The sequence below is a fragment of the Ruditapes philippinarum genome, unplaced genomic scaffold (assembly GCF_026571515.1).
Source record: "Ruditapes philippinarum isolate M1 unplaced genomic scaffold, ASM2657151v2 ctg774_1_1_1_1, whole genome shotgun sequence".
NCBI classification, from domain to species: Eukaryota; Metazoa; Mollusca; class Bivalvia; order Venerida; family Veneridae; genus Ruditapes; species Ruditapes philippinarum.
Genome location: NW_026860651.1, coordinates 26,079 through 87,026, shown reverse-complemented (window position 1 = coordinate 87,026; position 60,948 = coordinate 26,079). Strand labels below are relative to the sequence as shown.

Genomic DNA, 60,948 nt, shown 5'->3' with positions numbered 1-60,948 from the left:
TATGAAGTTTCATTAAAATACCTCCATGGGTGTAGGAGATATGCTCCGGACAAAAATTAGACGCCGCCAGCCCAGCCGCCCATTCGCCCACCAGGGGAAAACTGTATTATGACCCGTTTTTCAAACGGGCGTATAAAAAGAATCTGATAGGTCAACTAGTATAGTGGCCATAAAATCTTTTCTCATAGCATTAGTTGCAGATCTGAGATATTCCATTTCAAAATTATGTCTTTTTCTATACGTAACTCATTAAACTGTTTTAAGTTCAAAATAATTCTAACATGATCATTATTTTTTAGTCTTATAAAAATGTTTGATATGATATTTCATCTGCCACTCTTTCTATAACTCCAACTAATTTTGTTCTCTCACAGATTTAAAGACATTGATATGCATTGCAAACAAAGATAAACACATGTCAGGAAAGGATAAGCACAGAATGTACGCTAAGTGTACAATATGTTTTATATATATCTGTATCTAATATTTAAAAATGGATTCGGTTTAGTTGCATATACTATAGCTTTTATTTAGTAAATCATTTGATCATACAAATATTTTAAACAGTGTTTCAAACAACAATAAACGCTAGACCTTTTTAAAAATCGCAAATTAACAAAAGGTATTCAGTTTGCAGAAAAAATCAAATACTGCTCTAAAACCAGACATATTCAGCTTTACAAGAAAATAGTTAAGGTTGGAAAAATCGATTATGTTGCTTAGGGGCTATTTATGGTGAACGCTGTACAGCAGTGACAAAGATTGTTCTTAATTCTTTGCTGACTGTCTGCTGGTTGGTAACTCACATTTTTCAAGATTAAACAATTATCCGATTGTAAAGGATACAGATTGTATACACATTAATATTCCCCATTTGCGTGATGAAGTGGTGTCCATTTAAAGGTAAATGTAACATTTCATAATTATACGTTTAATAGAAGAATAAAAAATAGCTTTATATGCGTTAGAGATTGTCTTCAAATGAATAACAAAACAATTCCGACGGTCAGAAAATAATAAGTCGCAAAGTTATCGTATAAAATACCCAACGGTATCACAAAGAGTATGTCGCATCTTTGTATGTAAATGAACGGAGAACACGTGACACATGCGTTCACACATTTGTAAACAAGCATGGCGGGGAAGAGGAAACCGCGTCTCTCGTTTTTGTCGCCAATGTTATTGTAAAACGAAATATAGAACATATTCTACTGTGCTTGATGAGTTGCCATCTTCAACTTCTATGCCTGTTTTGTTCTACTTAAGGGATTGGTCACTTGATTGATCATGTGTTGCTGATGACGTATCATTGTGTTATATTTAGAAGACCGAGTCGCAGAAGATTTTTTACAGCATTTCATTTTCTGTATTATTTATTAATTGTATTTCATTTTCATAAAATTATCATATTTACCATCAAATCAAACCTTTCTGATATTTTTTTTTTATTTACATAACATACATGATCTTTAAAAAGTTAACATGGGATTAAATGTAAGGACAGGATGAAAGTGAATAAATTGGTGAGCAACATGTATATAAATGGGAAAATCCAGTGGGCTGCATAATAATTTACTATCCTCTTAAAGACAAAGATTGTCATTATATAAAATGTGGCAACATTCATAACCGTAATAACGTGAATGAAACAATAATTTACCATTTGATCCATATGATTTAATAAAATTCACAAACCCATTACACTTTAAGCTCGTGTCGAATAAATCATTTAAAATTTCGTTGGAGTCATGATGATGTTTTACTTTTTCCAATTGAATTCGAGATGACCAACTTTCGTATCTCCCCTCTCTCCTTTTTCACCAGGAGGTCCAGTAGGGCCAGGTGGTCCACGAACTCCAGCCAGGCCAGGAAATCCCTTTTGATAAAGTTTAAAAATACAGATAAATTGGTTTTTTTTTTCAAAACGATCTTATTGTTCGAAATGAGTCAACCTGTAAAACATAAGGATATTTTTTACATAAAAATGAAATGATATATTTAATACGGGTACTATCACATTCATTTTCATTCGCCAGTTTATATTTGAATGTAGACATATCAGATTTATTTTACCACATTAGAAAAATGTCAGAGATTTCTATTTATCAAACGATTTCATAGGCTCAAAAGGAGAATATTCCTTTTCAACTTTACCTCTGACCCGAATAGATGGATGGAAGATACAAACTATCGGGTGATAATCGAATACGAATTTTGATATTTAGCTTTCTATTCATATGTCTACATGTGATTTCAAACTGTTTTGATATAGAAAAATGGAGTTGTATGACAATGTTCGATTTGTCTTCATTTCCCATTCGAATTATGTTTAAAAAAAACTATTTCTCAAATTCTTATCATACCAAACAAATGATTGTATTTTTTTTAATATCAGAAAACCAGCAGGGCCATGATGACCGTAAATTTCTCAAAACCAATTGTTGCCTTTTTCAAAACAGAAGTAATTAGACCACATTGGACACGTCGTTTTTGCTCACATCCGCATGATTTGTAAATCGTTTGTAATAATTCGTAAGGAAATGTTAATTATAAAGTTTTCAACCGTATTTAAATGTGTTTCCCTTTAAAACACTATATCAATTATATAACTAACGGGGCGCGGCCAATGATACTCTAGCGGCATGATTCACAGAGTATTTCTAGAGCACTCGTAAAGGTATCGCTACATATAAAAAAGAGAAAATAAAATTGCAGTTCTGTATGCTGCAAAGTATTTTTTGTTCAAAGCTTTGTACATAAGGAGAAGAGTTCGATTTCTATGTAGGTTCATAAAATTATAAACACAGTCACATCCGGGCTAGTTTAATATAGATGTTTTCATAGGTGACTTCAATGTATTACTCCGTGCCAAATATCTTAACATCTGCCAGTGTTGTTTCTGATAATACTATTTTTTAAGTCATGTTTACTATATATGTCTATGTAAACTAAGTGGCCCTAGAGCTGGATTATTTTACCAGATGGACATGATTTTGATACGCTTACAAAAACTTAAGGGACGTATTACAGTAAGGAGCTGTCCGTCCGTCTGTCTAATCAAGGAAAATACCTATGTGACTATATGAACAATAATTTACTGTACTCTCTCGTCCAGAGTAATACATTCCGTAAGCTTTTAAGTGCCTGTTTTTCGTTAAGGTGGCTAATAGAGCAATTGGGAGAACAGTGGAGTAGCAACATAAGTAAGTACTGTCCCGTTAGAGCGTCCGTATGTCTGTCTGTAGACATTTCCTTTCCGCAGGACTACTTTTAAAAGTATTCCAATTATTGTGTTTATATTCGGTATAATATTATATAGTTTGTTATGTCAAAACACCAGTCAAGTTTATTTATCGCTATAAATTTATTTCTATCCAAATGTTCTGTGGAAATTTACATGTAAGCAGAATAACATTTGAAGAAATTCAGTGATTGTATACTCGTATATACTTATTGCATTTAATTATGTTATATCAAAGCCTAGGTAAAGTTCCACATTTGCTGTCATCAATTGACTTATGACAATTACTTATGCTTTTTCTATTATTGGTTTCCGAAAGATCAATGATTGTGTGTATGAATCGTATGTTATGTCAAAACATAGATTAAGTTCGAAATTTACTAGCATTATTGTTAGAGTTTTGTTCTGCTTGCTGCAGGATAACTGTTGATGGATTGCAGCGATTACCTTTGTACTTTGGATACATAAATGTTATGTCAAAACAAGTTGTCAACAATCAATTAATCATTGGCAAAGCAATGTCCCTTTATATGCAAATATAAATGTTTAATTATCTTCCATTGCTAGTATGCTAAAATCCCATCAAAATGGACAGTATAAGTTATTCTGTCACATTTTAGAGAAGGTGACAACCTACTGGTGGTTGTCAGATCCTAATGATCAGATTGGATTCACAATATTTTTGTAGTGGAGTGAAATGTAAAGCAATACGCAAAAATTTAAACCCTGTGCATTGATGTTTCTGAGAAGGAATTTAGAGTCTTATTTTGAACTCCTATGGAGACTTGGACCATTTAATGCCTATAAATTATCTGTGAAGTTTAATAAAAATTTACATGGTTGTTTTAACGAATTTTAGATAACGACAACTAACAGATATATAATCCCGAAGATTTGTACAATCTTAGTGGTTATTTATAATGAATTGATTAGACATGCACAAAGGATGGAACGTATTGCTTTTTTATTCTGACATGCACATAGAAAGAAAAATTATTAAAATGTTCACTAAGTTAAACTTAGTTTAGCGGAAATGTAATTTATGACGCTAATTTATTTGCTGACGTCAAATTTTAAGTAATAATTATTTTCTTATACCGCACATAAGTCGTGAAATAATGCTATTTATCATATACCACGACTCAGTTTAGATAGTATGTGCGCTTTTTTTACATGATGTTATATGCTTTATACAAATATAGCTAAACGTAACTATACTTTACAATATAAGCAGGTTAAATAAAGATGACGATTCTTTTTTACTTTAAAGTATTCTCAGTTTAGGTAAATATATGTGATACATGTATATAGTTCATGACTCACATTTTAATGTTTGACATATGACCAGAAATGTTGAAATAAAGAATGCCCTACTTTAAGTTATATGTAAGATATTCAAGTTCCACGCATTATCTTAATTTATTGAACCTGTAAAAAACTTCACCTTGAATATAAGATATGCACACGCAAATAAATGCATAAGTTGTGAATTGTGTGTTTTTTTTTATTTGTTAATATTCTATTTAAAAACTTTAAAAAAATGAAATAAAAAATGACATACCCTAGGTCCTGGACGTCCAGGTATTCCCTCTATCCCTGGTTCTCCAGGGAGTCCTTCAGGTCCGGGCTCCCCTTTTACCCCTTTTATAAATTTCAAAGGATGCGATGCTAAAACAGGATAATCAAGCATTTAAAATAACCATTATAAATGTGCCTAAATCCAATGTACACAATATTAGATGACTATTGAATAACTATATTATTGTTATTAGTCCTATAAAAAAGCACCTGCCACGTTCAATAACACGATGGCCTGCCTTATTGCAAGGCCAATATCTATATCACTTTTCGACCCGTGGCCGAAAAGTGATGTATATATAAAGCCCGCATTTGAAGTAATTTGAATGGCTAATAAAGCAGGGCCAAATAATGATGAAGATTGTGGTAAAACTGGGAAATGGCAGCCATTTTGTTTTAACTCGATCTATATGTAGACGCCGACAGTTGGCATAAATGAAACAAAATATTCTCAGTTCAGAACATTCACGTCATGTCATGATTAAGTAGTGTTTAACCGATTTGTGTTATACATTTACAAATGTAGATTTCACGAAACACAAACAAACATTTACCGACTTAGATCAATGAATTGCAAAGTCGTCTGCGTCTGGGAGACAACAGAAAAAATGTCGAGAGAATCATCTAGCTAATGACTTATTATATCTAGATAAACTATGTGAAGACGAACAGTTGAGTCCAGATACTTTCCAAGCTTGAAGAAGAGTCGGTGGATAAGCCCCACCCATTAACAGATTCAGAACCGGATTCTGCAGGACATCGGGAACGCTTTAAGAAAGTTTCAGTAGGAGACTGTGACAGTTTCATTAAAGAAAATGAAAATAAAAACACACACTATAAGACTGGGTGGAAAGCATCGGTGAACATAGAGACCTTGAGCAAATACCACCTGAAGAGCTTGATGTGCTTCTACCAAGATTTTTTCTTGGTAAGTAGAACTAAAATCTAAATAAATTAATGACATTTATTTGAACGATTATATAGAGATTACTTAGCTAGTGTGGAATAAACATGATATATTTCAGGCGAAGCTAAGAAACTGTAAGGGGAAGGCTTTCCTAGCGCTTTCCAGTTTCGTACCGAACATGATAAATTTATATGTGTATACAACAAACGAAAATGTCAGTTTTTTTCATAGAAATATGTACGATTTGTATTTTGTATGTTTAACATATTTCGGTGCATTTTTGATTTTTGGAAAAAAACTATTTGCCAGTTAATGTTCTTAAAGATCCATGTGATTGGCCTGTTTACTATGAATTTGTAGATCTATCTACATATGTGTATGTACATTTATTTTCAGCTGTCAGGAAGCGAGACGGCACAGAATATGAGCCGGGCACTCTAACCAGCATACAATATTCGATTGATCGATACCTTAAGGAGGAAAAAGTCTACTTCAGCATTAGAAAAGACGAACGTTTCAGTCATTCTAACCAAGTTTAGATATCCAAGCAAAAACATCTTAAGGCACAGGGCAAAGGGAATTTGACGTCTAAGGCCGAGCCACTGACTTCTGACGAATTCCAGCAGTTATGAGACAAACAACTACTTGGCAATGATAACTTCATTAAATACTATATCAGATTTAAATAAAATAATTCATATTTTGGAAAATGATACATGTACATAAGTAATAATTGAAAACAATACAAAATTGAAGTACATGTATATGATTATCATTTGTTGGCATTTAATTTCTGTCACACAATTATCAATCTTTAGAACTTTAATTAGAGAACTTTATAAAATATGAAAAGTTAGTTATAGAATAGTTCATGAAATATTTCAAAAAATATAAACATGTATTATAAACAACTATAATTTATTTGCATATCTCATCTGATCCTTGTTTGCTTTTCTCACTCTTCATTTAATGAGGTTTCAACAACACATATTACCTCATTCAAACCAAAACAAAATGAAAATTAAAGTGTCATTATGATTTATAAATTTCTATATGATTGGTCCTATTAAAAATAAGACATACCGAGTCTGGCGTCAACTTTCCCTAAGATTGACTGTTCTAAATTACCAATACGCTGCAAGAAGTCCTTGATATCTTGCGAACTGACCTCCGACTGTTTTCCAATATCTTCATTTACGGTCGCGTTTTCATCTCTTGTTTCCTTCAGCTGATCAGTCAAATTTTGGTTTTTGTTTGAGTCAATGTCGTGTAGGTTTATGAAGCACTGCTGACACCCCTTTTCTGGTAGTTCATTCAGTATACTTTCAAATGTATGGTGAAGAGTCCTGAAAATATAAATGATTTATTCATGTAATATAAATAATTATATAAAATACTAAGATGATATGTTTTCGTTTTTCGTGAAATATGGTTAATATTTTCACGAAACATAATAAATTGCCACATATTTTCACGCGCCGGGACGGCGAGTGAAAATATGTGGCAATTTATCATGTTTCGTGAAATTATATAAGATATTTCACGAAAAACGATAAAAAGAACCTTTTTATTTAATTTCATTATCAAAGAAAAATGTTTACGAATCCCCTTGCTTGCTACGCAAATGCAATTAAGTGACGTCACGTAAACAATTCTTTAAACGTCTGTACAGCGTTGATGACTGAATTAAAGATATTAGTGTTCGGATTTTTTTTCTTAGACCATTTTCTATCATTTTAGATAGTTTTCAAAACAAAATTCAACAAAAGTTATTTTGTATTTATCAGATTTTTAAACAAAATGGCGAAAGAAGTACTTTAAAATAATATAAGTTTTGACTACTTTCCTATTTATATTTCATATTTATTTTTAAAACATATGAAATATTTTGGACTGATAAAGCAACATATTTCATGGGTTAAATTAAATATAAAGAGAAAATGCAATATATTGCACAAGAAAGTTCTATTCTTTGAATGCAGCGTATCAAATTAGTTTCACATATGTGATTACTTAAACTACATTAACAACATAAATACATACATGGTGATTCTTAAATATTTGCAATAAAATAACATAATACGAAATAATAGTTTGAGCATAACAAGAATACATTGTTTGTCTGTTTTTTAATCTTGGTTTAAACTATAAAATTTAAAGTTTAATGGATCTCCTAAACGCTATTATAATTAACTATAGCACTTTGTAGTCTTACATAATTTGAAATCATAACACTATTATATTCCCGTTTAGAGCGACCGTCAGCTTTTTATCTATTAGAAAAAAAATGCTTGTGTCGTTTTTAACTAAGTATTACAATAATTTTATCTTGGAAAAATGCTTCAAATCACTGTTAAGCCTTCTCCAAAACAGCGTCCCGGGAGAATTTATAACGCGCCAGTGAAGTTTGTTTCTAAAAATAGAATATCATGTCCGCTTTACAAATTTACATATTGAAAGCGAGGTATCGACAGATTTCCTTATTGTTTATGTATTTTATCGACGGCAAATTTCATTTTTCACCAAACCATCAAAAAAAAGAAAAATATGTTTAAACTTAAGAAAGGCTGAAGTCCGCATCAAGCCGCCTCAAATAAAAAAAGTTCTTACCTCATTTCAGTAAAAGCTTCTTGTATACGGTTAGATAGTGTTCTATCCTTATCATCTTCAATACTACTATGTACAGTTCTCAGTCCATATACAAACAAAATCAAACGTAAAATATGAGTTCTTAAATAAATTGCCATTTCTTCTTTAAAACAGCCCTAACACAAGTAAATCCATAGATTTATTTTGACTGTAAATAAAAGCCTCCAAAACGCAATAACATCTGCCATATTATTCAATTAGTGTTATCTAGTGGATCGGTAACCTTTTTACACAAATTCTTGAAGTAAATACGTGTGTTCGAGCAGAATACAAAACTTGGAAATATTCAAATCAAACATTTTGCAGAATAAATCTTGGTTCGTGGCTTGAAATACGTTTTAATTTTAGAGGGTAATTACGTCTTAATGGCATAGCAAGTATAATATTATATAACGGACGTAAATAAGATAAGTACATTATTCTAACACTATCGGAGAATTCTCTCATATACACAAAGAAGGCCGAAAGCGTGCGTTATTCTACAACAAAGCAATCGCCGATCTTATTCTCTCCCTCTGTATTTGCAAACCGACACATTTACGGCGCCATTTTGTTTGAAAAATGTTATGAATATATAAAACAACTGGTTGTTGAATTTTGTTCTTGAATGATAGAAAATGGTATAACTAAGAAAATCAACACGAACACAACTATCTTTAATTCAGTCATAAACGTTGTACAGACTTGTAAAGTGCTGTTTACATGACGTCACAATGTAGCGCCAACCAACGCGTGCAAAAACCGTTCAAACAAGAACGCTGTTACAATGCAGCAAACAAGTTGAATCTCACATTTACTTCACTATCAATACTCTGTTTTCCACCGCCCTTTGTGCTTAGATTCTATATTCCTACGCATTGGAACTCAAACCGTGCATTGTATAGAAGTTAATACTTGGTTGCTGCTCGCCACTTTGCGATAATGGCCCGAAGATGCCCGCATAATGGCGAGCAGCAACCAAGTATTAATTTCTAAACAATGCACGTGAAATTGATATTTATTTCCTAAATAATCTAAATGCAGAGTGAGAACATTGATATTGTAATTCAAAAATACAAATGATTTTTTAAAAGTTAAACATATTTATTATATAGTGTCAGCAGCAGCAGGATTGTGTCTAAAATACATTCCAGCAACAAATGTGTGTCTATAATACTTTTTAGCAGTATAATAAATGACAGCAGCAATTTTGTGTTTATAATTCATTTCAGCAGCAATTTTGTGTCAATAATACATTTCAGCAGCAAATGTGTTTCTATAATACATTTCGGACGGGTTCAACTTTATGCCTTATTTTAAGAATAAAAATTATACTTATAACTGAAAATGAGAGTCCATTTTACAAGACAATAAAATCACTGTTTGGAATTCGGATGCGAGGAATTATATCACAAGGTGCGTAGCCCGAGTGATATAATGATCCGCATCCGATCGACAAACATTGATTTTATCAAGCAATAGAATCACCGATTTGGATATATTATTTCGATTCTAACACATTAACAAATAAAAGCTGCCACACCTGACATTAAGCTAAATTGCGCCTGATTTGTTTCCGTAATTATTTCAGCGCGTCACATTTTAGAGGTTACGTCACATGTATATAATGATTACGTCACATGTCTAAATTTAGAACGCCAACAGTGATTTTATTGCATGATAACACACACTTTCATTTCGTCTATATACTGATCATATAATATCAAACAAACTTAATATAAGCCGTCTTGAAAAAAAATCATATTTCAACGTCTATAATAATTATCATATATATTATAATAATTATAGACTTTAAAATATGTTGTTTTTTTTTTTTTTTTTTTTTTCATTTTATTTGGATTTTATAGGCGTTTTGAGCTCAACACACCAAAATATCTGTGATTTATTACAAAGCACTTGAGCGAAAAGCCGTGCATTAGTATACTATAATGCACTCAGAATTGATATCTATTTCCATTCTAACACGTCAAGATAAATAAATATAGTTGGACTATATGGTTTGGTGGTTAAATTTTTTTTCGCCACAATGCATATGTTTCCAATAGAAACGTTCTTTAAGGGATGTTCCTGTCGATTAAAAATGTCGCAAAGTCAACCGTTTGCTGAAACATTTTTAGACAATGAATTAAATTTGTGTTGGATTATTTTATGTAACTATATATTTTCAAGCGAAATACAGAGTATTTATAGTCAAATAAAATGAAATTTAACTGGTTTGCGATTTTATTATTATGAAATAGCATTCTTGTTTTGATTGTTTTTGCAATTTCTGTTTGGCGCTACATTGTTACGTCAAGTAATACTTTAAGTTACGTCTGTTTAGCGTTTATGACTGAATTAAAGATATTGGTTTTCGGATTTATTTTCTTAGTTAGATCATTTTCTATCATTCTAAAATTCAACAAATAATTGACTTTTATTTATCAGATTCTTCAAAAAAAATGGCGCCGTCAATGTGTCGGTTTAAAAATACACAGGGAGTAAATATGGTGAGCTCTATCACGCTTCAGGTCTTCCTTGTTTATTTAAGAGAAATCTTCGATAGAGTTAGAATACTCTTCTTTTTCCATTACTAGATAGCATGAGACATATAGTGTTCAAACATTAACAATTCACTAGCCAATGCTTTTTTAATATTTGATTTTAAAAGTCACGTCCTTATCTTCATTTTCACCATTGCATATTTAAGGAAATAAACATTGCATATTTAAGCAAGTATTTGTTGTATTGGTAGAAATTATGCATGTTGTTGTTTTTTTATTTTTGACCTATAAAACTAGAAAAAAAACCTTCAAATAACAAATGACTACAGTTTTTAACATTTTTATCTTAAATAAATACAAAGGGCAAGTTGTAATAATAGGAGATTTGTAAGTTAAGCTTATAAATTGAATCATTGATAATCAAATTTATTTCCAATAATAATTCTACATTGTTTATAGCTTGTTTTACTATCTGTATAGTTTTGAATATTTGGCTGTTTATTCCATTCAAAACGTAGAGGAAATGTGCTTGGTGTATACTGAGAAATAACTTAGAAATATGAAATATGATTTTAATTATTTATGTTCTACGACATTCTAAAAGCTACTGCTGAACTGTTGTCTCTTCTGTGTATACTCATATATATTTCGTGACCTATAATAAGAACACAATTCACAATTTATTAACAAAATGCAAAAGTGCCACAATAGCGGGAAACATCAGCAGTATACATGCAGAAATTAATACAAAAACATAATAGAAAACGGCTGTATTACATTTTTAGGATGAAAGTATATGGTGAGAAAAAATATATATTGACATATCAAATAGAATGTTTACACCTTTCATAATAACTTGAACAAAACGAAATGGAAGCAAATCGAAAAAACAAAAGATTATCCAGGTCGTATACAGGTTCTAACATATTAACTTTCATTTCAGTATTAATTGTTCATATGGCAAAGAGTTTATTTCAAATTTGCATTCAGGCCACCGGCCCATACACATGTATACATACATATATTATATATATATATAAACACAATAGCATAATGACATGGCAGCTAGTTAGGATAATATAACATCACATAATATACAGGTTTACATAGAGTTGTATAAAGTACAATGACATGTTGTCAGAGCAGCATTTTAGCCAATTTTCACAAAACATATAATTGTGTAATAAGATTTAGCAACTAATATAAAGACATTTAAGATATAGATTCATTTCGCAGTTTAAATGCATAATATAAAAATATTGATAAGTTTCGTATTAGCAAGACTACTCCTAAATTTCAAAATATCTATACAGTCCAGATATTTTTCAAAATTAATATTACATTTAAAATTTCTATAAGATACTAGCTTTCTGTTTTCTAAACACTCACTGTTCCAGTTTTGCATGTATTTATCTTTTAATCTATTTACATAAAGGGTAAGGAATAAGTTTGCATTTCAACGTGTTGTTGTTTCCAAATATAGCCAAAATCATTCTTATAGAGATTTAATCGTAGAGTTGTCACCCAATTTTTATAATCTAGTTCATCTAACCGTTTAAGCATAAAATAACTTTTTTTAACATATCTCTCATCATCCATATATAAACTTCGTGTCCAAAATTGAAAACATCCTTTTGTTGCATATATAAACATTGGGTATCTTCCACAATCTCCCATGCATATATTTGAACACGTTCTATACAATCCCTATATTCAAGTCCCCATATTTATGACCAATATAACAAAGCAGGACATATTTTTGAGTCAAAAATTTTAAAATAAGATTTACCTGACATTGGTAAAATATTATACATATTTTTTAAAAGGATAACTAATACTTTTTTTTGCTTTTATAGCTAAATTTTCAGACATTTTATACAATGATAATTTACTAGTGAAATTTATACCCACATAGGTAAAGGCATTTATTGTTTCAATAAGGTTATCATTATAAAACCATTTTCTCGTTTAGATAGTTGACCTCCATTTTAATAACAACAATTTTCGTTTTTTCAATATTTCCAGTTAGTTTCCATTCTAAACAATATTTTTGAAGACCGTTGAATTGATTTTGTAAACCTACGATGGTATCCGAAATCAAACCTACATCATCTGCAAACATTAAAAGAAAAATTTCAATATCTCCAGGTGATAACTGCACACCATGAGTAGCATTTTGTCTCAAAAAGGATTCCAAATCATTAATAAATAAGCAAAACAAAATTGGACTGAGCTTACATCCTTGTCTTAAACCTAGAGGGCATTCAAAGCAATCAGTCAAATTATTAATACTACTTTTGACACGTGATTTTACTGATTTATATATACTCTGTATAGAAAAAAGTAATTTACCGTTAAAACCATGTTGGTACAATGCATAATAAAGTTTTGATCTATTTACAAAATCTATTGCCTTATTGAAATCTATAAAGGCTACATAAACCTTTTTACCTTTCATACCCTAATATTTACTCACTACTGAATATAATACAAAACCATTATCAGTGGTCGAATATCCACTACGAAAACCTGATTGGGCTTCAGTAATGTTATGTAAAGCCTCAGAGTAAAAAGTTACACGTGTTGTTAATATACTAATATATATTTCCTTTTTTATAAAGAGGAACTATAACTTCTTGTGACCAATTTGAAGGAAATTTTCCTGATGTGTAAAGCCGGTTAAAAAGCTTCCTAATATAAGGTAGTAAAATGTGTATACCAAAAAATAAAATGTTTTGCTACCAAATTACCAGAAGAAGATTTTTTAGGATTTATATTTTTTAAAGCCTCAAGAATTTCATCATCAGCTTTGTCGCTATTAAACAAACTGTCTTCAATATCATCTAATATAAGGTTATCAGGTACATTTACATCATCATCAACACTAGTTTCAGTATTACTATTGAACACCTGTTTGAAATTTTCATACCATTGATCAGATGTAATATCTGGATGACACTTTACACTGTTTGTTATTCTGTTTAGATTTCTCCAGAATAGTTTGGAATCACGAACAGTTGATTCCAGTTTTCTTAAATAAGCCTCATTATAACTTTTCCTTTTTAATCTATATGTATCTTTATAATTTTTCTTACTTTCAAGGTAATTGTCAAGATAAAAAATGCTCCTACTTTCACGGAATTTTCTTAAACATTTATAACAGTTTACCTTTAAAACCTTGCAATCTTTGTCGTACCAACACTGTTTATTAAAATTATTCATACATGTTAGTTTTCTTTTGTATTTTTTCTGAAAGGGTCACTACATGATAGAATTGCATTTTCAAAACTATTAATACTTTCCTCAATATTGGAAAGGTTATCATCAATTTGCCTATCTATTTCATCAAAAATTCCTTCTGTAGCCTTTTCTAAAAAAAGTGATTCAAACACATTACAATTGTCCTTGTTAATACAAAATGTAAAATTTTCAGATTTAAAATTATTGTTTATATTACGGCTTAATAACACTTTGTTAACAGATGTATCTATATCTAGTGCTAAACAAACTGGTAAATGATCACTTTCGGACCTATTTTCAACAGTTAGATTAAAAATTCTTTCAAAAATGTTTCTGCTATTAAAAAAATAATCTATAACACTGCAACCAAGTGGACTAACACAAGTAAAATCTCCACTATTAACGCCAAATCTACCATTTATAATATATACCGAGTAGCATTTACAAAAATCAGTCAAATCTCTACCAAATTTATTAACAATGTCATCACTATTGTGACGTGTAATAACCACATCATCATTTAAAATTTCAACATACTCCTGTAGCTCTTGAATAGACTCGCTCACTGACGTAAAATCTTATAAGTTACCTGTTCTACAATTCAAATCACCACAAATAAGTAGTACATGATTTCTAAACACATTTGCATTTTCAACAATAAGGTTTTCAAAACATTGTATGCCACGCATGTTATCTATTTCATAAAATGGGGAGTTTATTAGGTGGCAAATATAGACATGCAAGGATAATATCTTCTTCGGTATTAAAACATTTTCTATCAATATAAAGAATGAATCCATATTCAAAAGTTTTACAAATACGACTAAATAGAGGTACAAAATTATTGTTTATATATACTTATATATACTTATATATACTTAAACACCGCCCACATTTCTTCCACCTTTTTTAGAACATTTCGCTGTACAAAAATGGCAAGTGTAATTTCTTAACAAATGTTTGCTTAAATCTTTGTCTATCATCCAAGTTTCTGTCAAACAAACAACATCATTTATTTTGTCTTGAAGACCACCTATATTCCATGTTAAAATCTTTCATGTTCATTTCCATGTTAAAATTGTTCCGATCATGTGCAGGACTTCGGCCTACCTCCTTTTCGTAACCTGTATTTGATGAAGCAGCAGATGTGACCATACTGGCTGGAGAAGATGGTTGATTTGTCTCAATCCTCCTTGATGCCTTTTTGAATATTCTGGTGTTTTGGGAACCATCTAATTTCTCTTCTTGAATATATTATGTTCCACTTCTGAAATAGCCCCTCTTACCTTGTCTTGCTAGTTCTTTTAGTTCCGTTTTTTCCCAATTAGTAAGATCACTTGCAATTTTGATACCCCTTTCTCGAAGAACATCGCGAACCTCAAATAGCTTTAATTTCATAATAAAACATAAAGTCTTAAATATGCATGTAATACAAAAAGAGAGAAAAACTGTGCGCAACGTACTTACAGACGAGAAGACATATTATTTCAAATGTCAAAACAGAAGTGTAAATACCTTAAGATGTTCTACGACTCATATTTCAACAGAAGTGATTACATTTTGCATCCTAATTCTTGCATGGTATTGATGGGGTTCACAATCACATGTCTTTTGTTGTACTGTCTATTCGGCTTATTGTCATTTAATGGCTTTCATTTCCTACACTCGTCACTTCGATGTGGCGAATGCTAAATTAGGCGGCATTTGAGAAAAGCAAAGTTATAGTGGGCTGAACGGATGGTACAGCAGGGGGGGGGGGGACCTTCCGCCAGGCTTTTGTGGCATTTAGTGTACACCACACCGTCATCACGAGAGCCTTGCAGAGATACCAGCTACATGGTACACCAGTCAGAAGCCATGCTGGAGGTCGGCAAAGGGTCACAACAACAACTCTTAGTCGGTTTTTTGGTCGTTCATGCACGTCATACAAGGTTTTGGACAGCAAATTCTCTTCGAAATAACCTTGCTCATGCTGCAAGATCCGTGTTACCACGCAGACGGTATGTAGGACGCTGCATGAAGGTATTTTGCGGTCGAGAAGACCATGCATATGTAACACCTTGACGCGTTTGGAATGGACCATGGAACATACACGATGGGCCATGTAACATTAGAGACACGGTCTGTTAACTGATATGTCGACTGTTCACTGATTAGTCCACGTTCTGCATAGACTTCACAGATAGGCAGAAAAAGACGAAGTGAACGGTTTCAGGCTTCAATTATTGCTGAGCATAACTACTACAGAGGTGGGTCAGTTATGGTGTGAGGAGGCATCAACTAGGATGGACGAAACGACCTAGTTGTGCTAAAATAAGCACATTGACAGGTCAGCGATAAAAAGACGACATCCAGGTTAGGTTATATACTTGAGCAGTCTGTGATCAGTTTATTGCAATGGACGTTAATTAATGCTCGCCCCCTAATACTGAGTATGAGAAGGCGCTGCCAAGCTGTCATTGATATTTACGGGTTATACACACGGTATTTAGTCTAGAAACTGTAAACAAAAATTTAACAAATTTAGCAAACACGCTGCATGTTCTGAAATCGTCAAAGAAGTGGGACAGCCTCATGTCATCAAACAAAATCAGTGTAAAACTCATTTACAGGGTTAAATTCGTCCTTCAGCTGAATTGATAAAAGAGTTAATCAACATTTAAAATTTTCGCACGGCGCTAATAGAATTATTCCAAAAAATATTTACACTCAAACATATGATGCTTTGCAAAAGTTGAGTAGTATATTTAAGAAATAATGTATCCCGAACAGTGATTTTATTGCTCAATATATGAATTTTTGGAGTTTGGATGCGAAGAATTATATCTCGAGTGATATAAAGATGCGCATCCAAACTCCTAACAGTGATTTTATCAAGCGATCACTGATTTAGATATATTATTTCGATTCTGACTCAACAAATAAATGCTGCCGTACCTGACATTTACCTAAATTGCACCTGATTTGTTTCCGCACTTATTTTCAGCGCGTCACATTTTAGTAGTTATGTCAAGTGTATAATGATTACGTCACATGTCTAAATATAGAATGTCAAACTGTGATTTGATTCCATAATAACGCACACTTGCAACCGTTCTTCTTTGTCCAATGGGGAAATGCGGGTCGTGTTCGAATACTTAATTAGCTGTTGTGTAAGATAAATAAATAATTAAATGATGAATATACTTTATTTACCAAAGGTAAAAGAATGAAGTCTTAGAACATTCAATCTTAAGCAAGATGATAAAACAAACATATATGTACAACATGTAGTATTGGTGATTTAGGGTTTTGAGCTGATTTTTAATAATAATAATAATAATAATAATAATAATGATAACAATAATAATAATGATAACAATAATAATAAGAATGCTGCTCTAAATAGATAAATGGGATGTGTGTGGTCTTATAGTTATGGTCGTTGACTTCAATCAATTGCCCCTCACAAATGTGGGTTCGAATGTCGACATGGAATCAGGATTTGTTCATGTGAGGAAGATATCCAGTTATGTTATGAACGTCAGTGGGTCTACTCAGCTTCAAATAATTCGAGGAAAGTTACCTATTAAGGCCTTTCTCATCCGGTAAAGCTGGGAAAAGCCATATTGTAGCGGTGCGGAAATAAAGTGGTATATTTGGATAATTTGGTCGTGTTCTTCCGTATCACAAAAATATATAAGAAGGTGATTTCTTGTAGCGATTCATTCTCTGTCTGGTTAGCTATAGAATAGGTCAGGCAGAAGTGAGAAATGGTGTTGTGCGAACCATCATTCTAAATAGACAAAGGTATTTAGTTTGAGTGTGGTTTATTTCTATTCTTGAGTATTTGGTCTCGTGTTATATGCTATTACTTCGCTTGTATTCAGATTATTTACAACGATATTCGGATTTTCAAAATATCTATTTTTGTTCTGTCTAATTTGCATGAACACTTTATTTTCATAGTACAGGAGTGAGAGAGAAACATGCCTATGATACTTCAATGTCGTTCAGAGCTTATCCTCTGTAAGTGTTAACAAATTATTATAATTATTATCAATAATTAAACTAAATCTTTATTAAATATCTATTTAAAATTGTTTAGTTAATAAGATGCTGTTTCCGCTGTCTGTTAAAATTGTTAAAAACCATTGTATGAAATATTAGAGATGAGAATTGAGAAAGGCAAGATACTAGACAGATATATGTTCAATTCCATGTAATAGTTAGACATTATAAAGAATGAAACCAGAAGATGTGTATTAATTTCTTACATCCACTACCCAGGACGTCTACATGTAACAATATGACCTTTACTGAATTGGTGTGACGTAAATCACATTAAATAAATAAATAGTTTTCAATGTTTATCAAAATTGTGTCATTGTGAATAAGGAGCAGCAACTGAAATAACATCCCACACCTGTTCTACGTAGTAGTGTGCAGTTGGATTACAGAACAGAAATTTGGAAATATTAGAACTAAAATGGTTATCTCCTGGAGGCAAACTGCTTTTTATAAGCAAAATTTACAGAAGTAACTCATTGGTTGGAAATGATAAACAAAAAAGTAACAAAGCACATGTAGGGTTATACCATTTTTAAATATACATATCTACTGCAAAAATAATGTTTGAATTTTAAGAAATGATAATAATCTTCCAAAATGCTTAAAAAAACTATATGATATAAACTGATAAATATGGCGTACACAAAACATGTTTAACCGACACAATCTTACTTGTAACAGCAGAAAAAATATTTTATTCCGAATTAATTTATTCTGTTTACGTACAATATGTTAAATAATAGAAACATGTTATGCAACAACCCTAAAGAAAATCGACAATAAGGTTATGAAACCAGTATAGATGTACAACTATTGATAAATTAAAAAAAAAAAAAACATTTCATAAGATATAGCTTGTAACATTTTAATGTAAGGCAGGTTGAAAGCTAGGAAAAAAATATAACACAAATAATGTAGCGACTTAAATACAAAGGTACCATATTTTAGAAATGATAAGATTTGATTAAAGCAATGGATTTTTTCTAGAAGCATGTTTCACTAAGTTACTAACATTACTGCCAAAAAGCAATGAATCATTTCTTAAAGCATGTTTCTCTAGGTCACTAACGTTACTCCAAATATGATATAATCAATCAGTCATGAAGATATTCCAAATTCATGAATATTTAAGCCATATACATATAGTTCTGTTGGAGGTAAAGTGAAGTTTTACTTTTTCCATTTGAATTCAATAGGACTGAGTTTTGGATCTCCACGTTCTCCTTTTTGACCAGGAAGACCCAGATGACCGATGTATCCTCCAGAATCTCCTTCCATTCCAGGGAAACCCTAGTTGATAAACAATAGAACATGGTGAGAATAACAAATACATTATTTTTAAACGATGTCAAATTAGTTGCAACAGTTAATCCATTTCTAAATGAGATCAAAGAACTCATGACTGATGGAACACTATCGCTAACTTCATACATAATATTATATATTATGTGGTTTCGATTGTTGTTATTATTGTTGTTGTTATTATTGCATTTTATCTATTGCATTTTTTCTGCCTTAAAAAAAGTTTATTTAATTCAATTTGCAATCATATGTATTCATTTGATATCAATATGGGAAAATTTTAGGAATAATTCTTTGCACTATTAAGCATTTTCGGTAAATCAACTGAGTTTGCCTGACTGTTTGGGAGAACCTCAAATTACCTAACAGGGCTGGTCATAATAAGAATTAAGAAATTTGATCTTTCTTCTCATATGTTTTACATTTGAATGTAAACTGTCAAGCAAATTTCTTAAAATATATGAAAAATAAGCAATAATGTTCCACCTGTCCTTTTTCTTTGAAAATATGCTAAAAATACAGATTTAAATTGTTTGCCAAATTTAATGGTAATGATTCATTCTAAAGAAATTTTTATATATAGTATGTATAGCACACAATACATTTAAAAGATGTGTCATTCATCGCACATTTTCCTAAGATGTTTAATGTTATTTTTATAGAAGTATATTTGCCTCATACAACTTACAAATTTATTATTTAATTTTACCCATACAATATGGTGCTATATCAGTCAAATATAGTTCATATTTTTAAAACATAAATATGAAATATAAATATGAAAATGGGCGGAATCAAAAATCATATTTATTTAAAGGGACTTCTTTAGCCATTTTGTTGAAAAAAAATCTGATAAATAAACAACAACTTTTTATTGAACTTTGTTTTGCAAACTATCTAGAATGATAGAAAATGGTCTAAGAAAATTATTCCGAAAACCAATATCTTTAATTCAGTCATTAATGCTGTATAAACGTTTAAAGATTTGTTTACGTGACGTCACAATGTAACGCCAAACATCGCGTGCAAAACAAGACGCATTTATAATAATCAATATACTACTGCGCGCTGTACAATTGCATTTACGTAACAAGCAAGGGGATTCGTAACCATTTTTCTTGGATAATGAAATTAAATAAAAAGGTTATCTTTTCGGGGTTTTTTTATGAAATATGGTATATATTTTCACTCAACATGATTAAATGCCACATATTTTCACGAGCCGGGACGTTTTATCATGTTTCGTGAAAATATATTTCCTTCAAACGATACAATACCCTCTTAATATTTAAACTTATCATTTACACAATTGTAATTGTGCAAATGTGGGTAAAAGCTAACTTTTTTTTTAAATGATACTGACTCCTAGTATCTGGTAGTTATAATATAGATTCGAAATAAAGATATAATTTAATGCTTCTTGTTTATTCGTGTTTTTTCCATACGTATTATAACCTTAACAGAGAAATTGTACTTAGTTTTATTTGATTTGTTGATATTCTGAAACTATTTGATATTTTTTTATTATTTAAATGACATGCTGGTGGTCCAGAAAATCCGATAATTCCGGGATATCCAACTGGTCCTGGTATTCCAGGGAATCCTTCAGACCCCGGCTCCCCTTTTACCCATGTTACATCGTTCAGTTCTTGAGATGCTGGAACAGGATAGACCAGACATTTAAAAAAACATAAGCTAGTTTATATTTCTGCCACATAGTTCATTATACACATTGGCATTTACATGTACATGTTTACACATCAAAGGGCAATAACACAAACAGTAGAAAGTTGGTTTCCAGTGCTATTCACCGAGGACATGTCAAGCTGATGTATGTTACTTTTGTGTTATAGTCTGGACAGAAAGTAATAAAATTGGCAAATTAAACACGAAAAATTAGAAAATGGGCAATATCTCTAGAATAACGTTGTAGAGCTTTGTTATTCTTGTCATATGTATTTCTTCTTACTTTGATCTTTCAACCAAAAGGTCTCGATTTACAGGTAATATCTTTATGAGTTATGGTCTTTACAAATATTATGTAAAATCAGACACAAAGGACAGCGGCTATAAATGAATGAAATGTAGAGTTATTATACTTGCGCAATACACTCCTCCTAAGAGCAATATATTCATCTATAAAGTACGAAGTTAATATTCCAAACATTTTTCCAATGATATTTTTAGACAAATAATCATGAAAAATATAATAATATAACGCATTAACCTCACAATAAATAAAAAGAAAGTTATAATTTTTGTACTATCATTGTACTCATACTTCATAAGATACATCCACCATGAAGTCTCAATTAGTTTTTTTAGTTATTCTTCGAATAAAACTAAACAAAACTAAGCATGAAAAATAAAAAGGGATATAACTCAAGGACTATAATGGCTAGAGTTATCATGCTTGTACAGTGCATTCCTCTTTAATATAATCTACCAACTAAGAGGTTGAGTTATCACTCTTGCACATTGAACTCCCACGAATGATATCTATCCACTTGTCATGTTTTAAGCTTATATTTCAAATACTTTTCGAGATAAGCTGTGGTAAAATAGTTAAAAAGGGAAATAAGTTATAGTTAAAAAAAACATTAAAGGGAAGAGTTATCGCTCTTATGATTTCAATGTCTCAAGTTAATATCTTGAGTAGATTTTTAGTTCAACAAAAGGAAAATGTGGAACCAAAGAACAATCGGACGGACGTACGGTCTGACGGACAGACGAAAGTACGGGCGGAGACTATTTCCATAGATTGAAATGTTACCATTTCACAGTTATTAATGTTTCTATTATACTCGAAATATTCAAAGTTATAGAATAGTTCAGAATATTACGGGAAGGGCTTAATGAATGATGTCTTAATGCACATTTGCTTTTTGTTATATACATTTGTATAATAAATTTTATGTATGTTCTGCAATAAAATATGTTGAAACTAAGAAATATGACAAGAAAATGCATCAACAAATATGATAATTTATTATATCTGAAATGGAGATTAATAACTCAGTCCAGAGAACGATTTTCTAATATGACCATATTTAAAAATAAATCATACCAAGTGTAGCGTCAACTTTTGCTAATACGGACTGTTCTAAATTATAAAGACGCTGCAAGAGTTGAAAGATATCTTGCGAATAAACATCCAGCTGTGTTCCATTATTTTCATTTACGGTCGCATTTTCACCTCTTGTTTCCTTCGGATAATCCGTCAGATTTGTGTTTCCTTCTGTGTTGGGGTCGAGTAATCTTATGAGGCATTGCTGGCAGCCCTTGTCACTAAATACGTTCAGTTTTGTTTTAACTGTGTTTTGAAACGTCCTGGTGAAAAAATAATGATTTATACTAGCAAAGCATATGCATACAAATAAGTAAACATGCAATGTCTTAACAAGAACCTTTAGGAAGAGAATAACAAACGGTACAGTGTATCAAAAATAGGTTCACATAAGCCATTACTACAAAGCCAAATATAAGGGGATTTCATTTAGACCATATGTTTTACATCTTGCGATACTTCAATTGTATGTAATTATATAATTAGGCCGAATAATATGACTATTATAATCTTAGACAAAGTTACAAATTGTATTGTTTTCAGATGAAATTCTAAAAGTTTTGTTATAACATTGTGTGATTATCTTGTATCTTCTAAAGTATTATTAATAAACTTTGCTCAACTTGAGTAAAATATTTTAATCACAGAAATGTGTTGAAATTTATTCAATAGCTCAACAGTCAATAATTGTTTAATTGTATGAAAAGGCTATAAGAATTAAAAAACAAACATAAAGTACAACTTTATACGTGTACAACTTTTGCGCGGGAAAAGAAGACACACGTGTCAGGCGTGCTACAACTACGCATACGGTGAGCATACAAAAGTTATTAAAGTTTATACTCATCATTGGGCTGTAACCCTTCACTCTCAAGTAAAGTAATGATATTTCGATCAAGAAATATGCTCTAAGGAACAAATCACAACTTTTTTTTCAATATGCACACATTATTAACAGTCTACGATATATGGTCATTGAATATGAGTCTCAATCTATTTTAAAACTTGGAGAATTCAATTAAGCCAGTGAATATGATACAACACCCAGTGAATATGATTTCATAAAATGTTTGGATGACTACTATTTGGACCAATGAAATTGCAGGTATATTAAGATCATATAATAATTTCTTACATCAAATCTAAGAGAATCTGTAGTAGTTATCAATATGTTCATATATCAAACTTTGGCATAGTATATCTTTAAATGTGAAATAAAATTGCACTTACCTTATTTCAGAAAACAGATCATCTATGCGATCCGACGGCGATTTATCGTGTATATCACCATCAACACTACAATTCACAGCTCTAAGTGCATATACAAACACATTGAATCGTATAATTTTTGCCCTTAAATAAATTGCCATTTCTTCTATGTATTAGAAGTTATACAATCAATGCCGACATTAAATGACAGCTTCTAGAATTAATGCAACCAGAAGTGTCTTATTTCTTAGTTGTTTACATTTAAAACATAAGCACTTCATGTAATGTATGAACATGAACTTTCAATCAATCCAATTACCTTTATCAGCCTTTAACAAAGAAGTTCTGAACGAACTCCATCTGCCGATTTTATTATTATCTTTGTTTTTACAACGATTCTTTAAAATGAATACATTTTACATGATAAGGGTTTAAAGATCTACGCAGATAAACTTCATAGAGGAATATGTAATGTTTTATGTGGAAATGATTAGTTTTATTCATTGTTGGAATATCAATGCATAAAGTTCTAAATTTCAAGCAAAATAGTGTTTCATTCTTAATAATTAATGTACATATTTAGATTAGTTATTTGAAATGTACTTCCATATTGTATATATTTTTTTATCCTTTAAGTACAATTTCCACATCGTCCAATAAGCTAAAAAAAATGGATTGTTGAACGGGCGATCCGGGTTTGATTCCCGGACAGTGCAGACCACATTTGTTGTAATTGATCATGAAATCCGTTCTACAGTAATTTGCACTGTACCTCGGCTCTGGCATGTGCAGACGTTATCAGTTCCTTGCTAAAGTAAGGGCAACTAGTCCTGGTTATCTGCTTGACAGCTTGCCTAGGAACGATGCCACGGCTGAACTGTGCTCGGGTAAATTCAGTGTGGCTTACTACCGTGATCCGCAGTAAAAATACCAACACCACTTTAATATCCAGGAAAATGTAACTTATATAGAGTCAATGTATACCCGATGTCAATCTTGTGACAAAACATACGGGGTGTACGCTGATACATGCCTCATCATATATAAAAAGCATTACATACTGATGTCGACATAAAGAAAACTAAAAAACACTGATTTTGTAAAAAGGGCATTATATTCACTCTGAATGTCATTTATGGTTAAGTAATTTATGTGTAGATTTAACCCGTTCGCTCTAAGGAATTGCCAATTTCACATGTTTCCATATCAATGAGGTTTGTAAACCATATTCAATGATGTTTGTTCCTTAAAATTCTTGTTGAATTGAATTACATTAAGTTTCAATATTTTGGTTGTTTTGGCAACCGGATTGCATATCGTATCACCCGTAGATTTAATATTTGCCATAAATGAATGCTCGTGTTCTCGATTCTTCGATATTGTTCGGACGACTAAATACAAAATAATAATTCTTTCATCAGCAGATTTTGGCTTGACATTAAGGGTTGATCATCTCTTCAAAAACACCATGGAGGTAAAAAGGCTTGATATTGCATTCAACATAAAATAGTTATTTTGGTAATGTTCCAATTGCACGCCTGGTTCAAATTTGGAATGCCCCTTGATCATTTACCACTCTACTTATCTACTTATTATACATATGTTGTAAATAAATATAGCTAAGAATTCTTATTCATCTTAATAATTTATGCTACAATTATTGTATATGAATAGTATGTACATTTCATTCCGAAATAGAAGGAATGCGATGATTAACCTAGCTTCAGAGACAAACTGTGACCTTAAACTTGACCACCTTTATGCTGTGCACTTAAATACAGTTTTGAATATGAAACAAAAAATTGATCTATATGACTTTACCAATAACTTTATCAATGACTATTCAACCGACGTATTAAAGTATGTTCCTTGAATTCAAACAACTGGTTCACTTCCTGACTTTGCATCCTAAGTTATTTAACCTTTAATAAACCTAAACGTCATGTTTCAGCATTCTTATATTATACCAGTTAATTATCTTTTTATCCGTTTATCCAACAATATTTCTCAGGTAAACAAATTGCCAGAATGAGGCAAATTACATTTTAAATATTACTAAAGGCACATTGCAAAGTATAGTTAAATCTCAAGAAACATTTAAATACACCAGCGTCGGAAATATTATCCCACACCCACCCCCATCCACCCCCCACCCCCAAAGAAAAAAGATAAAAACGAATTGCATATACACATTCACTCCAAATGAAAATGAAAGACTACCATTTTGTCCTACTCTATGTAATGACTAACACGCATTCCGAATATCAAAATTTACATAATTCCTATTTGTGAATAAAAAAAACATCGAGCAATAATACAAGAGCATTACATATGGCATTTCAGTAACAATGTTAAATCGAGAAATTTAAATTTGTATACAATTTCCTAATGGACTTATTCGCTTAGTAAATTTCCATTGATTCAGATAGAGTTCAGGAAATAATGGTGCTAAAGGAATACTTGTTTAAGGGATATTGCACTTAGTTTATGTCGAAGTTGAGCTCATACATTATCTACAAGTTCATCCATTATCTATAAGTGTCTTGTTTCGTTAAACAAATGTATTTTCATAATTTATCTAAATTGTGATGTCACTTGAAGCATATTTTAACATTTTAACCACTCTCAATCTTGTCCTTCTTTTCTATTTCCTTTCCTTTTTTGCGTCGGGCGTGGTCGGGGGCGTTTAAGTTGCACAGTATAGATAATATGGCGACCTTCCAGCTTACTGGTGGAGGAAGACCTCAGGTGCCCTCTTTGCGTAATTTCAGGCACAATGGGGCACCTGAGAAAAATCCACCGACGATCTAACGAAGTACTGATTGGTGTTATAATAGAATGTTAAAACAAATTGTCGTGACCACTGTAGAACTCAAACCCATGATCTCTGTGTTTAGAATTAGGCACCTTAACCACCAGGCTACTGGGTTTTGTTGAAATAGACTTGGTTTTAATAATCTACTTGAATGTCTAGAAAATATACACATGCACCAACAAAATAAGGGACAAGACATTGCAGCTATCATGCATTTTTTAAACAAGGTTGTTTTTGGTTTGCTTTTCTCAGTTGCCTTTTTAACAGATGCCACAATTAAAATATAAATGACATTTTGTTTTGTTTTGAAACAACTTGATACGTTTACCATATACTAGTAGTTCCCAAAATGAGAAGAATTCTATAAGTTAAGTCTTCGATACTCACCCTTTTCCATTAAAATGTTTTGTTTGTTGTAAACTATTGGAAGTAAGTATGAGCCGCGTCATGACAAAACCAACGTAATGGGTTTGCGACCAGCATGGATCCAGACCAGCCTGCACATCCGCGCAGTCTGATCAGGATCTATGCCGTTCGCTTACAAACCCTATTACAAGTAGAGAAACTGATAGCGAACAGCATGGATCCTGGTCATACTGTGCGGATGCAATTATGTTGGTTTTGTCATGACGTGGCTCATAATTTTAAACAAACTTGATACATTAGGACAATATATCATAAAGCAAGAATAAAGATCAACAATTCAAAGGCAACACAAGTGAAGATTAACTCCCTTACATAAATGTTTCTAAAAACTTCTAGTCCGTCTACTTTGCTTAAAACTAAGTTTTCCGTGTCAATAATTGTGTTTACTGTTTGCTCTTTAAGTAGTTCTCAAAACCGGCACAAATTCCTGTACAAGCGCCAAATATCGTGGATGATCACCTTGTGCATATACATCTATATCATTTGTAAGACACACTAGTCCAATACCATTCTCCAAATCTGCTTGAGCCACCTTACCTCCATGGCCCGGGTGTCTAAAAGCAATACATCCCTGAAATATAATAACATATCTAACAAGTATCTGTAAGATGTATTGACAGGCATTTATCTTTCAGTTTACAGGCCTATTTGTTTCTTGACATTACTGATTCGTATCAAGACATTTTACATTGCTTTGTCATCAAAAAACGAATTTGATATATGATTTTTATCGTTCATTTTTAAACAAAGTTAAGTTGCAAAGGTGGTTTATTTGACTGACTAAAATTATTTGCATTTAACCAAAAAAGGAAAAATAACGTACGTTAGGATTATTTGGCAACTTTATGCATGCACTGTATGATGCACATAGCCAAGTTACATGGTCAATCCCTGACACTATGGGCGTAGCTTATTTATTAATTGATTTATTGGACATGAACTTGTTCCCCTTCTCTGTCATCACTCCATTAGCCAAAATGCCATAAAGTTAAGCATATGCACATGCGGTGCCAGATGAAAATGCTGACGATATGGGAATTTCACGCAGATGTGGATTATTGTGCGAAAATATTTTTTTTAATGCGTTTATTTAAGGTCGCCGCCGGAAAGCCCATATGGGCGACCGTACACTCAAGTCGGGCCATCCTAGAGCGTCCCGCCGAGATTTTTTCGTCGATATTTTTTCCAGCTTTATTGGTGGAGGAAGACCCCAGGTGCCCCTTCGGGCATTATTTCAGGCAGGAGCGGGCACCTGGGTAGAACCACCGACCTTCCGTAAGCCAGCTGGGTGGCTTCCTCACATGAAAGATTTCGACCCGAGTGAGGATCGAACCTACAGCGGTGAGGGACCTGTGATCTCAAATCAGCGACCTTAACCACTCGGCCACGGAGGCCCCTGTGCGAAAAAAGACAAGTGTTACATTATTTGACTTAACGTCAAACTGTATAGGAATAAGAGTATTATATTGTTTGAATGGAACAGTACGTTTCCAATCTAATATGCACAAATAATGTTTGTCTTTAACATTGTATAGCTCAGAATATCAATGATTTTGCATGTAATTGTATAGTTATCAAACCAAAAGATTTGTAAATGAATTAAGAAATATACGTTTACAAGTGTGTAGTCAAGATAGATTTCTTTAATCATCGGCAACCACTGCCAATATTCCAAAATATAATACAGGGTAAATACACAAAAAATTGCAACAACAGTCACAGAAGAACGAATATATCAAATGGATTCTGCAGATGTCAATGCACACAGAAAGGTGCATTAGAGATATTCTTGTATAAAAGTATACTTTTATAATGTTATTTTGGCGTTTTGTTATCTGTGTTTCTTGATATAAAAACATTTTTTGGCCATGCTTTCCATATGCTAATGCATGTCATATGACATATTTGTTTTGTCGATTCCGCCCTGAGTCATGCATATTGAAAACACGCAACAACGTCGCATCTGTCCGTTAATGCATGTTTTTCTCCGTAAATGTATATTTGCGCCTTGAACTTCATGAGAGCAGATCAGTTCTTGAAACCAGCGTGTACATTATTTCAGGATATTACAGGAAAACAGAAATGACGTTGCTTTAAATAAATAATTTAGAATCAACATAATTAAGTACAAAAAAACGCAGGATTTAATGTTTAAGCGAAGATTCTTATTCCAAATGTTCTACTTTTTTGGGGGGGGGTGGGGGTGGGGGGGGGTTATAAGGCATAGATGATGACCTGTTTGATATCTTAAGTCCGAATGAAGCATGATATTTTTACCTCAGCAAGTTTCACCACAGTCTTTGTAGAACGTGGAAATACTGATTTTGGAAACAAAACAAAATTGGCAAATATCTTGGCATTTTTTGGTACCAAATATGCTTTCAATAAGAATTTTTCGAAATGGGATCTTGATTAATTCGCGCAGCTCTGTAAACTGGTCGTTTCAAGTATTCATCCAAGTTCATGTCAAGACCTGGAGATGGAAAGAATGCATGTAAGATTTGTCTTGTACCACAATACCTCAGTATCTGTGAATCCATTAGACCGATGTATGATTCGATCGCATCGTTCAGCCAGTTATGAAAGCAAAAATAGGGCTTGTTAGGACAGGACATGTACAATTCAATTTAACCTACTTTCTTGTGCACATATTCTTTTGAAAATTTGCAATACTCAGTATCATTTATTGAATAGAGTAGACCATGTAACCTCTATCTATATTAATGAAACTAAAGAATATAAAATAACTTTTTTTTGTTTAATTAGATTTAAAATTCTTGATATTTATACCTTGTATATCAACAATTTCTTCTTTAAATATTTTAGTTATTTCTCGGCCTTTTGGATCTGCTTTTCTAACCAAAGTGTCCACATATGGGCCGTATGACACCGTATGGTAACTTAAAGCTTGGCCTGCAAAGTAACATGAAATGTATTTAGAATTTATCAATTTTTATTCTTTATTATAACTAGTACATGTATATACAAAAAACACAACTAAAACAATGTCTTATTCGTCACAATTATAGCATAATAATGTAATATTTGCAGGTGTATTTGCAATCTTATCATACTTTTTTTATTTTAAACTGAAATTTAAGAAAAAATATTAACATTTGTTTTTAAAGTCTTAGAATTGTTCAAAAACATGAAGAGTATGCATTCTTTTTTATTCATACTTTTAATTACTCTTGATGTTGTTATTCTATTTTGTATACCATGATGGGGTGTTGTGACCTGGAATAAAATAGTAAATATTCCATAGGGCTGATATGTATGACGAAAAGTAAAATATGAAAATGTGAAATGATTCTCACATTAAGAGAATACCATTAAATGTGAACTACTTTGCGATAAAGATAGCAACATATAAGCAAAGTGGTACTTTTAATGCCATAAAAAATGTATTTTTTCGCTGTAACTGTACTTATAACCAAAACTCAAAAGAAACTAAATTTGGCTCAAATATACGGGCAATAATTAATTATTTTTTTGGAAACTGTAACAGGACACCATAATAAAAGCCGTTTCAAAAATAAATGTGATATCATGTTTAGGTTTAATGGGAAATTTTATGCTCTCTTGTGGATAACCTGCTGGTCAGGATGTTTTATGTCGTGCTAATATCCGTTCAATTATTGTCAGTCCTGCTTTTACAATTAAAGAAAGATATCCAAATAATTTATGAAAATCATTAGCAATATATTATATGTAGTATATGAAAGTGAAATCGTTTGCAGGTATTATATAAGAACAAAGCGACGGATATTGCATTAGCTCCCTGATATTATGCACGGCTATACAAGCATAACACTTTTAAATGCAATACAATGTATATGTAAATACTTTTTTGTTTATTTGTTACTGGTCAATTTTCAGCAGACTACCTTCGGTCTCGCGAGATAACTAATTCCCAACGCTTCTCGTTTCATAAAACATAGCCTTAGAAAGCTACTACAACGTTTTCTGTTAACTATTCGCCTACATATTCTAAGAGGAATCACAGCATTCAATTTATTTAATTCTATTAGTTATTACACCGACAACGCGGAAAGTTCTCAACATCAGTTTCGTAAAAACAGGCAGGATGACCCATAAAACTTTTTAAGACGGCTTGTATTTAATCTGTGAAGTAATATAAACATTTGAATCAAATTAAGAAATAGTATCTCTTTGCTTATATATGCACCCATAGCCTGTTTCGTTAAATATATGCACATAAAACGCTGTACTCTTCGCTTCATATTTTGTTTTTGAATTGATTTGCTTTAGTTTATAGATTTCACAGCAGGTAAATTTGTCCACATTTTACCGGTAATTATATTTGGCGTCGAGTGTCTGCATCTACAGACAAACTTCTTTCGCTCGGACTCGAAGGGCCTGTACAAATTTGTTCAAGCCAACCGATGTTGAAGTATTACAATGACTTGTAATGTGTTATTTTACGGAGGATATTGCCGTGAACGCTATCCGTGCGTTTTGTGTTTCCATTCACATAGATAGGTTAGTTGTACGACAATTACTAACTTAGTATATAATACACACAAATACAACCTCTGCAGAGCAACACATAAATGCGAGACAACAAGTTTTGTTGTCGCTGAGGGACATCGCTCTAGAGAAGTTTAATGTATTGTGAAGTCATTCTTTGAGAACGTTTGAAACTTTAATTGATTTAGAAGGTACTTGCTTCTGGGGAGATTGCACTGTATTCCCCTTACATACTACATTCGACAAATATATAGTGAATTTTTCTAGTATTAAATTTTCTGCTAGGATGCGAGTATAAAGAAAAGTTTATTAATCTATTAGCAAGTTACAAAGGTCAAAAGCATGCAAGAATTCTGAACTGAGGGTAATTTCTAATGCTCACTATATGAAAATGCTATGAAAATGCAATGAACCATTTAGGCATGTTATGTGCAATATTTCACTTCAAATTATGTCTGGAAAATGAACCTTGCAAATTTTCTACTAGCTATGATGTTAACATCATTAGGTTTTTTAGCGTTATGTAACTTAATCAACAGGATTTCATTGAAATCATGCGGCAAACAGATCAGTTTATATTAGCCTGGTTATTGATGGTACCTGTTTTGTGGTTTTAAACTGTATCGTTCTTGAATCAATTTGTTAGTGTTTCTTTATACTTTCTGTACCCTTTGATGTTGCGGAGGGTCATGTGTTATTAGATGTATTATATATTTACAGCTTTTCATCTTAGCATATGCATTATAAGTAAATTGCAACAATTTCCTTTTTAATCAGTGTTTCCTACAGATGACATAGAACATTTATTTTGAATTTATTTATTATTACACAGGCAATAAAATCCTCGTAAATTTGCAGCTTTGAAATATTGCAATCATGACATAAAGTACACGCTTTGAGTTGGAGTTGTTGTACAATTGCTTGGGGGAACTGACACCCAAATTATGTTATTACGCAATATTGAATGTTCATTCATGGTTCGGTAAGCTACAGTTACACAGAACCATATGGTCAGCGATGGAAGCACAATTTAGAAACCGAGTCACCTTCTATCAGACATTGTTTCAGCACAGGTATCAAACACAGACAGTAATGACCTAGATACTGACCATACAACAGTCAAATATAGTACACCAAATAAACCGGTTAACAAATAAATTGCATGACTTTTTTCACAAGTTTTGAATATACATGTGTCTGGACTGGAACCTAAAACAGCTGTAGATTTAACCAAAAGAATCGGGACTTTCAAACCTGTCCGATTTAAAGATAAAGAGTCTAAATCCACATTTAAACAACATCTTAGAAAAGTAATTGCGCACAATTCTCCCTTTAATATTTCAGATCAGTTCCCATAAGAGATCATGGACAGACGCCGCGCTCTTATACCGGGAATGATCAAGGTCAGAGGAGCGGGGAAAAAGGATGGTCCTTGTACGAGACAAGCTGTACATTGACAGCAAGCTCTACATTCCAGATGCCAGCATCAACTCAAAATGATCAAGCTAGGGTCACGGAGAAACGATGATTTGAACATTGAATCCTGGAATGTAAACGGTTTGATAAAGTGTTTGACTGATGAAGACGTCGTGAATATTGTGACTTTTTTCTGATAATTGACAGAGTAATAAGGACAATTATAATATTGATGGATATAAATCAGTAGAATTTCCTAGAAGGGAAAGCTCGAAGGCTAATAGGGGTCATTTTTTTTTTTTTTTTTTTTTGTTATAAAGAAATATATAAGGATGGAATAAGTATTAGTGACAAAGATTACTCAGGTATTATCATGGTAAAAGAATCTTTTTCGATTAATACGAGACATGTATGTTTGTTTTCTTTATATACATGTACCACCTAGTAACTCTAAATATTGCAATTTGCATAAAATTGGATTTTGTCAAGTCGCTTGAATTAAACAGTCGAATATATACGGAATTAGACACTGTGTCAATAATTTGCGAATCGAATTCAAGGTGCGGAAAAAAGTCTGATATTATACAAAACAGAACAGATTTTAATAGATTTATATATGTGTTACATGAAAATGAATATTGTATTAATGAAATTCAAGATTTTCTATGGATAGACCTGTCAATACCTCAGGTATATAAGTGTAAGATATATGTAGAAGAAATCGGTTTAAAATTGTAAATGAGCGTTGTTGTAACGATACTGGGATTTAACCAATATGATTCCGAACGGGAATTGTTTGATCGATACCGTTATATGCTCTAACGAGTTATTTTCCTTTATTTCTCGATGTTTATACATGCTCTGCAAATGCACCTATACAGATTTATAATAATATATGTCATATGTTGCGATTCTAGGGGTACGTTGGGCGATAACGGGACCATATTCCATCATATGGTATATTCTTTACCTTAATTTAACAATTTGTTACGTGTAAATTTTTTTATTACACCTGTGAAATTATGAAATTACAACTTCATTTATTACGGCGAAATTTCGTCATCCTATAAGCCTGCTATTGTATAGCACGCGACTCATCTGGCGGCCCAATGACAGATGAAATTTCTGGTAAAACTAACGGAAACACCCGTCTGATATGCAAGAAAAAAAAAGTTTAAATGTCTTATGTGAAAATGTTATATGTAAAAATGTTATGATTGCAATTGTTTGTAAACTTCGTTTGAAAGAAGAAAAGTTGTAAGATTATAAAAAATATTATGTCAAGAGAAATGCACGTTATTGTTAATATTGCCCAAAGGGGTACGGCTCATTGAATGTTCACAAAATATGCATTTGATTGTACATTTAATATCCAAAGTCAGACGATTCCAATAACACTATATACTTATATATAGACAAGGGTACAACTCCTATAAGAAGGTATCTATGTCCAATCAGAGTTTTCTGCCTTGCAGTTTTATAAACGATATAGCATTAATAAAAAGGATTAGGAAAAAAGATGATACCCTGCACCGTGTTGGCATATATTCTTTTCTGTTTGTACTTTTATTACTCTAAAAGCCTAATAAGTTGACAATTTCCTTGACTTCACATTTGCCCCAGCTCCCTTTATATTCAATCATTGTTTGTGATATTCATTCTTGTAGACTTTGTGCAACAACACGTGTTTACGACATCTAGTGTCTACAATGGAAAAAACACTAAACGATAAGAATATTTTGATCATTTTGCTTCCTTCTATTTTACAATTTAACATTTTAAATGGACATGTCATGTGACCACGTACCGGGACACTATCTTGATTAAGTATTCGTATAGACTTACACTGCCCCTTCGTCAGTACGAACTGTACAACAAAAAACAACTACCTGCTGCCACCCTCAACTGATAGATCTACCCAGAGTACTTGCTGTTTCACACTAGAATGCATCCAATGAAGAAGGTTCAAATGCACAGAAGGAATACAAGAAGACCCAACCATGCCCGCTGCCCGTTTCAATCTGCTGATCATGCCGGACCAGACGAGCTAGTTAACCCACCGGCGCTATCTTAAAATATACCATGTCTCCAAGGGATTCAGACTTCAGGGACAATTAATATAAAAAATCCACTAATGTGTGATGATTCGAGCATAACTCGAACAAAGGTCTGTGGGACGCTATCTTAACCTGTGGAAGTCGTGTAAATCGAGTAAAAGAAGTCGTGTTAATCGTGCTAGTCCGTACTATATCAAATTGGAACCGTACATCAATCGTATTTATTCGTATGCAAGTCGTGTGCAAACCTTACTTGACCGGGTATATCCGTGCTTTATTCGTACATACTCGTGCTACATTCGAATCTAACTCGTAAAACAATAATAAACAGGCACGGTTGTAACTCAATACTCGTACCAGTCAACCCGTGTATAACCGAGTATAGCGTATTGAAACCATGAGTCCAACCGTGTTCTTTGTGAGACAGCCTTTATCGCAGTAAATACGAGTACATCATCCTGCCCGTCCAAAGTGTTCATGTGCTGCCCTCCTTATACGCTTCCGTACGCTCCCTTCGTAGCTCAATGAATAAACTAACGTTATTTCACGTTAAAAAAGTGAACGAAAGTGAAACATTCGACCGATGTCGAACATTTGATAACAATTGATAACAAATATTGCTGACACGATCAAGTCTGACACTCTGGCAACAAAATTAAAACTATAATATAACAACCACAACTAGTACGATTCACGTGCAATACATCAAATCTGCATGAATGTAAATATGAAAAGAAATATTCTTTTAAAAGCTAAACATGAATATAAGGAGCCCGTATAATTTGATTCTTCATATGTTTCACTAAATTCTTTATTTTGTTCCCTCACAATATTTATAATAACTTAAACAGATATCCAAATTTCCGACCCGAAGGCATTTTCAGTTAATTTAGCTTAACCATAAATACTCTGAAATATTGCTAAGCCGAAATGTTTGTGCTGAACATTTTTGACCCGAAAGGTATTTCTAATCAAAGGAATCCGAAATTTCAGTCCCCGAAGGCATTTTTAATTAATTTAGCTAAACCATAAAGACTCTGAAATAATGCTGAGCCGAGATGTTTGTGCTGAACATTTTCGACCCGAAAGGTATTTCTAACCAAAGAAAGATACAAGGGGCAAGGTCAGGTGAATACGGAGAATGGGGGAGCACAACAATTTTATTTCTGCTGCACTAAAGGCGCCTTGTGTGATGACTGGTTGTCAACCCCACCCCCGCAATCTGACATTGGCCAAACCTGTTGTGGGTCTTCGTTTTTGTTTAGTTTGTCTTGTAAATTCCGCATTGAACTTAACAGATTTGCCTTTAGAAACAGCAACCTAAATGGCGGGACCATGAGTTGTGAAGATAATGGCATACAGTGCAATATTAAACAAACGAATAACTGATTAAAACGACAAATTTATTGTGTTCCCTACGTGCAAATTACATAAAAATGTCTTTACACTCTATGCAAAGATGACAACGTACCAGACCGTATTTCAATGGCATATTCTGATTTCCTATCAACCACGTTTTATTACAGTATACGAGTAGACAATGGCGAGCTATAAACATAGCTCAGCTATTGCGAACGGAAATTAATGAGTCTGGCATCAATGAACTTGTATATCTAGCCGATAAGCTTCATTTCCTTGTGTTTTTTACAATATTTAACAATATAACGTTCATGTAATGTTCTACATGCATCATATTGGAACACATAGTAAAAAATTTAAGACATATTATAAAACATAAAATGAGTATTGGAACATAATTACACACTATATACACTAGTAAACAGTAGAGAAAAAAATCCTAAAGTACTCCCAAACGGCAAAATTGAAAATAATACAGACTAGGTTTGAGTGAGTCTGTTCATTGAACTGTAAAGTGCTAGATACGGTCTACGCTTTACCAGAATGTTTGTTTGTTTGTGTGTTTGTTTGTTTCATTTTACGCCTTTTTCCAACAGTATTTCAGTCATATAGGCGGGTAGTTTCCTAACCATCGTTCCTGGAGAGTTACACCAGTACTAGACTACCTTCCTCCGCGCTAAACTACCAAAGCATCTCCCGGGGATCGAACCCACGCCAGAGAGGTACAATCTGCTTTCGTTCAATATGTTTTACAACCAATATCACTGTTTAGAAATTCCTTAATCTAGTATTCTACGCTATGCCATTTAAATGCTCATTTTATACATTCCTAAATGATTGTTAGGTAATTTCGTGGTCAAATAAACATAAGTCAACTTACGCCCGTATCCGTTCGTTCATTTGATGTTATATTTCAGCAAATAGAAATATTTGAATTGATTAAGACTCACATGTCCATTCCATGTAAACGATCTTTATAGACCAGATGCTATTGATAACAAATAACATTCTGGGCATACATTTTCAAGTTTTAGACTTCTCGTGCAAAACAATTTAATTAGACGTGCGAATTTTCTATCTTCAGAAAAGTTACATTTAAATATAGGTGTGTTTTACTTATAATAATGGACCCTATAGCAAAACCGCTGTCAAGGTTAAAAGGAAACACAAGCAAAATTTTCATTTCTTGGTTTAAAATTTTCATTTAATATTCTGTAAATGTCCTCAAAATTAGTACACTAGACAGTGAAAGGAGCACACAGATTTTCTGACTATAATGATTAAAATGGTGGTTTCCTTACTTGACCCACGTGGTTCAGGTTAGGGCATTAAGATTTCACAAAAGTTGCCACAGAACCCTGAAAACATAAAAGAACATGTCAAATATATTACATAGAGTTGTTTAAATCAAACAATATCCACAATATCTGTTATTGTTACTTCCATGGTTCGTTCAAGTTGCATGACTTGTTTTAAAACTACTCGGTGATTCTGACAGCGTCTAAATTTCTTTCAACATATATTGATATATTTACATATAAAACATTTATACATAAATTCATGCTGGGACATTAAAAAATGTCATTTTAGCTTAATTTGAGTGCATAAAATCATTTTAATATTTTTGTCATCAATTTGCCTGAGAATCCCTTTAATATTCCAAAACCCGTTATATGTAGGAATATCTGCATAATTATGTAATAGTAGGTTATGTGTATCTATCTATATGGATGCTACGTATATGCTAATGGGCGTTATTCTTTAAACATATCATTTATAAGCTCTGTGATATACTGCGCCGATTTTGTGCTCTATCATAAATGTTTTTCTAACATCAAATTCTTTTTTATTTATGTAAATCTTTTAAGTGTATATAAAGATATATCTCTGTTGTCTGCAGGTTACAAAATTTAGTTTGAATTTTGAGATAGAATAAGATTAAAATTCGTGTGTATGAAAGAAATAATAGGTATATCATATATCCTAGTGAGAGAATGAACGGTTAAATACTAAGTAAAATAGTGAAAAATATTAAATTCCGCAACATCTTATTATGTTAAGTACAGTATTCAAGACAGTGTGTCAAAAACCGAAACATACAACACAATTAAAAATTATAGAAATAGCATAACTTTACCATTTTAAAATTATAGCAAAACACATGTCATTAGTTTAATCGTATACCATTTAAATTAAATGAAGAGTCATGTCGTATAGTGTAACAACATTAGATCTTTCAAAGATGTTATGAAAATGAATTCATTTTGCCATTTAAAAACCTTATATACTTGAAATATGAATCTGCTGTAGTATTATATTTACGGATTTATACATAACTCTGTTTATATTTTACATTATTATCTTTTTCTATTTTCATTTTATACATAGTTGAGAGAATAATCGATCTAAAAATCCAACGGAAACATCTGCTTACATATGTATAAAGGTGAAGAAAAATAAAATGTATCTATCTACGGAAACGATGGACATGATAGTTCTATTAACTTTTCTATGTCTTGGACTTTCGGTAAGCATGCCACTTTGCAAATGTTGTTACAGATATGACGCAGATCTTTATGGTAGTAATGATAAATTCATTTTTCATGAATGTTTTTCTACTCATGAGGCCAGCCAGTTCGTGCCTGAAACAATGCAAGAAAATCGGAGGCCTTCCTTCAACTATAAAGCCGGGAAAACGCCATGACTAAGTCGCTGTGACTTAAAACAAAATAAAAAACAATCATTATTAGTTTTTATTTTTACTTTTGTCTTTCCCTAGTTAAATAGTTTACATATAAGTAATGTAAAACCGTTTATCAATTAGAGCGTTTGGCTTTTGATAAACAAACAAGGCACTTCAGAATCGAGCTTTACTTGGTGAACGACCAATTTACTTTTAATTTATTATGAAATCTTACTTTAAGGGACCAATTCGATACTGCTGATGTAAAAAGGTGATTGCTTTACAGATGAGCTAGTCTAGAACTGATTGTTTTAAATAGATACGACGATTGCATTTGGCAAAACCCCTCAAAATGATTATTGATTCAATAGTTCAACTGCTTCAGGGTTGGTGAGGGGCACACGAGGTCCTTATCCACCAGCGAAACTTATGACGTTTACAGCATTGAGGTTAAATCAAGAAAAAATATGCAGGATTTGGATGTGTACTTTCTTCTCCTTTATACCCAACTAACAACTACAACTAATCTCATTAGTCGGAGAAGTAATCAAATTATCAACATTTTCTGTTCAGAGCTGGTATTGTGATATAAGAAAAGGCATTCTAGCAGGAAAACAAACACATTAGTAAGTAAAGATAGTTTCAGATAATCTGATAAAGCCAATCGTTTGTAAAACAGACATCATTTTAACGACTGAATTCTTAAACTGGCTGTGTCAGACTCGTATTCAGCAAATGCTTTCTGTCCGCTAATGCATGTTTGTCTGCAGTTTTACTATCATTGTGTGCAAGCGATGTATCGTCACCTTAATGCAATAACTGATTGCCCACCATTAAAATTAGAAGGACTTATTTCGTTATTGCAATAAAGAGACGGTATGAGATTAATATGAATACTGGTGACTTATTTACACTTTTTGATGCTGAATTTGTAAATATATAACCTTCATTCGAACAGCATTTCCGTATTTTTAATATTGTTCATTATCCTTATTCAAGATATGATTCCCCTGTGAAAAGCAACGACATTGCTTTTTCTACGTGAAAAGAAACGGCATTGCTTTTTCTACGTGAAAAAACAACGACGTTGGTTTTTTGTACGTGAAAAGAAACGGCATTGCTTTTTGTACGTGAAAAGCAACGAAATTGCTTTTTCTACATGAAAAGAAACGACATTGCTTTTTCTACGTGAAAAGAAACGGCATTCCTTTTTCTACGTGAAAAGCAACGACATTGCTTTTTCTACGTCAAAATTTGCAAATTCAACAACAGAAAAAAGATCACTCCTCAAAATGTTTGTATGACCTCGATATCAAAATTGGGATTGTAAAATTCGTGGTCAAATAAACATAAGTCAACTTACGCCCGTATCCGTTCGTTCATTTGATGTTATATTTCAGCAAATAGAAATATTTGAATTGATTAAGACTCACATGTCCATTCCATGTAAACGATCTTTATAGACCAGATGCTATTGATAACAAATAACATTCTGGGCATACATTTTCAAGTTTTAGACTTCTCGTGCAAAACAATTTAATTAGACGTGCGAATTTTCTATCTTCAGAAAAGTTACATTTAAATATAGGTGTGTGTTTACTTATAATAATGGACCCTATAGCAAAAACCGCTGTCAAGGTTAAAGGAAACACAAGCAAAATTTTCATTTCTTAGTTTAAAATTTTCATTTAATATTCTGTAAATGTCCTCAAAATTAGTACACTAGACAGTGAAAGGAGCACACAGATTTTCTGACTATAATGATTAAAATGGTGGTTTTCTTACTTGACCCACGTGGTTCAGGTTAGGCATTAAGATTTCACAAAAGTTGCCACAGAAGCCTGAAAAACATAAAAGAACATGTCAAATATATTACATAGAGTTGTTTAAATCAAACAATATCCACAATATCTGTTATTGTTACTTCCATGGTTTGTTCAAGTTACATGACTTGTTTTAAAACTACTCGGTGATTCTGACAGCGTCTAAATTTCTTTCAAACATATATTTGATATATTTACATATAAAACATTTATACATAAATTCATGCTGGGACATTAAAAAATTGTCATTTTAGCTTAATTTGAGTGCATAAAATAATTTTAATATTTTTGTCATCAATTTGCCTGAGAATCCCTTTAATATTCCAAAACCCGTTATATGTAGAATATCTGCATAATTATGTAATAGTAGGTTATGTGTATCTATCTATATGGATGCTACGTATATGCTAATTGGCGTTATTCTTTAAACATATCATTTATAAGCTCTGTGATATACTGCGCCGATTTTGTGCTCTATCATAAATGTTTTTCTAACATCAAATTCTTTTTTATTTATGTAAATCTTTTTAAGTGTATATAAAGATATATCTCTGTTGTCTGCAGGTTACAAAATTTAGTTTGAATTTTGAGATAGAATAAGATTAAAATTCGTGTGTATGAAAGAAATAATAGGTATATCATATATCCTAGTGAGAGAATGAACGGTTAAATACTAAGTAAAATAGTGAAAAATATTAAATTCCGCAACATTTTATTATGTTAAGTACAGTATTCAAGACAGTGTGTCAAAAACCGAAACATACAAACACAATTAAAAATTATAGAAATAGCATAACTTTACCATTTTAAAATTATAGCAAAACACATGTCATTAGTTAATCGTATACCATTTAAACATTAAATGAAGAAAAAAAGGTCATGTCGTATAGTGTAACAACATTAGATCTTTCAAAGATGTTATGAAAATGAATTCATTTTGCCATTTAAAAACCTTATATACTTGAAATATGAATCTGCTGTAGTATTATATTTTACGGACTTATACATAACTCTGTTTATATTTTACATTATTATCTTTTTCATTTTTCATTTTATACATAGTTGAGAGAATAATCGATCTAAAAATCCAACGGAAACATCTGCTTACATATGTATAAAGGTGAAGAAAAATAAAATGTATCTATCTACGGAAACGATGGACATGATAGTTCTATTAACTTTTCTATGTCTTGGACTTTCGGTAAGCATGCCACTTTGCAAATGTTGTTACAGATATGACGCAGATCTTTATGGTAGTAATGATAAAATTCATTTTTCATGAATGTTTTTCTACTCATGAGGCCAGCCAGTTCGTGCCTGAAACAATGCAAGAAAATCGGAGGCCTTCCTTCAACTATAAAGCCGGGAAAACGCCATGACTAAGTCGCTGTGACTTAAAACAAAATAAAAAACAATCATTATTAGTTTTTATTTTTACTTTTGTCTTTCCCTAGTTAAATAGTTTACATATAAGTAATGTAAAACCGTTTATCAATTAGAGCGTTTGGCTTTTGATAAACAAACAAGGCACTTCAGAATCGAGCTTTACTTGGTGAACGACCAATTTACTTTTAATTTATTATGAAATCTTACTTTAAGGGACCAATTCGATACTGCTGATGTAAAAAGGTGATTGCTTTACAGATGAGCTAGTCTTGAACTGATTGTTTAAAATAGATACGACGATTGCATTTGGCAAAACCCCTCAAAATGATTATTGATTCAATAGTTCAACTGCTTCAGGGTTGGTGAGGGGCACACGACGTCCTTTTCTACCAGCGAAACTTATGACGTTTACAGCATTGGGGTGACGTTAAATCAAGAAAAAATATTCAGGATTTGGATGTGTACTTTCTTCTCCTTTATACCCAACTAACAACTACAACTAATCTCATTAGTCGGAGAAGTAATCAAATTATCAACATTTTCTGTTCAGAACTGGTATTGTGATATAAGAAAAGGCATTCTAGCAGGAAAACAAACACATAAGTAAGTAAAGATAGTTTCAGATAATCTGATAAAGCCAGTCGTTTGTAAAACAGACATCATTTTAACGACTGAATTCTTAAACTGGCTGTGTCAGACTCGTATTCAGCAAATGCTTTCTGTCCGCTAATGCATGTTTGTCTGCAGTTTTACTATCATTGTGTGCAAGCGATGTATCGTCACCTTAATGCAATAACTGATTGCCCACTATTAAAATTAGAAGGATTTCGTTATTGCAATAAAGAGACGGTATGAGATTAATATGAATACTGGTGACTTATTTACACTTTTTGATGCTGAATTTGTAAATATATAACCTTCATTCGAACAGCATTTCCGTATTTTTAATATTGTTCATTATCCTTATTCAAGATATGATTCCCCTGTGAAAAGCAACGACATTGCTTTTTCTACGTGAAAAGAAACGGCATTGCTTTTTCTACGTGAAAAAGAACGACATTGGTTTTTTCTACGTGAAAAGAAACGGCACTGCTTTTTGTACGTGAAAAGCAACGAAATTGCTTTTTCTACATGAAAAGAAACGACATTGCTTTTTCTACGTGAAAAGAAACGGCATTGCTTTTTCTACGTTAAAAAGCAACGACATTGCTTTTTCTACGTCAAAATTTGCGAATTCAACAACAGAAAAAAAGATCACTCCTCAAAATGTTTGTATGACCTCGATATCAAAAATTGGGATTGTAAAATCAATTTCATTAATTAAGTATAGGTTAGTGTTATTTTGTAAGCATTTGCAAAATTAAATTGATCATGATCGACCAATTTAAGATGATTCAGCATTATCAGCCTTGATTTTCACTAAGTTGTTCCAAAGTGAAAGTAGGCAAAATTCATATAAAAATAAAGCTAGCAATGTAAAATGATGACCAATTTGCAATTTCACTTCCAAGTCAATGTTTTAAGGACCAAGATAAATTAACTAAAAATAAAAACAATATTTACGTTGAATCTGCTTGATTTCTGAAGACCATGAACAATATATCATGAATGGCAAAATCCAGCTTAAAGTATGTTGTAGTGCAGGCAGAATCACCTTAATGTCGAAAATGCTTACTTATAACCACTAGCCAATTAGGTGTTTGAAATTAGTTTTATAAAACTGTCGAGTATACTGATAAAGTTTGGCCGATTTACCAAAGTAAATGAGTTGTGATTTATTTCCTTTGAAATACTACAATCCTATTGGACAAAAAATATTTTCAAACACAAATCAGTCTTTTTTGTAAAGGAACAGTGTCTGTCACAGACAACATTTTTGATCTATTGTCGAAATCATCCTAAAATTATGTACTTTAGGGCCTGATGACATTTACTAAAATAAAGGATGAACAAATTTTACTTTTAGGTAATTATGATGTTGAAGAATAAACCCAAGGTATTTATTTATTAGACGCCGCGTGCACGCTGGGGCTGGTAGATATGCATTCGTCTATTCAGCAATAGGGAATATTTTAGTATTGCTGTTGTATATTTTTCTTTTGTTTTAACAAAATCAAACTGTTTTCACATTCTCTAATTAAAATAGATTTTCTGATGTACAACATGTCACCGTGTTTTAAGGAATCAAAATAAACGTTTAACTGAAGGGATAGTGCCATGTTAGAATATCATATTCTTTTTTATTTTCATCGTTTTTTATTACCTAATAAATAAGGTGTTTTATTAACCTAAAAATAAAGTGTAAATTAGCCAGTCTATATTCTAACGACGAAAACTGAACAAGTGGTATGACTTAAATACCAAACGGATATTTTTTGGTGCAACGGGCGCAACGGACATGTTTTTTTTTTTCAACGTAAGCTATGCTTGTTCGTGAAAATTGACATTTAAGTTAAAAAGAAAGATTAACCGAGTGAAATAGTAAGTTTGTTTAAAATGTATCACAAATATTTGCAATAGGTTGTTTTAAAGGATTCTATGACGATTAGATTGATTGTTTATTACATTTAGTACTTCTGTATCTAAATTCCCCGGTAAGTGAATTGCAAACAAATATGGAATCTTGTGTTCAATCAAATAGTTTTATCTTTCATAAATAAGTAAGTAAAACGTAACTAAGAATTGATTATGTTTAACAGTTTATTCATAACTATTTTTTGATATTACAGATATATTTTTGCTATTTGTAATATAACAGAATAGTTCGTCCTCATAATAATTAGAATATTATCCCATTATTCCATGGGCATTTTGTGAAAAATGGCTGTTTTCATTGAAAAACCTCTCTTTACAAGTTCAAATTGCTATAAAACAATAAAATTGCTCCAATACTAATCAATCTTGGCACAAATGTTAACTGGACCATTGCCTTTGCAACAACATGCTCAGTCTTAAATTTCCTGCTACCATGGCAACGAGGGGACATCTCAAATTTGCCAAAAATCACTATTTTGCATTGATTTTTTCAATCAAAATTGATTTCAAAGTGTTGCAACTTCTCAATGGATTGATAGTGAGTCAAAGGATTTTCAGCATTGGTTACATGTTACCTTATGATACACCTGGGGTCATTCTTAGTCCCTCACAAGTCCAAAATTTTCTTGGTGATGAGGAGGACTGCCGCCCCCTTCAAATCCCCTTAACAGAAGGGAGCACATCCCTCTTCTAGCAACCACTTGATGTATCTTTTGGATAGGTGTAGTCGCCGAGAAAATGGTCACTTTTTAAACAACATTTTAAAAAAAACAAGTATTGGGCCCTAAATATGGCATTTTTCATTTGAGACAACATACAAGGGGGTGGGTTAAAAGGCGTAGAAAGGCGTTTATATCTGGTAATGGGCTGACAGAAAATGATGAAAATACCTGAAATTACCTAACATATCGCTTTTTTTCATGTTAAAACATGGCCTTTGATATAATTTTGGAGAAAAGTTGTTGTTTTCTAGAATTTTTTTTTCATAAACACATTACCGCATAAGCATTTTGTGAAAAATGGCTATTTTCATTGAAAAGTCTCTCGTTACAAGTTTAAATTCCTATAAAACTATAAAAACTGCTCCAATACTAATCAAACTTGGCACAAATGCTGACCGGACCATTGCCTTTGTAACAACATGCTTAGTCTTAAATATCCTGTTACCATGGCAACGAGGGGACAAAATCCAAAATCACTATTTTGCCTAGATTTTTTTCCATTAACATTGATTTTAAAGTGTTGCATTGTCTTAATGAATTGAGATAGTGTCAAAGGCTTTTCAGCGTTGTTTACGCGTAACCTTATGATCCACTTGGGGTCATTTTTAGCCTCTCACAAGTGCAAACCCTTCTTGGCGATGAGGGGGACTGCCGCCCTCCTTCAAACCACCCAAACAGAAGTGGGCACATCCCTTGGCAACCCCTTGATGTATATTTTGGATAGGTGTAGGCCCCGAAAACGTGGTCACTTTCTCAAACAAAATCAAGTGCTGGGGACTGAAATCGACCAAAATTCGATATTATAGGACACATGATTTCACCACCTTTAAATTAGTATACCAATCACTTTATTTTTACTTGTTATCCAATTTTTTTTTTTTGTTGCTTCAACCAGACCTTTCGATCTTTGTCGCAACAGACAAACATTTCAGAATTTCAGACGTGGCATTACTTTTGTGAATTTATGCGAAATTCTACTTTTTCACAAAAATATGAAACTTAATTATCAAACAACGAGCACATTGAAAAATTGATAAATGCTTTGAATAATCAATTGTAATAGAGAACAATTATCAAGGCTGTTTTTGTACATTACCCGTTACTGTTCACATCACTTGTCGGCTTCTTTGATGTGCAACATCAACATTTAACTTGTTTATTTATTTGTTTACACAAAACACGTTGTCAGATAAACATAGTGAACAGCTGAGTTTGCAGCGCGTTCCCACGACACAGTTTACTAAAAGATGTAAAGTAGTCAACAAGTGTAAGAGTGATAAGGTTGAGGGGTGATATTTAATGCATAAAGCCTCTTTAAACTAGTTTTTTAAGTACTTTACGGATATGACTGATGTATTTTTAAACAAAAAATAAGGAACACTGTTTACTAATATTACATGCCAAGTGGTAGCGCACCTAGTTTTGAATATGAATTCTGAATACCTTAAGGGGTGTGAGGCATTATCAGGCATATAGTTTGTACTTTGTTATGGTTATTTTTAGATGGGTCTATTTGACATCTGAAATTGTATATAGTGATATTTATTCTTAGCAAGTTTATGAAAAAAAGACGTAAATTGATAAATCAATGTTGCTAATTGTTCTTAATTACACAGTGAATGCACAAAATCATTGCTAAACTTAAAAGTACAGCTAAATATTCTTTTCAAATAATAATTATGTTTTTACATATAATTACCCATTTGCAATGAATAACAGATACAAATTATGCTCAGTCACACTCCTTATAAGGCCACAATAGTATGACACAAAGTTGTTTACGCCCAATTACTCATGTTTTGTTATATAAATCAAACTGATTTTGAAGCGGATAGGCTTTTCTGTTTGTCCGAATCATATCCTTATCATGAAAAGCTGGTCACTACTATATAACTTAAAGTGTTTTGCTCACGAACCAGGTCTATAGATTTCATAAGTGAAAAGAAAATCTGCTGAAGGCACTGCGAAATATTCATATTATTTGGCACGAATGGTCGACATTAAAAGATGGTGTCTCCTGTACCTACTCTTACGAGGCAAATGGAAAAAAAGGCAATCATGAAACAATGAGTGTATTTATTTAGTTAACATTAAAATTAACGCTTCTTTCGTGACAAAATACTGCTCACCGAGCGGTACTGTACTTAATCATCTTTCATGCTCTCAATTCATTTAATAGTTTTAAAAAAAAACATGTTATTTCCGCATGCACAGGCGCTTGCACAGGTAGACAAAAATGAATTTATTTCGCAATCTTATGTGACGTTAAGTGTATGCGTACCGGATAGTGAATATAAAAGCAGAAACATTTTTTTGACATTTAAACTGTTTGTATAATTTATTTAAGTCGAGATATTTTTTCAAGTTGTGCATAGGAGTTCGTTTCTTAGAAGTAAGTATTGCTCTTTTATACGTTTTACATATTTATTTGTCTGATATAGATTTTGTGAATAATTGAAGTGATAGGAGCAATTAAGTCATTATCAGTTTCAAGATTAAAAAGCAAAAACCGTTTTGTCGAGCAACATTCTATTAAAAGCAAACAGTTTGATTGCTGCTGAGATTCATTGCTCTACAGATGTTAAATTTACTAAGAAGTCTTACTCTAGGGACAAATTCGATACTGCTGATGTAAAAAGGTGGTTGCTGTACAGATGGGCACAACCTCTCTAGATGTTAAGTGTTTCAAATTCGTTCATAAACTTGATAGGATTTTAAAAACTTAAATATGATATTGACTTTGCTCATTTGAAATAGAAAAATAAAAATTAAATTTTTAAAATCGGGCTCGTATCTCTGTAAAAATTTAAAACTGAAAAATTGGATCAAAAAATTAAAGTGTTTTTACACCCTTTAAATTTTCAACATAAAAAGGATTTTTAAAATGTAAAAGGGAGGGTTCCCCAATCTCTTTAAAAGGGGCTCAAAATAACTTTTCCGTTTTTAAATCTGGACCGGGGCCTAATAGGGAAATTTTTTCAATTCCCCTTTCCCCACACAGCCAATCTCGGCGACTTTCTTTTTTTTTTAAAACGATGGGGTTTTAAATTTGTTTCCTAGGAAAATAAAATACTGAGTGGGAAAAATTTCCCACGTTTTCAAGAAAAATTAGGGCCCGGCCCCCATATAGCCGACAGATAAACTGCAAAACAATCTTGCCATTAATAATTGACTCAATTATTACATGTTATTTTGTAACAAAAATTATTCAAATGTTATTTTGCTAATCAAAAATTTGTTTAACTTCAACGGATAACGGTATTTTTATACTTGTTCTAATACCTTTGTAAAAACGGATTTGATTGCTTGACTAAAAATAAATCCGACTTATAAAGAAGGCGAAATATATACGGTCGCCATCAGATCTACATAAAGGAAATAAGTAGATCTGAGCTAGTCAGATTGGATGGTTCTCTATGGTACCGCTGCTCTCTTTATTTTCAGCAAATTAATTAAACTTACAATTTAAATTGTATTTATCTGTTACATCTTGGCTGTAAACTACACATGCCATTCGAAGAATAAGTCAATCAGCCATGTTTTGAATTAGTACTAAAATTGACTGACAAACTTTAATACCATGGCAGCTCTTGAAATGTGTAATATTGATTTCATTTAGGTACACTTTTAAAAAAAAAATCCTTACTGTTACTTTAGATAAAGTTTGATTTTTTTACAGACCACTGTTACTTCCTTAGAACAGTATTACAAATTAACCAGATAAAGACAAGAAATCATTGTTTGGCTTCGAGTTGTAAAACTTAAATAATGAAAACGTCTTTGAGCATATTAATTACACCATTTTCATATGAGAAAGAAAATTAAAAAAAATATTCTGAGTTTTTACTATATAATTTGATATTAAGTAGAATTTTTTAAGGCGCGTGGGGGAAGGGTGCGGTTTGTGGCAGCGAATGACGTCACAGCAGTTTCAGCAGACAAATTTACACTTGTGACAAAAACAGATAAATAAATGAATAATTCAGAGTTGAATGTTTCATGAAATCTAAACTATACTACATTATACTATAGAAAACAAACAAAAACTCGAATAAGTCAATCAGCCATGTTTTGAATTAGTACTAAAATTGACTGACAAACTTTAATACCATGGCAGCTCTTGAAATGTGTAATATTGATTTCATTTAGGTACACTTTTTAAAAAAAATCCTTACTGTTACTTTAGATAAAGTTTGATTTTTTTTACAGACCACTGTTACTTCCTTAGAACAGTATTACAAATTAACCAGATAAAGACAAGAAATCATTGTTTGGCTTCGAGTTGTAAAACTTAAATAATGAAAACGTCTTTGAGCATGCATATTAATTCCACCATTTTCATATGGGGAAAAGTTTTTATTATGTAATTTGATATTAAGTAGAATTTTTTTAAGGCGCGTGGGGGAAGGGTGCGGTTTGTGGCAGCGAATGACGTCACAGCAGTTTCAGCAGACAAATTTACACTTGTGACAAAAATAGATAAATAAATGAATAATTCAGAGTTGAATGTTTCATGAAATCTATACTATACTACATTATACTATAGAAAACAAACAAAAACTCGTATAAAATGCCTTATTTCATTAACGTAGTACAGTTGAGTACGTTACTTTTAATGTCACATATGTTATTGGATCAAATGTCTTGGCTGTAATATCGAGAGCACAATAACGCTGTGAAATGAATATTGATATCCGAAAAAAATACAATGTTGGCTGACGAAGGTACATTACATTTACTTGTAGTTGAAATCAAACAACAGATGTTTTACATGCAACGTAATTTACATGTGATTCCCATTCTATCTCACAGGAAAGTAAAGATGGACAGAAAAGTATTGGTAGCTTTTGTATTTCTTGGACTCCTGGTTGCAATCTCGAATTGCGAATGCCAACCAGATTGTGATATTGGTACGTGTTTATTTCTATTGTTTGACGTACATTGTAAATGATAAGTGATTCATTAAGGCATGCATTTTAATTCATATCGGTATTATTTTCAATTTTATTCAAATCATGCCTGTATATATATTTTCATCAGTTATCATAATAAGTTCATATTTTTTCTGATCTATAAGCGTGCGATTTTTTGTTTGGATGGGAGGTTGGGATTTAAAATACAAACTTTTTTTGACAGTTAATATAATCCATGTTGCCTTTAACAATCTATTATTATAATATGATTCATTATATTCTAAATTCATTATCAATTTATATGATTCACTGAATTCGCGTCATTTTAAGGCTAGCTCATCTAACACGTTAAATGTATATTCATCTAATTAAAATTCCAGTGTGATATGCTAAAACTGCTCGAATATAAAAACCTAACATTGATTCAAACACATTTTTTAAGTTGAGATGTATGATTTCATTTTAAATTTTCAGGTCCACCAGGCCTACGATCTGTTGATTTGCGTGCAACAAATCACATCAATAAGATCATCAAACGTGAAGGTAAATTAAATGAGGTGTTAACTCACTTTTAAAAGATCTTTTAGATATCATTCGTAAACAATCATTTGCTGCATTACAGTTTGCAGTCATGAATATCATATTACATATACGTATCTCCATCAAACTGCACAAAATATCAACGTAAGCCGCAAGTGGCTAACTCCGTATGGATTTTAAAATTGTTATCTGTCCGCTGATTAGTATGTGCACTATAATCAACATATGTTAAAGCGAAATAAGTCATTTATAGGGTAATTTGTAAATTTTTTCAACATTTTTACTTTTCAACAACTTATTTTGAACATCAAAAATGTAATTTAACTCCCATGATTTAACTCTTTAACACATTTTGCATCGAAGCTTTGAAATTCATATAGAGTTCACCAATATATTTTGTTTAATCTGAATGCTCAGTCAATTTAATCAATCTTGTTTTTATTATAAGAGATTACTATTCTAAATTTATAAAGATATATTTTTCATTTTCCACATAATACATCTTGCCGTTCTATCATTTTAGATGGACGCATAAAAAGGGATATGAAAAAAAGAAACGATTAAGAGAAAAGTTATAGATCCACGTGAACCTCTTCTTTCTAAAATGATTTTACTATAGCTAAATAATGCCTTTGACGTATACAATCGTGAAAACAATGGATAACGTAACACTGAAGACCATTGCTAAATAAATATTTGTTTATTTGGAAACTCTAGAATCTTATATATTATTAAATAAAAAATATACACTTCAAACTTTTTTGTACATTTGCGTTAATATCACTGAATAAATATGACCACTAGTATACTGAATTCACTTTTATGTTTTAATTTAGCTAGTTAAGGAATAAGAAACATTTTTGGTTGGGGTTTACGTCGCACCCAACACTGTAAAGGTCATATGACGACTTTCCTTCCAGCTTTTCCGTCCGAGCCTTGTTCCTGAGGATGTTGACACTGCATTAACGTTGCCCGGAACGATCACCAAATATGTTCTTTGATTGTCCATTTTGCCCCCAAATCATGATGCTGCCACCGCCAAAACTGTCTCGTTTCTGCACGCAACATTGGGCAAATTTGTCGTTTCGTGGCGAGTAAACACTGGCCGAACTGTAAGCAAACCTGACCCTGAAACGTGACTTGTCACTGTAAATTACGCTTCGCCATTGGGCCCGGGTCTTGAGCCAGTGTCGTCAAGCCAAAGCCTAGCGGGTGGCTCTGTGACACGCAGTTAGAATTTGTCCGGTATAAGGTCGACACGCACGAATTGGTGCTCTATCTTGTCTGAGACGATAACGTTCCTTTGAGCCGAGCTCCTCATTAGTCTTAGAGCTACTGTTCAGGTTTGGGGGTAAAGAAATTACGTAAATGTGTAAACGTAATAAAGCGGTTGTCCCTATGATACGTCGCCGGGGCCTTCCTGATATCTGCCCATCCGTTACTGACCCATTAATTGCATACCGAGTTGTCAGACCTAGGCATTTACGGTACATGTCAATAACGTGCATATAAAGTCATCGTTAATCCTCTATATAGCCAATAAAAGATCGTGTTTAGCACTGACCTCTAAGTACATTGACCTCGAAGGTAGGTGCCCAGGTATAGTGCATCACACATTGACTGATTATTGCCAACATTTGTGTCAAGAAACTTCAAAATCCTATGATCTATGAAAAGGTTATTGACTTGACACCACAAATACCCTCGAACAGACAATATAAATCTTTGACCTCCAACTGTGACCTTAACCTTGGACGTATGCATCTAGTTGTTGCGCATGCACATTGTCTCTTTATTGTGAATATTTGTGCCAAATATTCTTCAAATACATTGATCTATGAAGAAGTTATGGACCGGACACAAAATATACCCTGTAACAAACTATGTTAGTATTTGACCTCCAACTAAGACCTTGACTTTTGAAGTAGGCGCAAGACACATCGTATTATTATTTTGAACATTTCTGCCTAATAGCTTTAAAATCCCTTGAAATATGGAGAAATTATGAAGCAGACAGAAAATATACCCTGTAACAGACTATGTAAATCTTTGACCTCCAACTGAGACCTTGACCTTAGAGGAAGACAACTGCTTTTTTTGCACATGACACATTGTCTAAATTTGAACATCTATGCCAAATATTTTCAAATCCCTTCATGGATAAGAAAGTTATGGACCGGAGACGACAGATACCCTCAAATAGATAAATTAATTAATGTTGACATTAAATCACCAAGTGTGACATTGATCCTCGATGTAAAGGTTTGGTTTTTTGCGCATGACACATCGTCTTGATATAATAAACATTTGTGCAAAGTTATTTCAAATTCCTTTGATATGTGATATAGTTATGTACCGGACTATAAAATGTGACGAACGGAGAGGCGGACGGACGAAAAGACAGACAAACTTCTCTTTCCCCCTTTCTCCTTCGAAAAGGCGGCGGGGACAATTAAAACCATATGACCGTCCTATTTTAGTTTTGTGATTGTAAAAACATGTCCTCACATTATATCAAGATACAAACACGTGAAAGTCATGCGGCATTTCATTGAACATATGAAGGCAATACTGATTTAAATCAACACAAAAACATAATTGAATTCAGTGAGAATTTCATTGTTCTTTTTTTAATTTGTCTTAAATTATTACTGAGTACAGGAGTATGCAAACAAATGTCTTTAAAATCAGCTGTGTATGTTAATCTGGTAAACGTCACAATTATTGTCACCTTTGAGAGCTTCAATTCCTCCCTTGATAATAAGGTAAATGAATTGTCATATTGGTTGAAACAAAAATTGGAAGTCATCTTTGCCTCATTTTTTTAATAACCAAGCGTTCACTCTTTGTATGGTTTATCAGTCGTTATCGGTATTTGTTGACTTCATAACAGTGAGCTAATAAACTATATCATATATTCTTGCGTATCAGACTGGCGTTTCCGTTAGTTTTGACCCATGCCGGAAATTTCATCTGGCATAGGGGGTTCCAGATGAGTCGCGTGCTGTACAATGGCACGATGAAGATGACGTCATTTTACCGTTATGCATGATTTTGTAATTCATACGCTGTTGAATGAAAGTAGTTACGGTTGTAATGATATAAATTTTCATTGAAAGTAAAGATAAAAAATTTAAAATATAATGGAATATGGTAGAATATGCAAGAAAAAATATCTGACATATGTTTGCGGTTCGGATCGGAATATCCGTCCCTCGGTCACCCGCCCAATGGGCGGGTCACCTCGGGACGGATATTCCGATCCGAACCGCAAAATATGACAGATATTATTACGGTTATTGTCGTTTCAAATTCAATTTGCCTGTCCATATCATCTAATTATTACAAACATAAGCAAGGTTTGTCTATTATCAAACAAAGTATATTTCTCTCAAAGACAGGGTCTTTTGTAAGAAACGGTAGAAAGAAAATATTAAAGACTATGTGATGAGTAAATGCAGGAGAAAAGTTGATAAATCAAAGGAAAACGTTCCTGAGGAAAGAACCACTTACTTGTAGTCTTAAAGGTACAAATTATTGCAGTATAGCAAAGTACGATTGCATTGAAACAATACGTAACATACATCGAATTAAAAAAATATATATTAAAAATTAATGTAATCTGTGCATGAATAAAATTAAAAATTATACCGGCAAAATACAATAATTCCTCATTTTTTCCTTTCACCCATGTGCAACTTGAATCGTTTAGCAGCTAATTTTCAGAGTCCCTTACGTTTTCCTCTTTAAAACTGCTAAATAAAAACAAACCTCAGCAATATCTCTTTCAAAATACCTCTATGTCGACATATCTGTGTGTCGAACATCCTCTACGTCGGAATTGTATATCTTAGATTATCCAATTATTCAGTTATAAATTACTATGAATCAGTCATTGTGTAAAACATTTCTCATCAACACAGTGAAATTGGAAACTAACTGTATTTGATATTGAGTGAAGTTCAAAAGATCTTATACGTATTGTGATCGTACTAATTTTTCACCAACAGATCTACTTATGTACCTTAACTATTTTTTGTTTGTAATATTTGACAGACGAGGAGAACTCATATAAAATACTATGAAGGTTACTAAGATTCTCTATTTAGTCTGCCAATACATGGATTAGACAGCAATCTATACATTTTTATCACTCCCTCTGTTTCTTTACTTTGTTATCCTTTTTAACAGTACATGTATTATGTTTTCTCCGCTTTTTACAATTGTAGTTTTATTTTCATTGTAATCTTATTTTTATCTTGCATGCAGCGAAGAAATAAATACAGTGTATTAATAAAACAAAACACAAACTGAATTGACAGCCTTGAATTTCAGTGCTACTTTACTCCGCCGTCATGTTAATCAACTTATTGTTTCTATAAATAGATTATACAATTCAAACAATAGCATCGTCCAATCATCCTGAAAAAAAGATCATTGATGAAAAAAGAAGCTAAATGAAGTTCATTTTCTTATTTGTCTGTGATAAATCTTCATTTCATGTGATGCAAATGTTTCATTTATGTGAGATTCGCAGTTCAAACAAAGTTAATGCATTTATATAATATAGTTTCTAATATAAAACTGCGATTAAGTGAATATAAACAAGTGATAAGAAGAAGTTCCTGACAGGTGTTATTCGTAAGTATCCGTTCGGCTTACGACACACAAAATATACAAAGAGCAGATGTAAATTGTATAAGAGAAAAGTGATGGTATCTTTGAAATAATTCATCCGTATAGTATTGTTATAAATTACATACCAACGATAGAAGGCCCAGTTCCTCCGCTTGAACATTCAAGATTACAGAAATCTGGTCGGCAACAATGAGAACAAACCGGAACATCTCGAGGTGAGAATCCGTTGATAGACCGCTTAGAAGTACATGTCTAGAATTTCAATTCAGTGCCATATAATTTAAAGATATACTGTGCTAACATTTGATATCTATTTAAAAAATATTATTAATTGCTACACATATTTTTTAATTAAAATAAACACGTTTTGAATTCACACAAAGACAATATGCTATGTTTAAAATTCTGCACACTATAGATAGCCACGATATGAATAAATACATTGAAGTGTCATTAAAAAAAACTGGCAGTTTTGTTTTTTTTTTGAAAATACTGTTCTGTTCACTTGTCCCGAAATAGGGAATGCAGCTTCCCATACATGTTTTTTATTCTGTTATTCAAATTATAGATAATTAGTAAGAATTCCATACATTTCAGTACATTTCAATGATTAAAATATTTTACTCGTGGATGAGCATAGTATATATTTATTAATGATAAGCAAAAACACGAAACATTTAAACTTATTCACATCGGTCTAAACAATTGAATTTTTTAAATAATATACAATGTAAATAGCTTGAATTTGACGATGTTTTACAGCTTATTCAATCAATCAAATATATTATTTTTTATTTTAAGATTATACAATTATACAATATAAATAGCTTTGATTTGACTCGAAAATATTAATAAACTAGTGTATTTTTTTCATATTCAATTCCATACAATTTCATTCAGCTTATTAAATAATTACCAAATACATTTTTCACTCGAATTTGATATTCTTTTCTCTCATATACCCCGGAAAAATTACAAAAACATATTTGACCACGATACTCGCCACGAAAAAGTTAGGAAAATTGAAACAATTCCGTTGATAACATCATAAATAATTCGTGATTTAACATACCGCTTTACACAAGGTTTGTTTGATAAATTATTCAAATTGGTAAATCCAATCAACATAATTTCAATGAAAGTATATGAAAACGGCTCATTTGTATATTAGATACAAATTTGCGCAATTTCCAGAAAAGCGCACGGATAAATCATAATAGTATTTAAGCGATAATCGATCTACATAATTATTAACGTTACTTAAAAGCAAAGAGTACGACCACAGTTATCGTTCTAGAAAGCATGTTATTGAATGATATAATAAACAGTTACTTATTTTCTTTATCTTGTATGATAGTGATGTTTTACAGCGAAAATAGTTCAAACTCTGTCAATTTTAACTAATATACATTTTTAATAAAAAAAAAATGTTAAATTATGTAACATGAACAGCAGGGAGACTTTTACCCGTTGGACCGGATAGAGAATAGCCTTACCACCTGAACAGAGCCATACTGGCCTGCACATTCATGCAGTCTGACCAGGCTCTATTCTGTAAGGTGATCAATCTCAAATTGTCATCATTACATTCAAGCATTTCAAAACATAGCAGTTGAATTTAAGACATTTAGCAATGTGGGTAATGTTTTAATTCGTTATTGTGATTCAATCTGTCCTGTTCTATAACATTAAAATTTCCATGTTATAATATAAATGATAAAAATATAAATAAAATTGTAACGAAATGGTTACCAGATACATATATAAGTTATTAAATGACTGTTTATGCATGACAATGAGCACCAGAAATAGTAAGAGAAAACGGTCATTGTGAATGAAAATTACCTTAGGATCAGTGCAGCCCATATTGTATACGAAATTATTTCCAGTGTCCAATTTTTCTATCCGGCAAACCTAAAATGAAAAAAACATCATACAGTAGAATAAATAAAGTTTTGATGATAGTCTAATATCTAAATTCCATTTTGTTTAAAACCTCTTGTTCTGATACATGTTAGAACATACAAGTAAAGAAACAAGTACAGTTCTTGATGATAGCTTAAGTATGATATATGTTAAAGATTATTGTTCTTTTCAACGTTATAAGTGGTTCTTCTTTATGTTAAAAATAATGAAATTGTTTTTACGGGTAGTTTCTACAAAAATATATCCATGTCATCAATATTATAATCGTATTTTTATCTATCTTCATTCGTTACGAGCTAACTTTCTGTAATAAATATGTCCTTTTTTGGAAATTTAGCGCAGTCCATTAGACGTTTTATGGAGTTCAATATCAAAATAGAAAAATTGTGTTACCAACAGTATAGATCCTGGTCGGATTGCTGTATGTACGGCCTAGCCTAGCTTTATTCTGGAGGCTTTTGATTCAAGCAAATTACGGGTTAATCTACCAAACAGAACTACTATTACATTTTATTAATTCAAATACGCATTATAAGAAGAACAATTTGAAATTCCGTCCCATAATGCTTACATTTGTTTTATCAATATTTAATTATTTCAACAAAAAATAAATAAACCTTGTCCATTTGACACAGTTGAATATTGTGGCACATTTCCTTATCTTTTACATTTGAACAGTTCATACATAATGGTCCCCTCGTAGATGGATTCTGGAAACCTTAAGATAGATAAATAATGAAACCATTATTATGAGCCTTTGATCTGTATTAATAATGATTCAAATCCTGCAAGGGGCTTTGGATTCTTTCATGTGAGGATGCCGTATGACCTGTACTGTGTCGTTGAGAAGTGTAGTTCTTTGACTAAACAATCCTTTACTTATATACAATTGCAAATTCTTGGTAAACCTTAAAACGCATTAATTGAATACAGTTATTTGTCAATCTTAATAGCTTCCGATATCAATAGCATCTCTTCAGACGAGTATCGAGAATAAAGGCAAATGCATATAGCAGGTAGTCTGTGTAGATTATTAATGCTAAATATCTTTGACATCCAATTGTAAGACTGGAGCGATATTCAACTCAGTGAAGCACTCTCTTGGGCAAGTCCCTTTTTTCGTTGACATGACATTGCGACGAAGCTATTAATCAAGCACCTGAGGTCGTCAATAAGCAGTTAATTTTAAACTATATGCACACAACGTTAACAATGCCACTGTTGTGTGTTATAAGCGCCGTCTCGTGCAAAAAAAAGAAATATTTTTATATTATGTATACGCTTATAGATAAAGGTAACAATTTACCACCATCACCACATCCGGCGCTGTTACAGAAATTGTCATTGCAACAGTATGAGCAATCCCCATTCTGAGTTGTATTCATACATTGTTGAAATCATATATAAAGATCGATGAACTTATGGAATTAATGATTGTTTTTTCCATATTAGTATTCACAACACGAGAATGTGATTTGGTCAGAGTAATAATACTCAAACATATAATATACAATACTGTGTAAGGCCACCATGGTTGAATGATTAGGAGTCCGCTTGTGCAAAAACAATGCACAAAGCGGCAGCCGTTGTCTTCCTGCATCAATACAATTGGGAAATCGGCCATCTATCCTTGGTGGTGTCGATGCCCCTCAAAAGTTCAAAACCCAACGCAACAAACAAAGCTGTAATGTTTTATTCTAATGGCATAAATAAATGTTTCATAAACCTAAAAGGTCAGTTTAATTTTGTGGAATTACTTTTGTTTGTAAATTTCAAAACTTTCAAATTTCTTGATCAATAAGTTAAAAGCTTGACACACCCGAACCAAAACAACAAAATCTCATAAAAAGACTGCACCAAATGTATGTAAACAGAGAATAATAGTAAAAGTGGCATGTTAAATAAGCGAAATTGTTAGAGTACAATATACTATTGCGGGATATATAACGGAAACAAATCCATAGTCCTTTCGTAAATTGTGTAACTTCACAGAGAATGTTAGAATAAAATCATATTCGCCAGTTAGACTAATTGTATTGCATGTATGACTTACATCAGCATCAATGCAGCCGGAGGAGTAAAGGTTTCCAGTCGGTGACGATTGACGGTTGATAAAACATATCTATAAACATGAAATGAAAAGCTTAAGAAATTAGATAAAAAATTGCTTATGTCTTTAGAAATGGTATAAACTGTATATATACTAGATAATACAAAACGATGTGAAACTATTTCTATCATACAATAAAAAAGCATTAATTATACTTTTACTATGTGCTTGATCAAAACAGAGACACAAAATAAAAATTCTGTAATTAAGTTATTTTCTTATTATGTTTTACTGCAAGGTTTGCTTTCAGTAAAACTGTAAATCAAAGGACATGAAGGAATGAGACGGCTTAGGCTGTGGGTTGTTTGTTTGTTTTTCGGTCTTTCATGGAAAACAATGTTTGTTCGCAACTAGCATATCATAACAATGATAGGTTTCTTTTTGGTCAGTATGTTATAATGAATACTAATTAATGTTAATTGGTTTCTTTTAATGTTTGAATCCTGTTACTATTAGTGATATTTGAATTATTAAAATGATGTATACAATTTTACCTCGTTGGTACTATTACACTTTTGAACATTCTTGCAAGCTTTTAAGTTTGATGTATTTTCACATTTGAAACACCAATGAAAATCTATAAAAATGAACAATAATGTAAGACCCATTCAACGGCAACAAATTATGACAGTTAATATATGCAGATATTGGGAATATGTTTGATTAATTATAAGAGTAACTATTTTTTGTATATATTTTGTATCATTTTGAAAGGAGACTTACTTTGAAAAAGAAAATGAAACAAAAAGAAAAACGTGAAAAATAGCAGACTAGGTTGACTAACTCAATGTATAAGAAAATAGAAACAGCAACATGTAATGTTCCCTACCAATGATAAGGAGATTCTAAATGTCATTAATCCTTAATTAAGAACAAGAACAACATATAACAATACTGAGACCAAATAAATGGCAGCGATTTAACTTTTTTGCCGTCTTACTACTAGATATATGTATATAGTTTTTATATTTCTAGAAAACTTTCTTCTTTTAGTACATTAATATATTTTGTATCTGACTGTATAAAATATTGAAGTTTCTGTGAAAGAATAAAATTCTTACATGAATGGATATAAATGCTACTGGAGTTTAATAAAAACATAAAACGTGTACCTGGTTTAGTTGTGGATGAAGAGCTAAGGGTTGTTGTGGATGCTGTAGATACTGCTGTGGTTACGATAGTGGTTGTAGTTGGTGTTGTTGTTGGTATTGTAGTGATGGTGGTGGTGGAAGGAAGCGTACAATTTTTCTCTACATGTAAAGCAAACAAAAAAATGTAGGTCTTTCACACAAACAACTAAAAAACATAACACTTTCGTTTTTCAAAAGGGACTGTGGTAAGACGGTTTTGTACAATTTTTAATGAATCGAATCACATGGTAT

General features: G+C 32.1%; 4 protein-coding genes and 1 long non-coding RNA gene across 5 annotated transcripts in view; 1 reads left to right on the top strand and 4 right to left on the bottom strand.

Annotated features, from left to right (window-relative positions):
- Positions 1-513: 513 nt before the first annotated feature.
- LOC132712887 (macrophage scavenger receptor types I and II-like) lies at positions 514-8,625 on the bottom strand. Its single transcript, XM_060695325.1, has 4 exons — positions 8,337-8,625; positions 6,810-7,072; positions 4,803-4,909; positions 514-1,876 (listed from the first exon to the last, which is right to left on the bottom strand). Exons 1-4 carry the CDS (start codon positions 8,471-8,473, stop codon positions 1,760-1,762), a joined length of 624 nt encoding a protein of 207 aa, XP_060551308.1. The 5' UTR covers positions 8,474-8,625; the 3' UTR covers positions 514-1,759.
- A 10,350-nt stretch (positions 8,626-18,975) lies between these two features.
- On the bottom strand, positions 18,976-24,072 carry LOC132712886 (macrophage scavenger receptor types I and II-like). Its single transcript, XM_060695324.1, has 4 exons — positions 23,748-24,072; positions 22,518-22,780; positions 20,992-21,107; positions 18,976-19,438 (listed from the first exon to the last, which is right to left on the bottom strand). Exons 1-4 carry the CDS (start codon positions 23,885-23,887, stop codon positions 19,319-19,321), a joined length of 639 nt encoding a protein of 212 aa, XP_060551307.1. The 5' UTR covers positions 23,888-24,072; the 3' UTR covers positions 18,976-19,318.
- A 23,599-nt stretch (positions 24,073-47,671) lies between these two features.
- Positions 47,672-51,698, top strand: LOC132712884 (uncharacterized). Its single transcript, XR_009623372.1, has 4 exons — positions 47,672-47,831; positions 50,252-50,349; positions 50,827-50,895; positions 51,416-51,698. It is a non-coding gene; the product is annotated as an uncharacterized LOC132712884 (long non-coding RNA).
- A 3,365-nt stretch (positions 51,699-55,063) lies between these two features.
- Positions 55,064-58,848, bottom strand: LOC132712883 (uncharacterized). Its single transcript, XM_060695321.1, has 5 exons — positions 58,763-58,848; positions 58,074-58,174; positions 57,376-57,444; positions 55,656-55,782; positions 55,064-55,314 (listed from the first exon to the last, which is right to left on the bottom strand). Exons 1-5 carry the CDS (start codon positions 58,839-58,841, stop codon positions 55,310-55,312), a joined length of 381 nt encoding a protein of 126 aa, XP_060551304.1. The 5' UTR covers positions 58,842-58,848; the 3' UTR covers positions 55,064-55,309.
- A 490-nt stretch (positions 58,849-59,338) lies between these two features.
- LOC132712882 (uncharacterized) overlaps positions 59,339-60,948 on the bottom strand; it is a 3,119-nt gene continuing 1,509 nt past the window's right edge. Inside the window, exons 2-4 of the mRNA XM_060695320.1 lie at positions 60,679-60,816; positions 60,061-60,143; positions 59,339-59,578 (exon numbers count right to left, since the gene is read on the bottom strand). Coding sequence (XP_060551303.1) covers positions 59,354-59,578; positions 60,061-60,143; positions 60,679-60,816 — 446 coding nt within the window. The 3' untranslated portion in view covers positions 59,339-59,353. The remainder of the gene's footprint in view (positions 59,579-60,060; positions 60,144-60,678; positions 60,817-60,948) is intronic.

Coding starts and splice junctions, on each gene's coding strand:
- LOC132712887 (XM_060695325.1), bottom strand. CDS start 8,473: ATGGCAATTTATTTAAGAACTCATATTTTACGTTTGATTTTGTTTGTA. Junction 7,073..8,336: donor GAAGCTTTTACTGAAATGAG/GTAAGAACTTTT, acceptor TTATATTTTCAG/GACTCTTCACCATACATTTG. Junction 4,910..6,809: donor GAAAGTTGACGCCAGACTCG/GTATGTCTTATT, acceptor ATCCTGTTTTAG/CATCGCATCCTTTGAAATTT.
- LOC132712886 (XM_060695324.1), bottom strand. CDS start 23,887: ATGGCAATTTATTTAAGGGCAAAAATTATACGATTCAATGTGTTTGTA. Junction 22,781..23,747: donor GATCTGTTTTCTGAAATAAG/GTAAGTGCAATT, acceptor TTTTTTCACCAG/GACGTTTCAAAACACAGTTA. Junction 21,108..22,517: donor AAAAGTTGACGCTACACTTG/GTATGATTTATT, acceptor ATCCTGTTCCAG/CATCTCAAGAACTGAACGAT.
- LOC132712883 (XM_060695321.1), bottom strand. CDS start 58,841: ATGAATACAACTCAGAATGGGGATTGCTCATACTGTTGCAATGACAAT. Junction 58,175..58,762: donor CGCCGGATGTGGTGATGGTG/GTAAATTGTTAC, acceptor ATCTATCTTAAG/GTTTCCAGAATCCATCTACG. Junction 55,783..57,375: donor TGGGCTGCACTGATCCTAAG/GTAATTTTCATT, acceptor TTGAAATTCTAG/ACATGTACTTCTAAGCGGTC.